At 31.3% G+C, this 71,366-nt stretch overlaps 5 protein-coding genes, 1 long non-coding RNA gene and 2 pseudogenes across 6 annotated transcripts; 4 read left to right on the top strand and 4 right to left on the bottom strand.

Annotated features, from left to right (window-relative positions):
- Positions 1-2,173: 2,173 nt before the first annotated feature.
- On the bottom strand, positions 2,174-3,838 carry LOC111300500 (protein LOW PHOTOSYNTHETIC EFFICIENCY 1, chloroplastic pseudogene; annotated as a pseudogene).
- A 3,100-nt stretch (positions 3,839-6,938) lies between these two features.
- On the top strand, positions 6,939-8,152 carry LOC111300932 (BAG family molecular chaperone regulator 2-like). The gene is made up of 2 exons (XM_022896499.2): positions 6,939-7,493; positions 7,795-8,152. Exons 1-2 carry the CDS (start codon positions 7,070-7,072, stop codon positions 8,025-8,027), a joined length of 657 nt encoding a protein of 218 aa, XP_022752234.1. The 5' UTR covers positions 6,939-7,069; the 3' UTR covers positions 8,028-8,152.
- Positions 8,153-13,001: 4,849 nt separating this feature from the next.
- Positions 13,002-14,822, top strand: LOC149513715 (uncharacterized). The gene is made up of 2 exons (XR_016329851.1): positions 13,002-13,630; positions 14,596-14,822. It is a non-coding gene; the product is annotated as an uncharacterized LOC149513715 (long non-coding RNA).
- A 1,779-nt stretch (positions 14,823-16,601) lies between these two features.
- On the bottom strand, positions 16,602-20,823 carry LOC111300501 (uncharacterized). The gene is made up of 3 exons (XM_022896132.2): positions 19,751-20,823; positions 17,582-17,821; positions 16,602-16,918 (listed from the first exon to the last, which is right to left on the bottom strand). Exons 1-3 carry the CDS (start codon positions 20,489-20,491, stop codon positions 16,895-16,897), a joined length of 1,005 nt encoding a protein of 334 aa, XP_022751867.2. The 5' UTR covers positions 20,492-20,823; the 3' UTR covers positions 16,602-16,894.
- A 13,037-nt stretch (positions 20,824-33,860) lies between these two features.
- Positions 33,861-35,753, top strand: LOC111300503 (pectate lyase-like). Its single transcript, XM_022896133.2, has 4 exons — positions 33,861-34,089; positions 34,183-34,923; positions 35,082-35,220; positions 35,299-35,753. Exons 1-4 carry the CDS (start codon positions 33,974-33,976, stop codon positions 35,518-35,520), a joined length of 1,218 nt encoding a protein of 405 aa, XP_022751868.1. The 5' UTR covers positions 33,861-33,973; the 3' UTR covers positions 35,521-35,753.
- A 17,821-nt stretch (positions 35,754-53,574) lies between these two features.
- LOC111300933 (glycerol-3-phosphate dehydrogenase [NAD(+)]-like) lies at positions 53,575-55,150 on the top strand (annotated as a pseudogene).
- A 440-nt stretch (positions 55,151-55,590) lies between these two features.
- LOC111299551 (uncharacterized) lies at positions 55,591-59,429 on the bottom strand. Its single transcript, XM_022894788.2, has 5 exons — positions 58,861-59,429; positions 57,991-58,027; positions 57,628-57,864; positions 57,471-57,518; positions 55,591-56,334 (listed from the first exon to the last, which is right to left on the bottom strand). The coding sequence occupies exons 1-5, from the start codon at positions 59,160-59,162 to the stop codon at positions 55,852-55,854; spliced, it is 1,107 nt and encodes a 368-aa protein (XP_022750523.2). The 5' UTR covers positions 59,163-59,429; the 3' UTR covers positions 55,591-55,851.
- A 2,677-nt stretch (positions 59,430-62,106) lies between these two features.
- LOC111300504 (protein SIEVE ELEMENT OCCLUSION B-like) lies at positions 62,107-65,543 on the bottom strand. The gene is made up of 7 exons (XM_022896134.2): positions 64,941-65,543; positions 64,767-64,868; positions 64,156-64,604; positions 63,946-64,055; positions 63,679-63,827; positions 63,080-63,574; positions 62,107-62,956 (listed from the first exon to the last, which is right to left on the bottom strand). Exons 1-7 carry the CDS (start codon positions 65,409-65,411, stop codon positions 62,315-62,317), a joined length of 2,418 nt encoding a protein of 805 aa, XP_022751869.1. The 5' UTR covers positions 65,412-65,543; the 3' UTR covers positions 62,107-62,314.
- Positions 65,544-71,366: the final 5,823 nt, after the last annotated feature.

The raw sequence follows: 71,366 nt of genomic DNA on the forward strand, positions 1-71,366 counted from the left end.
CTTTTTAAATAAAGAAAAATATGCATAAATTATTGAATCAAATTTGTTCAGTTGTATAAGTAAATAATTAAGTACATTATGAATAGAAATAGATAATAAAACTCAACTCAACCTAATTGGTCGTTGATCATAAGTCTAAAATCTAATTTGAAATTATGAAAAGTCAAAATTCAAAATGATTGAAATATTAAATATACAATTAAATAAAGATTTATCAAATAAACTTTGCTACTAAATGTCTTTAAATCACTTTTAACTTTAGTTAAATTATAATTTATAATAATATTTTTATATTAAATATAATAGTGATAATTAATTCGATAAATTTCAATTTTATGAATAAATATTACTTAATATAGTAACCTTAAAAATTTGATATAATTGTAAATATTTTTAAACTGACGTAAAAGAGAAAATGAAGAAGTATACAATATTTTTTCAAATAAAAGAGTTTCATACTAATTCTAAAGAAATTTGAAACCAATACATTTGTATATTTTTCATCAAACATCAAATAACACTAACATTCTTTGTCATATGAAAAAGATGGAGTTATATATAACTAATTAATCTTTCGTCTCATTTTTCTGCTTAGGGTAATCTTCCATTGATGTTTCCATCAATTGAATGTAATTGTATGTTCTATCAATTGAAAGCTTAATTTTTTTTTTATTTAAAAAATTCTATTATATATAAATTTTTATTATATAAAAATATTAAATACATAATTTAAAAAAATAAAAATAAAAATAAAATATTAACCTTGGTACTTGTCATATTTTATGAAAAAAATTTCAATTTTAAGAATAACAAACTTGTTATGTAATACTTTTACAATTTATAATGATTTCATTTTCAATATTAACAATATAAACTTTTACGAATGAATGTAACTTTAACATAAATATATTCAAAAGATAGTTCTAATGAATTTTGTCACACCTTAAAAGAATTCACTAAAAACATTTAATTTTACTTCATTTAATAATTTTTTACTTGAAATACTTCACATTAAGTTGTTTAACCACTTGAATGAGAGAAAAAAAAGAAGAGCAATTTAATATAATTGAGAAATATTAAATAATATTGAGTTATAAATTAATCATATATATAAACATATTTAGATATAAGTTGAGAAAAATTAAATTAAATATTGTTTCAATCAAGGTGAACAATTCTTATGGTAATTTTATGATATCCAATCTTAAGCTACTAGTAGCTCAACCATCTATTGAATTATCTAATTTTACAAGTGAAAAGCCCAATTAAAATATTCAATGAATTACATAGTGCTAATTGTTGGTTAAAGGAGTAATTGATTTGCATTTGATTTTATATTAGATTTTATTCATAAGAATAACAATTATAAAATTTTAAAGGAAAAAAAATACAAAGAGAAATTAATTATAGAGGTCATATTAAAGTGTAAGAATGTTATATTAAAAAATTATTTTAAATGACTAAAAAGATTTAATTATGCTATCAATGACTAAATTATCAACTCATTAAGCATATAGGGAATAAAATCATTATCATACATATATAGCGAATATATTAAAACAAAAAAAATTGAAAGGTAAAAAAAAAAGCTTAAATGACTTAATTATGATTATTTTTAATGAATTTATTTGTCGACGTAAATTGCATATATAATTGTTTTTGCTACAACTAAATAAACAAACTTTATATAATTGTTTTATTCTTATGCATATTAAGATTTTATATTGTTTTATTTGTATTTTCATTTGATGTGAAAAATCATTCTATGTATAAAAAAGAAATTTAATAATAAAAATAAATTTATTTAAATTTAAATTTATAAAAAATTACTAATGGTATTTTAATTAATCACTTTTAATATTTTTGGAATTAAAATTTTATTAAGGGTTTAGTTAATCACTTTTAGCACTTTTTCAATATAATTATAAAAAAAAGTCTAATAATAAAAAATTCATTTAAATTAAAATTTGTAAAAAAATTGCTAAAGATATTTTAAACAACACTTTTAACACTTTTAAAATTAAAATTTTAATATTTTAAGTAATTTAATTTCTCATAAACTTTATTTTAAATTCTAATTTATTTAAATTAAATTTAAATAAATTAATAAAAATTATATATGTAAGAATATATTTATTAATTTAAAAATTTATAAAAAAAAAATTTATGTCCATCATTATTAACATTTTAGAGTTCACACTTTACAAATTATAACAAAATTAAGCACAATTGTGAGGGAGAATACAATTCTTGGCATCATTAACTCAAGGCAAATTGTGGGAGGAATCCTTACAAAAACAATCAAGATTAACTGGTTAAATACACAACATTTTATTGAAACTTTAAGAACTAAGCTGAAGCTGCTTGATGTGTGTTATCTGCCTTCCTGGGTTCAGACCCTTTGGGCAAGCACGAGCACAGTTCAAAGCAGCCCACCACTTCCTAGCCTTCCCCATTAGACAAATCAAATGGTTACACACAGATAAGCTTATTTTAGAATGCCTTCTCTAGTGCTGCTATACAGGTTTTTTGCAGCAACATAATGTTCTTCACGGATACAAGACCACATAAAGCGCTCATAATCTTCCCTACTAAGTTTAAGCCGAGCATTTTCCATATATCTCAGGAGTTTCAGCACCATTGGTGCTCAAGTTTTCATCCTTCACAGGCCATCGGCGCATGAATTGTTGGCAAATACTAACTAGTATTCCCAAATTTCATTAGCATTATTCCTATGTCTCCCTTCACATGCTTTTCTCTTAATTCAACAAAGAACTTCAAAGTTCCAATTCCATCTTCCATTCTTCGATAAGCCAAATAAGGCAGCAGAAAAGGACACCGGTGATGGTCTGAAGCCCTTCTCCTGAATTTCCTCAAGAACATTAAGGGCCTTTGTAGCTTCTTCTTGCTCTAAATAAATTGTCATCAAAACGTTGTAAGTAACAACATCGGGAATAATCCCCTCCTCGGCTATATCCTCCAAGATCTCCATTTGTCTAGAGTGTTTCACAGCACCCAATAAGCTGTTGTATATATAAAGGTTTGGGCCAATACCACCACCACCTTCCTTCTTTCTCTTGAGCCACTCAACAAGGGCCATTGCAGCATCCATGGACTTGTCCCTCCCAAAACCACTAATCATGTACCTGAAGGGGCAATTCATCCATATCTTTAAGAACCATTTCTAGGTCATCTGCAGTTTTAGCAAACCTTAAACTATAAGCCAATATCGGAACATCAACCCTTGTACTCTCCTCCAACTCAACTTCTCCCTCACTATTAATACCCACTTCCTCACATTTATCTTCATTGCCATTATCATCATTCTTTGAGTGTGATTCTTCTCTCTCAAGTTCATTCCCAATTTCTTGTTGCTCCAATGCCCAAGCTGATGCAACCAACCAACCCACCAGAAGAACCTTTCTTTGGCTCACAAAAGAGGACAATTTTCAGTTTAGAGTACCAACAAGGGAACCCAGATCTCAAACTACAATTCAAGTTCCTACAAGAGGTCTTATTCCTACTAAACCTTGAATAGCTTGAAAGTAATAAGAAACTATGACATCTACTCTCAACAAGATTCCATTTTTTTCTGCTTCCAAAGTTTTGTAGAGGCAAAAAATCATGAACAAAGCTCAAAATCCAAATGTGGTACTACAACGTGATGGCCAGATACTTAAAGCTTGCATTTTTACAAAAATAAAAACAAAAATAAGAAATACCCAGAGTTAACAATTCAACGAAAAAGCAAGGAAACATCGCCATTCAATTGCAAGGACAGCTGGAGAGGTGAGAAAGGCAAAAATCAGTGAGTAAACTGCGTCCTTCAGGCTTCCTGTGTGAGATAAATGGGCTGTGGTCCAAAAAGCCCAAGATTTGTTGCTAATTGGGCTATGTTTTGGTTTGGGTTTCATCTCGACTGGGAGATCATTCAAATCCCGCCCCAATTTACCCAAAGAAATAAAACCCATTCATACCATTATTGCTAGCAATCTTATTCATTGAAGTTTTTCTTTTCATTAACTATCAATAAAGTCACATATACAAGAAGACAATGGATCCACCAATGGGTTGTGTCAGGACTGAGAACTTCGAGTTCGAAAATCAGTCGTTAGTCCAAAAGACAAAAAAAAAAAAAAAACAATGAACCCTAATTTTATTTTACTATGATTAAAAACAAGAATGGAATCATATCAGTTTCTAATTTCTAAAGATTAATAAAGATTGGTATTTGGTATAGCATGCAACTCCATAATTGAGCTTTTAAATCAATTCCAAGAGTATAAAATCTCTGGCTACATCTTTGGCTTGGGAATGCCAACAAGAAGCAAATCTCATGGGAGGTGTGAAAGTATCTGTCTTGTGCTTGCATTTCGTTTAAATTTGTGGCATGCATGCCTTGCCTGCCTTCCTATTTTATATCTTCACATGTTTCTAGCTATGAGCAGCCCTTTTTTACTACTACATAAACAAATATGATCAGAAGTCCCAAAAGCTTGGAGTTATCAACAATGTCTAGGAAGACCATATTATAGATTATTAATACAATTAAAACATCAAGTTCAATAAAACATGATAAACCATCAACTTTGAATTTTCTTTTATATAAAATTCTTCAATTTTTTCTATTAAGAGGAGGGGATTCATAATTTTGGGAGATCTTGGAGCTAGACGATTCATGCATGGCAAAAGGAGGACTATATGTCTTTCCAATAGAGGGCCCAATACACGTGCACTTTAGCCCTTCTGCTTGGTATGCTCGCACCTAACCCCCACTTATGTCAACTATTTTTCTCTTTCTTGCACCACGTGGGGTGTCATTGTCAACTATTTTCTTCATTTGAAATAGACTAGATAATAGAAGAATGAAATTCAATCAATTTTATAAAAAATAAATAATTAATTGCATGAATTCAATTAAACTTTAATTAACCCTTTAATTTTGCAAGAAAATTATTTTTTAATACAAAGAAAGTTACAATATGTGAAAAGGAAAAAAAATTATAAATGCTGAAAGTTAGAATTTGAACTTATTAACTATTACTTTTTAAGAATAATTGTATAAATGAAGTGAATTAAAATTTGAAATTAAAAAACAATTTAGATTTTATGGTACCTTGATCAATTAATTTCTTCAAGTCTTTTATAAGTTTTTGAGTTTCATTTTAAAGTTTGCCACCCACCAAGAAAAACTTTTCAAGTTTTAAAGAATCTTATGTCTAAAATGGGATGTTAGCTTAAGTTTAATTTAATGGTTATAAAATACCATTTTAATTAAATTAGAAACATTCATTGAGTTAAGACTTTTGAGAGAGAGGAGAGAACCTCCATCTCTCCCACATGGGTTTGTAGCATATAAAATAGCTAACCACCCAAAGACATCTCAAAAGACAAGACCAACCTAACTAACCCAACCGAACTATAAATAACAAGTTAAAAAGTCAAGACAAAAATTTTTGCTTCTTTTCTTTTTTGCAACATATATTCCATCAGAGATTTGGGATCCCTATCCCTTTTATTTTAGGCCCTATTTTGTGAATCTGATAAGATAAACGAAGAACAAAAATGTGCATAATAATAATGTCAACTTTTCTTTCAAGTGAATGATGATTTAGCTAGGGTTCAAAATCATGTTGTGTTGCCCAGGGTAGACGTGAGTGTTTAAGGTTTAGGGTTTATATGCAAAACATATAGGTTTAAATTCTTACAATCTCTTGTTGGTAGGCTATTTGTAAATCTAAAAATTTTAAAAGATCCATAAATCTCACTTATGAATTGACGACTTACCCTGACCTAAGATATGAGTAAACTTCCCTCCTCCTAAATTTTTACTCAAAAAAGAAAAAAACTGTCAAATAATATTGGCGTGAATGGGGGATAATATCCTCCTTTCCTACAACATTGGTCTTCAAAATTGAAAAATTAATGGTAAAACTAGGCTACTATTTTGTTAAACATAATCAGAACGAAGATTGAAAAAGACGCAAAAGGGTTAATCTTAGCAATCTTCTCTTTCATTAATGTAATCATGAAAGTTGTTTCTTGTTGGAAAAACTAATGTTGGAAGATGCTTAAATATTGAACAGTTTATAGATAATTGTATAAGTTACTTGTTGCCACTAATAGAAAAGAGTAAAATCAAAGAAAAATGAAATGAAAATCTTATAATAAGAGTTCTTTAGTTGTTGAACAACCCATATTTAATTAGGTTAATAGAGTTTGTAGGTATAGAGAAAAGAGTAAATGAAATCCAAAATTTAATTTAGTTGATTTATGTAATAATATTAAAAGATGATATTTAATAAATTTTGAATTCAAATATCAACATATGCAATTTTTTTTTTTTAACTATGGTTTATTTTGTACAAAATGACCGAAGGAACTAATTAATGACAAAAGAGGTTAATTGGCAAACAATTTTCGGATAGTTAATTAATTTCTTGAGTAAAATTTCCAATTCCAAGTACTAAACACAGTAGAGCATTTGCAAATATTGTGCACTTGAAAGAGAGGGTCTAGCTAGATAAGATGGAAGGTTTAATTTAGTACTGACTTTTTTGTTGCCCAAAATCATGCTTTAAGAACAAAAACTTAAATGAAATTATTTAGGAGAAATTTTTTAACTTTTTTTTTTTTTATAAAAATAATATAATAAAAATTTCAAATTGATATGTTGGTCAAGTTTAATATGAAAATTAATAATATATAAAAATTATTAAAAATTTTATAAAAAATTGTTTATAATTCAATTTTGATTGGTATTTATTTAAAAGTAAAAATTTTGTCAAAATTATTATTAAAAATATTTACCTAAAAAATATATTCAAATTTATTCAAATGTTGTACATTTGATCTATGTAATAAGATCTTTCAATCTATGTTTTAATTTTTATATAGTTTTTAGTATGAAATTTCATAAACTTTAAATAAAAAAATTTATAAATCGTATTTATTTTGTTTTTGCCCGCCAATCAAGCTAGCAAGCAAGCGTGTTCCATTGCACCAACTCCCCATGTGCTTGAGCTCCCCATAAAATCAGCAGACGAAACCGACGCCCACATTATACTCCATGCAGCTTGGTTTTTTTATTCATTTCTTCTTTTGTCCTAGCCCACTCTATCTATTATTATATAACTATCTAAACCCCAACACTTTCTCTTCCCATTTGAGCTTCTTGAGCTTTGATATAAAGACAGAGAGAGATCAGCAAAAAAGAGCAGGAAAAAAGATGATCAAGTTGAAGTCAAAGAGGTTTTGCAGAGGCAGCTTTAAGTTTGGCAATGGTGGGAATGGCAATAGCAATGCGAAAGGTGGTGAAAAGGGATGTGGAAACAATAATAATATTAGTGAAATCAAATGGGAACTTAGGCCTGGTGGCATGCTTGTTCAAAAGAGAGAAACTGGAGGAAGTGTTGGAGAAGGGATGATCACTGTTAGAATCTCAACTGTTTCCCAATGGCATGATATTTCCATTGAAGCCACTTCCACTTTTGGTAAGCCTTCTAATTATTATTCTTCATGTTTGTCACCAAATGCTCAACTATATATTTTCATATCAGAAACTGACTTAAAGATGTAGGTGAAGTTTAGTTTAGTTGGTTAATGTGATCACCTTTAAAAGGCGACATCTAACAAGTTTGGGATTCAGTTTCTTATTTTATCCCGAGTTATGTAAAAAAAAACAAAAAAATTGACTTAAGAGATGTGTGTTTTGGCATTAATGCATGTTTCTATTCAATTGATTTAGTCTTTTTTTTGGGTTATTGATTGAAAATTTGTTTCAAATTTCTTCAGGGGAATTGAAGATGATTTTATCATTGGTAACAAGTTTGGAGCCAAGAGAGCAAAGGCTGTTATTCAAAGGGAAAGAAAGGGAAGATGATGAATATTTACACATGGTTGGTGTTAGAGACAAAGACAAAGTGCTTTTGCTAGAAGATCCAGCCATCAAGGAAATGAAGCTTCATAGATTGGCAGGAAGCCAGCAAATTGGCACTGCTTATCAAACCGTAAGTGTATCACACTGATTAAAATCAATCATATTGTACTCACTAACCACCAAAAAAGAAAGCTCTAAAAATATGGTGAAGTTTTTTTTTTTTTTTTTTTCTATATATATTTCACTTGATTAGAATTAGGGACTTGGCTGTATCAAAACTACATAATTTAATTTGAAAGCTGATGCATTCCTCATTTTAATGAAAATTTTTAATATTTTTTCTTACTCTCAACTATATATTAATCCATAAATGCATGCCGACAGAAAAAGTTTTCGGAACAATTAAAAAGTGAGAAAATTTTAAGGAATAAGAGCTGGCAAATGATGGGTTATTGTGTTTAGTTAGAATGCTTAAGCTAAAAGTGAGGTCCCTTATAGTTTCCAAATCATTCCCATGAATTATTAAAGGAAAAGATTTAATATTCAAAATCACTTACATTTGTTCATGTCAAAATCATTCCTAGGTTGTACATATGCATGCATAAGTGTCACGGATCGAGACTTAAGCTTTAAATTCGCGTGATTTTTTGGTATCCTAAAATTAGTTTAACTATCACGGTTCACACCTTTATGAGGTATTTCTGATATCCTGGAATAGCTTAATTGATACGGTTCACACCTTTGTGAGGTATTATCCATTCTGACCCTCTAGCCTCACTATTTTATCCTACAAAAGGAGCCTCATAAGGAAAAGGTGGTGTGAACCCTTTTATATCCTAGTGACCCTCCTATTATATTTGATATGGGATTCAAGACTCTTCCTTAGATTCGTGATATTCTCTCCCACTCAATCTCGTGACGTCCTCGTTACGTCACAGAGGTTGGCTACCCTACCTATCTCCTTCGAGGTGCTTGGCGTGGTTCGAATAGTTTAGGGCTGGCTCTGATACTAGTTATCAAGGCCGCGTGGCTCCGGGACTTGAGCATCCACTCATATGGTGTTCCGGATTAGCCTAACTATCACGGTTCACACTCTTGTGAGGTATTGTCCACTCTGACTCTCATGACCTCACGATTTTATCTTACAAAAGATATCTCACAAAAAAAAAGTAGTGTGAACCCTTTTATACCCTCCTATTATATTCGATATGAGATTCATGACTCTTTCTTATGTTCGTGACATAAGCACATATGATCCCATGACAGGTATTACATTCCTACTGTTTGAAAGCAAATCAGGTATGTGGGGAAGCTACTGTGAGAAAGCTTTGGATTCTATAATCTATAAGTGGCCAACACAATTATATATGTATATATTCAAAATGATTTTATGGATTTGTTTTAAGCTAGAGGCATAATTTGACAAGTTGAGATTTAGGTTTCTTTCTTTTTTTTTAAACAAAAGAGGTTGAGATCACTTATGAAAAAAATATATATATTATAAGCATTGAGATTAGAACTTAATCTTGCAAGAAATTTATTTCTTAAAAAAGTTAAGTGAATCATTCGAGTTAAATTTTAAATTATTTTTTGATTAATTTTTGAGAAAATTTGTTTTGACTCTTTAATTTTAAGTTATTGAATCAAGGGGTATTGAACCTGTTAGCTTTTTAAGTGTTCACATAACCTTTAATTAGTTCTTCAAATTCCAATTCTAATATGTTTTCAAAGGTTTTTCCTATGAGATTTCTGTATATTTTTGGGGCGTTCAAGAACAAAGCAAACCAAAGGAAATGAATCAACTTTATTATAACTTTGCATGCATTTCGTATGGATGAGAGCCATTTTTTTTATATGAAAAGAATATAGCAATGAAAAATGCAGTATTAATTAGAGGTATTCATGGGTCAAATTTAGGTCGGACTCATATTTGGTATTAATAGTTTATATGCTTGCTCAAATTTAGTCCGATTCAAAATTTTGGATTTTAAAATTTTTTTCAAATCTAACCTAAATTTTTTTTTAAAAAATCCAAACTCACCTATTAAACTTAATTTATGTAATAAAAAATTAAAAAATGTGATTAAATTAAGTTTAATGAAATTATATTTAATTCACATATATATAAATTAAAAATAAAAATTATATATGTAAAAATTAAAAATAAATTTTATATAAAAATAAAAATTAAGTTTAATAAAATATATATAGTTTTTATTTTTAATTTTTATATATATGTGAATTAATTTTTATATAATTCAAATATATATAAAAATAAAAAATTTATATATGTGAATTTAAGTCGAATCGAGCTCGCTCGGGTTTTAAATTTTTTATTCAAGATTCAACTCAAAATTTAAATGAATTTAAAAATTATGTTTAAATCTATATAATGAATTTTAATTTTTTATTCAAACTCTTTCAAAACTTGAATGAGCCTTTGGGCTTAAATAAATTTAGACGAATAAACCGATCTTTGAATACTAGATTAAATGGGGAGAAAATATTAGATGATGAAATTGATTAATGCATCTCTACCTCTGTGGTTAACATTAGAAGTGGAACATTATATATATAAAGGATGAATAAGCAGTCTCGTGAACTTTCTTGGCACTTGTCTTCTTGATTTTTATTATAAGTGATAAATTTAGGTTCTACTTTCTTTTGTGGATAAGAGTTCAATTTCCTTAAATCGAGGCCTATAGAATTATTGTGGCTATCTTGTGCTCTCTGATATCATCTTCAAGTGTTCAAATGAAGATATTTAAACAAAAAAAAAAAAAAAAAAGGAAAGAAAGAATTGCTATCTACCTAAACTGAAGTTATTATAAAACCTAATGATCAGAGTATGAAAGTAAAAATTTTTATTAACATATTAGTAAAAATTGATATATTTCATTATGGGTCTAAATATAAAATTAAATCAAAATTTCACTTAACGAAAATAATATTATATGATAATATATGTCATAGCGTGATATTATTATAATTATTCATAATTTAACGTAAATTAACTAAAGTCTGTATTAATTAATTATAGTAGTCTAGATACATGCAACGTAAAGAAGCTAAAGTATTGATCAACAGGTTTTTAACATTATCCAATGCAAGTTCCAGATGAGTATTTTTGGAAAAAAAGAAAAATTTCCAGAAGGGTAAGGATGCATTAACATTCAGACCTAGACATCCATCCATCATTATTTTAGGAGAAGTTCCAGAAAAAAGGAACTGGACAATCAACCTAAAAGCAGGCCCATGCCCCGACCGATGTCAGTTTTCGACCCTTGAAAAACTGCCATCCTCTTTAGGCCCATGTTAATGGTTTTGTCTGCTAGTGCCTGGTAGATCAAATTGAAAACTGGTACTCAAATGCCATTAGGCTTTAACGGCCTAATTCCCAAGAACAAATCCAATTTGGCATAGTTGCTATTGTCTGTCATGGCTTAAGATTGCTCGAACAGGCAATCAATTCTTCAAGGGTTAGCCCATTTTTTTCATCAGGCTGATAAAATTTCGACATTTATAACAAAGGGTCCCGATTCAGATCTCATCTATGTCACTTGATCGTCCTTGACTTCTTTTAAACACTGTAATCAATTGCCCTACCGGGCACCCCCAACCATTTTTATCCTCACACTTAATGCAAGAGAGCGACCAGACATTGGTGCATAGATAAGATGTCGACTGACCCTTTACTGTTCTAGATATCTGTCCTGCATACTTTGCTTCGATTATATGATATATGATGGTCTAGAGTTTTCAGATCTTGTCTCCTTGGCAACCAAGGCATCAAATTAAAGTCATATGTTCCTACAGTTTACAAACTAAAACATTAATTATTTGACATTTACGTACTTAATGGCGATTGTCTCAATGAAGATGTTACAAAAGTCAAGAAAACATCTGTTTGCGTTTATAGCTTTTCTGTTCCATCCAACTAAAACATCTCTGATCAGTAAGGCTACACTTTTTATATCAAATTGCGGAAGGTAGGGCATGTTAGAAATTTTAAAATAAAGTACGGAAAATAACTTTATATTGGAGTTAAAGTTCATTGTAGTTGGATTTAAGTGGGTAATGAATCATGAACTTAGATTTTTAAGATTGGTAGATCTTACATTAATTAAATAATTAATATTAATATTTAATTAATGGTATTTGACACTTGCAATGTAATAAATAAAATAATATTTTATTTTATTTTTTAATTAATTAAGTGTATGATTAGTTATGTTTGTCTAAAACAAAACAAACAGATAAATTTATTCAAAATAGACAAATATATAAGAATAGACAGTCTGTACAAAACAAATAGATAATTCTATTTAAAATAGATAGTTTTTAACTATTAAAATCAGATTTTTTTGTCTATTCAAAATAAAATTTTTTTATCTATTTAAAATATACCATTATGTCTATTGAATAAATCGATATTTAATTAGTTATATAAGCTTCTCGGGTTTTTTAAGAATATACAAAAATAATTTTCAGAACTCTCCCTCCTTATTCAATAAATTTTAGATTTATTTTTATAAAATTTTGTTGCATAAAACTTTATAGAAGTTCGGTAATCTTGTAATATGTCGATAAATGCTAAGTGGATTGATTTCATCCGTGTAAAAAGTAATCAGTCACTAAATTTTATTGTATCATTGAGGTTTATCGTCTGTAACTCTTTTACATATTTGCTAAGTAAATAATATATGAGGTGAATAAAAGTTTAAGAAAAGTGAAAAAATATATCTTATAAACCTTTTTTCAAAATTTCAGATTTACCAAAAACAAAAATTTTAGATTTTCAATTTTATGCACTAACAAAGCATTAACCCAAGCGTTTAAACTTTGATCGATTTGATTGATTTTTTTGTAACATATTAAGTGAGCAAAGCAATTATCAACAGTTCCCGGATTCTTAATTTTAATTGATCTGAAATCGAACCTGTAACCCCTAGTACAAGAAAAAAGCAATTATGAAGATGACATATCCTTCACCTAAGTATTATTCTAATGAAACTTTCGTTTCATGCATCATTCAACTAACATGTAGTACGCATTTGATCAATAATTGTAACTTATGCCTATGTGTATGTGTAGCTAGCTGCTATTAAAGTAGCATAAACATCAAAGAATTAAAATTAATGGACAAATCCCTTAAATAGGAAAATGGAAGCTCATTTAAAGGACGACTTCCCTTTATTATTTGCTTTATCAATATGATTTTGATATAAAATTGAAAAAATCAAATTATTAGCCACTTGTTTCACATGGCCTTTCCCTTTCTATCATCACATCTAGGATCGACAAGTTGTATCAAAGTTTCCGTATCATTTTAACAAAATTCAACCTTCTTTCCAACAACCATCTTCTTCCCTTGACCATTACTAGAGTTTTCCCAAACCCAAAATCTCTCCAATGCTCTTTTCCTAGCCTGAAAATTCATATATACTTGCATGAACTTAGATTCCTAGCTCTTATTTTTCTTTGAAAAGCTTTTGTTTCTGGCAGGCTGCAAGGAGGGTGAAGAAGGTTGTAAATAAGGCTGACTGGTTTTCATGGTGAGGATACATGGGATGAAGCATTGAAGATGCTTTTGTTGACAGAAGATAGAGAGCACAACTGAACATACCCAGAAAAAGGCTGTGTATGAGCAGCCTTGTGCTCTCTTTTCTTCTGTCAACCAAATTTTCTGTCAGGAATTCAGTTCATTCATTCGCTTTCATGATCACTATATATATATCAGTTGAGCCAAAGGTAAGATTTATGATTATACCTCATAAAACTCTTTTCCTATGATAATATTGCACCATTGCTATCTCTCTTTTCTTTTACCATGTTTGATCTGCTTATACTATATCTTAACAACCTATGTAGGTGAAAAGAAAAGGAAAAAAATCAACCATGGAACCATTGAATGGAGAGGGAGAAAACAAAATTCCATAGAAAATTTAAAAAAAAAAAAAATCATTTACTTTCTATTCTATGAAAGAAGACATATAGAAACCATTAATGCTTCAAATTTAATAGCTGTTGTTATTTAACCATCTCCATTGTTGTCTTGATTAGAGTTATAGTTCTCAAGTCCCCAAACCTTTGGCCTAGTGGCTAAAGGCGTTTGAGGGACATCAACGACTTGGTTTCAAGCTAAGTCTCCCCCTCCCCTTTACTTGTACTAAGATTTTGTCTTCTTAATGTAACACAAAATAAAAGTTCTCAAATTCTGTTCTTTCTTAACTTTCTAACTAAGCTGTCATATGCTCTAGCTGATTTTCCATGATATTTAATGATAATTCATAAATGTTAACAGCATTTTTCCTGCATAAGTCTTCTTGTTAAAAAAAAATGAACAAATGGAAGTCAATGCATTAATTTGACTGTTAGGAACTCATGAATCTTCTATCAGCTGATTATTAGTTAATTGTGTTGTGACTAATTATTGCCATAGAGTAGACTTGATAATTAGTGTATTTATATCTATTTATTTCATATATGATACATATAAAATATAAAAATTATCATGTTATAATTTATGTTGATATTTCAAATATAAAATATATTTTTTAATTTTTACCAAACTCATATAATTTTGACTAAAATTTTAAATCATGTCATTTTAGTATTTTTTTTCATATCATTTTTTTGTATTATATCATCATGTCTTGTTTAAAGTTATCAGGTATACGAGATCCTGACCATCTATGGTATCTGATGAATGGCAGGTGAATAGCTTGCAACATCAAGCTCTGTTAAAGCACCATCTTTTTTCCCTGTTTGTCCTCCTCCTTTGATCTCTATTCTTTATTTAAACTACGGCTCATGCATGATCAGTTTAAAAAATCATTGCTTCTATTGTTGAAACCTTAAACTGTTGATGTGCAAGAGGTATGACTTATTTATTGTGACGCTTTAATCTCATATTGAAAAAATATGTAAATAGATTATAATATATATGTAAAGGTTTAAACTCAAATATACGAAGTATTTTTTGTGAAAAAAAATCGTGAGATTTTTAAATTAAAATGGATAATATATATCTCCATAAATAATATCAGAATAATCACTAATTAACAAGAATTAAGTGTTACATTAAGAGTCACTGAATATCTACAAGATAGGGCTTTAAAGGTAAGAAGATTGTGACGCTTTCAATCTTATATTGAAAGAATATATGAATATAATATAATATATATATAAAAATTTAAACCCATATAAAAAAAATATATAGATATAATATGATATATATGTAAAGATCTAAATTTAAATTAGTAAAGCCTCTTTTATGAGACAAAATCATGAGATCTTCGGATTAAAATGAATAATAATTCACAGCTAGATATACAATCCATTCTCATGTTCCTGATCTGAGACAGATTTCAAGTCCAAACTCTTATACTATTGATTTTTTTTCTTTTTTGTCTCATTATTGAATTTCTTTGTTATCTAATTCTTGACTTAAATTCCCACCAGCTACACAAATCTTATCTGCCGCAGACCTGGAATTTGTTCTTCATGGTTTGCTAGTTTCATTTCGGCTGTAATGGTCCTGCGAAAGGCAAATTCTCATATGGACCTCGATCTTGCGTAATGAAAATGGCTATCAGTGAAACAAGTTTTCATCTACCAACCTATCAGCTATTGGATAACAAATGGTCCATTCCTTTTGTCATCAACCAATTTTGGGCCAACAAATGACACTGACTGGATTGGCTTGTTGCTGCCATTTCGATTTGGGGACCGTTTCCCTTTTCTCCATGGTCAATGCACATAAGCTTTATTAATAGAGGTTTAAGTTAAGCTGACAAGTTTATGCACAGCTATCAGTGAAACAAATTTCACAATGAAATGCGTGCCTGCTGGCAGGCTAGTTCTAAACCAAGCTACCTGCAGCTATTGGATAAACAAATTTTCCAAATGGTCCTTTTCTCAGCATGGTCATGACATCAGCCCTTTGGGCCAACAAATGACACTGACTGGATTTAGCAATTTGATTTCGGGACCATTTCCCCTTTTCTCCATCCATGTAGAGCCGTTTTTCTCTTTCAGTTAAAAAAACGAATAGCTTTCCTTTGGCAAATGGTGGAAAAGAACATGGAATTGCATATAATTAGCCTTATCAATGGAGGTTTAAGTTCAGCTGACAACTTGAAACCGTCCAACCAACCAAGCGAGTGAGCCAAAACCAATGAATTGAACGGTGAAGCTCCAATCCAGTGAACATTTTACAACCATATTAGATCCATTTTAATGCATCAGAAATCAAATACTAAGGTCTAAATCATGATTTTGAATTGAAATTAACAAGCTAACCTATAGAACATCATTGTTTCATAAATAATGCTATGTTGATGGCTGCCTATCAGTATGCAGATTCCTTCTGAAAGTTCAACAGCTGCTCCACCGGTCAAGGCATGATCACAACTTTTACAAGTTGTCACCAAAAACACCATTTTACAAGTGGATAAGAATCAAGGAAACTTTAATGCTTCATTGCTAAAAATGCAGAGTGCATGAAAAAGGTTTGATCATGTAGCTTTCTATACCGTTGAATGAATAGTGATTAGAATTGGAATAAGCTCGCCAACAACCGCATGATTTACTGATAAAATATTATACTCTTAGTTTTATAGCCAGAGTTCAAATACTGAACTTTCACTTGTAAATGGCTAGGATTCAAATCCTGATAGCATCAAGTATATTAAAAAAAAGGTCCATGTAATTTGATCTCTTAACACTCAAATTCAGCATTTTTTTTCTTTAATTTTTATTTGTACATACAAAAGTTCATCAGGCTTTGAACTACACAATATAAACCTCTTTCATCTAAAACAAACCTTCCCTCAATTTTCTATTGGAAAATCCCGACTGTCAAACATTGAGGTGTCCCTATGAAGACAAAAACAGCATTCCTTAACGCTTCATCATTGCTTCAACGGCTGCTTCATTTTTTTTTTTTGCCTGCCACAGGGTTATGTAAACTTTCATTCCTTACTCCTTAGCATAACGTCCTAGTTGCACTTCTCAATCTCTCTTCACAAATCGACCCTGTCAAAGAAAAATTGGTAGAGATCTGTCAGTCTCAACATGGTAAAATGAAATAATGGAGACTTATGATACTCACATTCCAAGGTGAATGTCATTATTTTTAAATTTTTTTCGAACCTCTATACCCTATGTTTCTTGGACACGGGTGAGTATCATATATGAGTACATTCAATTTTTCCGAGTTTTTCTCTATATTTCGAGGGTCGGACTTTCATACCGATGCCTGTCAAATACTTATCGGACACAAGAACTTCAAGAAAATTGAAATGACAAATCATAACAACATAGTTTATATTAGAGGTGATAACAGTTTAAATCGAATCGAATTCGAATCAATTTTTTTGAATAATATGTAATATTATCAATTTTTAAAATTCGATCCAAATTCGAATCGACCTTCTTTTAAAATTGATCAAATCCAAACCGAATTCAACCGATTCGGTTCGATTCTTCGATTTTTAAATTTTAAGAAAAATGAAGAGTAAGATCAACAATTGGAGGCACTTTGAACTTGAACTAAGAGAAATTGTTGGTGGACACCACTGACCATATACTTGAAACTAAAGGAAGCAAGAAATCAAAAAACTCAACCATATATGATCCAAGGTCCAAGCATTATATAAAAGGGCTGAAAAGGCAAGAGGGAAAAACTGAGTTTACTACCTTCAACCTGGGGCGCTTCTCAGCATTGAGCTTTCTAACTTCATAACGAATACGCTTAGAGAAGAGTCTATTCTGCCTCTTCTCCTTGTATCTTAACAGACTTGCTTCTCTGTGCCCCCTTCCCCATTCCTCTTTCCCATGAAATTTTTCTTTAATCTTGAACCTACCATTATCATTGTTGCTAACCATTTCTGGGACTCTCCACAAATTTGAAACACTACCCCAAGCATCCACCAGCACCTGCCACGACACAAAAGATACTTGAAATTGTTAAATTTTTATTTGATCAGTTCTACAAATGACAACATTTTTTGTACCTTTGATTATAATAACAATAAAATGTAATTAGCCATATTTCCAAAGGCTTGGTCTAAGGGAAAGATCATGATAAATTGTTTAATAAAGTACTTAATAACTTACTATATGATTTAAAATATGATAAACTGAAAACAATATAATGATAATATAATAATAATAATAAGTCTATTTTTCAACTATAAAAATGAAATGTTGTTAAGCTGCTAACGAAATTAATTGAGTTAATAAAAATAAATTATTTTATTTATAAAATTTAAGTTCGAATCACTTTGTACCTTTTAGTGAGCAATTAAAATAATTAAAATTTGTAAATCCAATTTAAATCAATAATCCTTTTGTAAATTTTTTATAAAAAATTCTTATCTTAATCTCTCGTCATGATTTAACCATGTTTTACGCTGACTGTTAATCTATTGCAACCCTCCTCGCTGTACCCAAGCTTGGACCAGCAATGTGATAGCACACAGATGGAGTTAGGAGATGTGAGTTTGTAGATTTAGGGTCCATTTGAATCATCAGTTATTGCCAGTGCGGCACAATTAAAGCACTCAATCACATCCAAAGCTTGTTTGGAAAAGAGGGTCCGGTGAGATTAAGCTTCGACCATCGCACTGCAGCTTCAGTGAGCTACTGGGGCTTAAGGGGTCTGGTGAGATTTCCTCCCCAAATTGCAGCTCTTTTTTTCCATTTCAGCCCCCCGTTTTAAATTTTTTTTACTCTTTTACCCTCCTCATTATTGTGCTATAACAAAAATATCCTGATCACTAACCTTTGTTGTTTTTTCATTTTTATTTTTATTTAAAAATATTTAAATAATTTTATATAAACAAATATAATTATATAATTACATAATAATTTTATTATTTTATTACAATAAATAATTTTTATTTATTATATAATAAATTAATAAATAAATAAAATTCTAATTAATTTTATAAATATTAAATAATTTAAAATTTTTTTTAGTGTAATTTTTATTCTAATATTTTTAATGATCATTTTTTCTTCTCATTACATTTTATTTTATCGTCATCATTATTTTTGTATTCAAACATATATCTTATTATTAATTTTAATTTTATCATTACGATATTTAATTTTATCGTTATAGTAAATAATTTTGCATCTATTGTTATTGTTATTTTTAATTTTAACGAAATTAATCTTATTACCTATTCAAATGAATCTTTAAAAGAGAGCAAAACTTCTAAGAACATATCCCGAAAAATATAGACATAAATAATAAAAAATGATATAAAAATTAAAAAAATAGATAAAAAGATTATTGCAAATAAAAATGAATGATGCAAAAAAATTAGAATCTAAAACTTAACATAATATTTATTTTATTTTTCATACAATCGATTTCTAAATTTCGAGATAAGATAATTTTTTTTGTATTTAAACTTTTTATAAAAAAAAATAAATAAATAAAATGTTGCTAAGATGAGCTAAAACACCAACTGGCTTAAAAGGACTGCTGGGCCCCTTAGAAAAGCAAAAAGTACAAAAACCCTAGTCCCACTAATTCCACAAATATATTATTACCCAATTCATCCCAAACCCTAAATTCCCAAGCCGCTAAGCCAATTATTCACCACACCGAATCTCATCAGTCCATTAAAAAAAAAATCAAGAAAGGGCTAAGATCAAAATAAAGCGTTTAAAAAAATCCCCTATACTTATTTCATGCACATATTTATGCATAAAATAACTTCTTCTATGACTAAAGTTATAAAATTGGGAAAAAAAAAAAAGAGAATAATAATACCATAAATGAAATAGTATAAAAGGCAGATAAAAAGAATGATGGAAAGAACTGAAATGTATGATTAAGGGCTAAGATCTTACAGGGGCAGCATCATGCAAATCAGGGACAATTTGTGGGGACTCTCCTTCAATGTAAAGTGGGCCCTTATCAGACCACGCATTCATGATCTCCTCATAATCAAGCTTCAAATCCAACAACTTTTTCATCTTCTTCTTCTTACAACACCATGCACTACCATCATAACCACCGTCTCCACCACCGCCGCCGCCGCCGCCACAACTACTCACCTCCTCTACAACCTCAGAATAAACCACCCACTTCTCTTCACCCTCATCTATCTCCTTCTTCGTTCCTTTCATGGCCGATCGTACAACCGACGACCTTGAATGATCTTCACAACTATGCCCATAAGTTAAAGAAGGCGACAAAGAACTCTCCACAGACGTTGTCGTCTTCCTCGTCGTCGTCGCCGGTTCGTTCTTATAACAATCACTACTTTCATTGTTTAAAAGCCCATGAAGAGTAACGGCATGAACGTTATCTTCCTCTGTCGTGTTGAAAAGTAAAGAAACATTATCGCACTGGGTATCTTTGTCTTCAACTAAGTTTTCAGGGTGAAGTGGAAACAAGTTAAGCTGTTTCTCTTTGCCTTTGTTGTCGTTAATCAGGGACTTTTGAGGTAAGCTTTCTTCAAGGTAAAGAAGGCTAAGGAACTTTGGTTTCCTTGTTTTTGTTCTGGTTTTACGAGAAGCTTTCAGAGAAAGACTACCAGACTTCGATTTTCTTCTTCTTCTTCCTCTTGTCTTGTTCCTGTTAATCATTTTTCTGTTTGGTCTGAGGGAAAAGTGGAAGGAAAAGTGAGGTTGGGGAAGGGAAAGACTAGACTGTATGGGGGGAAAGGCTTAGGTTTCAGAAGCGTACAGGGAAGGGTGATGGTGATTATAGGAAGGTGGTGCTTTATTGACACGTGGAATAAGGTGATTGGTAGACGAGTAGATTGTGTTGTTATCTGGATTTCGTTTTACTGTATATGGGAATGGGACATGGCATGTGGCAATCGGCAATTTGCCAATTAGAGCTTGCTTTGCGAGATATAAATGTGGAAAGAAAATGGAAGTGTTTGATTTGTTTGGTTGGTGAGAAAGTTTAGATGTGAGTTTTTAGTAACAGCAAGGTTATCCCTTTGCACGTGAATAGAGCCAATCCTTAGATTTAGGCTTTTTAGCCTCTTTTCTTAATTGTTAGAATTAATTTAGGGTATAAATTTGTGATTCAGTTCCTAAAAAAGAACATTTTAAGTAGTTGGCTAAAAATAAAATTAAAATCAATAAAACAAATCACTTGAATTCAAAGTTTTTTGTCCAAATCCGAACCAATTCAATTTAATTTGATAAAAGAATAAGACAATAACTCGAAGCTAAATTTAATTAAATTTTGAAATAATTTTAATTCGAATAAATTAAAATTTTAACTTATAATAAAATAAAAAAATTATGTTTATCCTCCACTTAACATAAAAAGTTGGATTTGAATTTTTTTTTATCTTAATACATAAGCCTTTTATTAGGAATTTGAATGAGCCTTAAATATCTTGATTCATTTTCAAATTTGCTTAAAGGATAATTTTATTCACATCCCATCTTTTATTTTTTACATTTTTAAAAATTATTTTTAAATAAAATTACTTAGTAACAAGCAAATTGTCAATAATACTAACAATAATCATTAACAAAAATTATGATTAAATAAATTTGAAAAATTACTATTTTAATGCAACTATAATCTGATTTTGATGGATCATATATTTTATAAGTTTTCCTTAATAATTTGAAAATATACTATTAAAAAAATAAGATTAATTATTTCAATGAAAATTAATTGAATTATTAAAGATTAATCTAAGATTTAGATTTAATTTCACTATTAACAATTTTCTTGGACGAATAATTGGTAAATTTTTATTGAGATTTATAATATATTTTAATTTTGAAATAAAAAAGCTTGGCAAAAGCCAACAAGGACAGGTCCAAGTGTTAAAACAGCAAAAAATGGTGAAACAGTGAGTGAAGCAAGTAGCCAATCAGGAAAAACTGGCACGAGAAAGTGCAGAGTTGGGTCCCTATTTTTGAGGCCCTTTTTTCACTGTTTTTATACACTTTTTGGCAGCCACCTTGCCATGCCGGTTGCACGGTTGTACAAAGCTCCAAATTGGGTTCTTAAAAATCTTTTCAAGAATCTGTTTTTTTTTTTTCTTTTAATTTTGTCAACATCACTTTTGCGTTGCTTTTTTATTTGTAAGCCAGTCTGTCAACCTTCTTAATAATTTTTTTTTTTTTTAGCGCAGTGGCTTCTGCTTGCGAGTCAGTCTCGTCGCTGTCGTTGATTATTATGTCATGCTCAGCTCAGGACAGCTAAATATAAAAAAAAGGGATAATACTTCATTTAATCCTTAAATTATTATAATTTTTTTAATGTGATATTTAATGTACATATCTCCTTTAACTCAAAAACTTTTTCGAAATTAAAATCAGATTTCGTTCGTGAATTGAGTTCGATTGAGACACTTTGAGTCCAATAAAAATATTTTAGTTAATTTGATTTATTTATTTTTTATTTTATTTTTAAATAATAATAACAAACAAAAAAATCGTGTTTGACAAACTATCAAATCTACATATTAATGAATTTTGAAAATCAAATTTCAAAAATTAAAAAAATTAATATATTAATTTTTTTTTAAATTAAAGAGATTTAATTCCTATAAAATAAAACAAAGATCAATGTCAATTGCAAAGGGAAAGACAGATTATATAGAAGCTAGGGGGGAGATTTTCGATTGGAGGCTTTGAATTCTTTTAAGTTTTCTGGGTAGATTTTAGAGTTTTATTTTTGAAATTTTTGGAATTTGGGAAAATTTGAGAAGCGAGCTCTATGGGTTTTGTGATTTCAGTTCTAGAATCTTGATTTTAAGGGAACAATTTTGGTTTTAAAGTTTGATTGTGCATTGAAATTTCTGGTGCTGTTTGACTTTTTTTAATCTATAAATATTTGTGAAAATTTTTGATTTTTTGGGTTTGGGAAGGTTCTGGAAAAATTTTGTATTTTTATGGCTATTTTTTGGGTTTAGTTTGGTTTTTTCGGTTAAGCTTTGAAAATTCTGACAACATTCATGGCGGCAGGAGGGGAACGAGCTGACCGTGTTTTAGATTTGCAAGATTTTTTGGTTTCATTTGAAGATTCTGGCGAGCGTTTGAAAGTCACGGCGTCAAAATCTAAAAAAGCTGGCTAGTATTCATCTGTTGTCTAAAGAAAAGATAGAAAGAAACTGCCTTAGAGAGAGAAACGACTGAGGTAACCTGAAGAAAAATGCAAATTTTTGCCTGTTATAGCAATCTAATACGACGTCATTTTGAAAAAAATTTTGTGAATTAAAATTTATTATTTAAAGATATTTAAATTAATTTTAAGAGTTTTTTTTTAAAAAGATAGATTCTATCAAGTGATTAATTATATTTTAATAAAAAAATTAATGATAATTTTTTTAATCTACATTTAATGATATATTTACGGATCTGTATGATATAACACTTAAAATAAAATTTTTTTAATAAAGCACATAAATTTTAATTTCTTTTATTCAATTATTCTAATCCATTAATACAATTAAAATAATATTAATGTAATACTTAGATACTAATATAAATGACACATGATTATCATATGATAATAATATAATTGTCATATATCATTTAAAAAAAAAATTTTAAAAATTATATTTCACCAATTTTGTTTATTTTCTAAAAATGACACATGACATTCATATCTAGATTACATGAGAGTTCATGTGTTATCCATGTCAATATTTAAATGTTATATCAATATTATTTTAACGGTATTAAAAGTTAAAGTAATTTAATACATAAAAATATAATTTAAAGATTTAATTAAAATTTTTTTTGTTTAAATATCACATTAAAAAAGTATAATAATTCATTGGCTAAATAAGATATTATGCATGTAAAAACGTTGCTACCAAAGTGAAAACAATGAGGAGGCATTCCAAGAATTGAGCTCCGAAGAATCATACTGTTTACGTCATAATTTTTTCCGCTCTTTCGGATGGTTGATATGTTGTATTTGGTGGGAATTAAGGGTTCAGAATCTCATCGTTACTCAAAATTCATTGTGAGTTGGTATGACATATTGGTTGAACTTCCTAAATTTTATAATTGGCTTTATTTTTGTGTAACATTCGTGTGGCTTCAATTCAATAATATTTTTATTTAATCTATTTAATTTCAATTTTGTTTACAATTCCGACAAATTTGTTTTTATTTGATTCTGTTGATGGTATTATTGGTGTCTTAACTAGAGAGGGTTGATGAGAGGTTGTTGGAGGCTGGATGACTTGAACCTACAGCTAAAAACACGTTCAAGGGGCATTAGAGTTATATTTTGGAACGCGCTTCAACGTTCAAATTAATAGAGTAAATGTGATAAAGTGAGGAAGAAAGTGAGATATGTGAGGGGAGCTGCAATGGAGGGAAACTGCTTGTCTATGAGGTATGTTCATGTCCTTATGTATTTGAATCTCTTTTTTACTTTTATGTGAGATAAAGGGATAGTAATTTGATTGAGACAATTAATAATGAATGGGATACATATATATATATATATATATATATATGAGACTTAGGTAAGATCTAAGTAGATGACCGCAATCCACAGTTAATGGGATATATATGTATTAGGCAAGCTATTTCCTTGACGAGAGGTAAGTCAATTTCTTTAATAAAGATAATGTGACAACTCAGAGCATGCACCATTAAGGTGACCCAAAAGATTGATCATGTTGATCAAAAGTTGATTGAGTAATTGGGAGTAACAGATTTTAAATTGTTTTTGTGTCATTTTTCAACACCATTTTAATGTTTTAAATATTTTTTATAATTTTAAAAAAATTCATAAACTCCATGTTTTTTAAGAGTTGTAATTGCCTGATATTTTTCACTAAGGTGCACTTTGATCCAATTTCGTGCGGCTCCGTCGTTTCAAAAAATAATGTCATCAAGATCATACTTTAAACTTTCCTAATTTGTATTCAAAATTATTTGACACACTTCATGTAATAAAATTAATTCAACACATACCAAACCCAATGCCCTTTTGTTTTTGTTTTTTTTTTTTTTTTGAAATTTAAAGTAACTTTAACTCGTGTAAATGTACATGGGTCAGCTTGTGAAATAAGTGAAAATTGAGAAATATGGTAAAAGACATTGTGAGTAGGAGAAAAGTGTTTTTGTTCCTTTCCATTAGTCTAATACTCATCAATGCACTCAAATGCTATTTTGAGGTACGAGTACGATGGTAATTTAAAATTTATTTGAATAAACCATAAGAGTAATTTTTATAAAATTAAAAACAACGTGAAAATAAAATTAAAATTAATAATAAAAAATATATTTAAATGTAAATACAATTATAAGATGAAATGAATTATAATGAAAAACATCATTAAAGGCATCATATTAAATTTTGTATATAATAAAAAATTTAAATTATCATTCATAGAATTAATAAATAATTAAAAATTATTTAAATTATTTAAATATAAATACAAAATAAAAAAAAATACTTATAAAATTATAAATATTATTTAACACAATAATAATAAATAAATGAAATATAAAATAAAAATAAAAACAAAACAAATTTAAAAAAAAAAAATATTATGGATAAAAGGTCAGTCCAGTGAGCAACTGGACCTTTCTGTTCCAATCTAAAATTGTTGCTGATTGTCATCGAAACCACCGAATCCCACCCAAAAGATATTTAACCGCACCGATTAATTCTTGCAAATCTGTAAGAAGTGATCGATGGAAGAAGGAGAAAGTGTCGGTGGAGTCCCCCTTTACAATCGGGTGGGCTCCGTCTCAGAATTCATGTGTTTCTTGGTCTAAAAATAAATGATGAAAATGACGTCTTTTAAATTTACAAGGTACACGTAGGGAGATTGGGGTTAGGACTTTGGAGCTATATTTATGGACCTTCTTTAATTTAAGCTTGGGCCAAGCTTCTCTCGTCTTCGATATGAGGTCTGCCGTATGAATATTAGCTTCTCACATAGTATATGTTTGGACCTTGATAAAATCATCACAATTATTCCACCAAATAACATGTCAACGACTCAAGGTCAACAATTTAACTCATTAAATATAAGCCATGAATGACCTTAACAATAATTGATTTAACTCTTGGATTACCATCTTAATTTTGGGGATTAATGCTATCAAAGATGATAGAATATTGACTCTTGGAGTCAAAATCTTCATCCACAATTGTAAGTGGGATATGAAGAAAGATGATGCCTATACCCATATGATGAGATTAATCTTTGTTGATATTAAGTAACAATAAGAAAAAGGGTAGAACATTTTATAGATTTTTCTTGTTAGCTTAGCATCTCAAAAAGAGATATAAAAAGAACTCAAAGTTTTAATTCAATTGATTTATATAATTATTCTTAAAAGATAATGTCAAACACGTTTAATAGTTAAATTTCAACTCTTTTTTTTTTTAATTTCCACATTACATCCAAAATTCCATGCCAAATTTTCATCTCTTTACTGTTAAAAAGTAGTCAACTATAAAACTATCATTTTTCAAGAAAATGGTTGGCAAAACATGTTCCAAGATTGTTGACCACATTATGGATCTAATTAAGAGAGTTGATTTGATGATTTCTTTAACTAATTATTTCATCAAAGATCTACTTGCTATGTCAAAAAATATTGGAATTGTTTTGGTTAAAGTTAAATTTGGGACAAACAAAATATTAATTAATTGGTTCTTTGGCTTTGACTCATGCAGTAAAATGAAGTTGAAAATTTGAGTATAGCATATCATATCATATATCGTATATAATATTATATTATAACATACGTAAAAACATTAAAAGGTATGTCACATAAATATTTATGTGAATAATTTATATTTTTGACACATAAGAAATTATTTTAAAAAAATTGATTACCTGGATATTTACTTGAATAACTTTTTAAACTATTATTGACAAAATCTAATTTTGATATATTATCATTTTAAATTTTAAATAAATTTTTTAATAATTTTAGATAATATCTTTTAAAATTTTAAAATCTCAAACATAATGATATTTTATCATTTAAAATGGATTTTTAATAATTTAAATATATGTCTTTTTAAATTTTAAAATCTTGATATATCTTTTTAAATCTAAAATATAGGTGTGAAAATCAAGAGTATATCTTTTTAAAAAGAAAAATATATTTCAAATGGGATAATATTAATTATATTATTCAAATTCAAATATAAAAAGTTGGAATTGATTAACAAACAACAAAATTTGTTAATTAATATTTCAAATAATTTAAATTTTGGGTTATGAAATGGATAAAACTATCTATCTAGATTTAATATTGAATTCAAATGAATACTTAATAAAACTTGAATAGATTAAATTGTAATAAAAATTCAAAATTTAACATTCATTTTATTTGATTCAAATTTTACCTATTCAGAGATTTTTTTTTAATTTACATTTTTCAGAAAAAAAATATTTACCTTCCTAAATTTCTCTATAACCCTTTAGTTTTATTTTTTAATTAAAAAAATATAAATATCACTTATTATATTGTGTTTAAATTTCAAAGATATTTATCAATTTAAAAGTTATCTATATATCCTGATTATCATCCAACATCTATAAATGATTTGAGGTGCATAGTTTTTTATTCAATTTGCAACTTTTTATGATTTCGTTCTAATACAAAAATAATACAATTCTTTTTTTTTTATACACATTTATTAACTTTTTTTTTCCAGAAATTGTTTAAAGATCACAAGTGAAAGTATGTAAATACCACTCTTATGATCTAATTCATTATTCAACTATGTATATTTATATTTCTTTTAAAAAACCAATAACATTCTCATATTTTTCATATATTTTAAATATTGCAAAGACTATCCTAGAGATAATTTATGAATCAAACTATGGTTAAACAATCCATGTTATCTGCCAACTCTATTGGCTTACGTCAGAAAACTAAAAAAAAAAAAACAAAAAAAAACTTTAACTTTGAAATGTTAATCAATTTCATAACTTGCTAATAATTAATTACATAAATTAATATAGCAAAATAATTATTTCAGGCGTGTCTTTAGTAGTGTAATCCTATTAATATTTCAGACTGATAAAAAATTCTTAAATAATACTTAATTGGTCCTTAAATTATGAACATCACATTCTTTGGTTTCTACTATTGGCAAGAAAACAATTGAAAACATCTTTATTTATTCTCCTAATTTGTATTTTTTTTCATTTTTATTTTGTAAAATACACATGTTTCTTCTATCATTTAGTTTTTTTTTTTTTTTTTTGGTAACACATTGATTGAATGACAAAATTAAATTATAATAATGATATAAAATTTTAAAAGTACTTTATATTTGACAAAGTTTGATATTACAATGAAGATGTCTGACTATAATTATTTTATTCCAAATATTAATTTAACAAGTTAAAGATATCTTCTTTTAAATTTAAAAATCTCAATATAACTTTTCTCTTCATAAATTTTTTATAATTCTTTATTGTTTGTATTTTTAATTTAAGAACACGAGTATCATTTATTATATGATTATTTTAAAATTCAAAATATATGTGATAATATATATTTTTTTAAAAAAGATAGTGGCTTGGATTGTATTGATATCTTTTTTATATTATATATATTTTGAATATATTTTTAGCATATAAATTAAATAATATTAATTTATATATTTACATATACGCTTAAGTAAATAAAATTAATTTGTGCATTACACATATCATAAAACTAGTATTAAACATATATTAAACATTGTTAAAAAAATTTTCATTAATAATTTCATTTGATGGTACTAACCACTGCCAAAAAGGCAAAGGATAAAACAACACTTTACGGCTAAGAGACGAAATGCAAGACTCAATAAAATTCAATAAATTGACGTATAATTGAAAAGGTTTTTGAATTTCTTTAGGCTTGCCAAACGGTTTAAACTACCTAGATGATTCCCCACGACTGAAATTACGAGTTATTTGGACGTCCCACTTGCTTAGATTAATCATGCCATACCTTTTGGCTTTTACTCTTTATATAAACCCCCATTGAACAAGGCCTGGCTACCACCCACCACCTTATTTGTTCCCACTTGATCACACTATCCAAAGAAAACAAAGGGGATTTTGAGAAAGGAAACAAAATTTTTTGCCATTTATACTACTCCAACATCATTTTGATGCTCTATACAAGGTTAATATGATATTCGGTAAACCCACATACTTATCGTAAAAGATGAATGCTGAATCAAATATGCAAATACTATAGTAGGGTCTCTAAGCACTCTATTGAAACTTGTGAACAATTTCACCAAAAGGTGCAGAAGCTTATGGACTTTTATCAAAATGAGTTTTATAAGGAGGGAGAAATTTTAAAGAATGCTAAGGTATCTATTGTCAATACACCATCAAAGTTAGCACCAAAGCTAGTAACTTTCAAGATTCTTACTCCTTTTTTATATAAAGACGAGAAGGTTGTGCCACGGAGATATGATTGTGATGTTATAGTCCAAGGGCCAAAGGAGAACATGTCCAAAACTAATACTGCCAATATTATTGATGTGGGTGGGATAACTTGAAGTGGAAGACGTTACATATAGATATGCTGGAGAAAGCAAGAAAGAAAAAAGGTAAAGTTGAAAAAGGTAAAGAGCCGAAGGAGCTTTCAAAATTTCGTAAAGAATGTGTCGAAAGCCAGTAACAAAAAATGAAGCATGTGATTTTTTTAAGTTGGTAAAAAATAGTGAGCATTCAATTGTAGAACAGTAAAATAAAATGCCAATTTGATTCTCACTATTGTCACTATTATTGAACTCTGAACCTCATTGTAATGCCTTGCTGAAAGTGTTAAACCAAACTTACGTGGCACATAATGTATTTGTGAAGTATGTGAATCATTTAGCTAAAAACATAGTAATGACTCATTACATAGCTTTTAACGACAATGAGATTCCCCATAAGGAAAGGGAAGTAGCAAGGCTTTGTATATTATCATCCAATGTAAGACCCACACCATAGCTAATGCCTTTATTGATAATGATTTTACCATCAATGTTATGCCCATGACGACGTTGGCAAGATTGCCCATTGACATGCCCTTATAATTAAGCCATGCACATTCATTGTGAAGTTTTAGGTGATGAATATCTCCCCATCTTATAGTTGTTTGCTTTGAAGTCCATGAATTCATATGGTAGGTGCTATTCCCTATTCTTTACACCAGAAGGTCAAGTTTAATATGAAGGGTCAATTGGTGATTATGTCTAGAAAATAAGATTTGTTGATGACCCAGCCTATGAATGCCCTTTATGTAAAAGCTACTGAAGAAGTGTTGGAATACCCTTAGGTAATGTTTAGATAAATATTTATAAAGGAAAGGAAGGGAAAGGAAGGGAAAGAAAAAGAAAAGAAAATTTTTTAAAGGAAATAAAATGATATATGTACCTCTTATTTGGATTATTAAAATTAAAAAAGGAAAGAAAAGGAAAATAATTTTAACACCTATTGTTTGGATAAAGAGTAAAAAAAAAAGGAAATAATTCATTATAATAATTTTTTTTAATTATAATATTTCATTGTCTGTGATTTTAACGCATTTCTAGACTATGATATATTTGCTATCTTGTATGACCTCACAATTATTGCTATATTAGTGGTTTTTAATCAAATGAAATAGAAAGATGTTTTACAAATATGCATGGATGGATTTTTTAACTATTACCAAAATTTCAGCACACATTACGTTGGTGATGTATTCATATAAAAGCTATTAAATATAAAAAATACAATTAATAAAAATATTACATTTCATAAACCCCAAAAATATGTCTATTTATATTCAATCATTCAAAAAAATTAAATCATCAAAAAATTATAAAAAAATTTTATATTGAAAGAAGCATGTGAAATTTACTTGAAAAAAGAGATGATTTTGAAAAAATTACATAAAAAATTGTGATGTGGTTAGGTTTTTTTTTACTAAGTTTTTAATATTAATAAAAAGATGAATATAATAATCTTTTTATAAAAATAAAATTTTTTCAGCTTTTCTTCCAAATTGATGTATTAAAAAAGTGAAAATTACAAAGGAAATCAAAGGTTTTTTTTTTCTTTAAATTAAAAATTTATCCAAACCATTATTTTCTTTTATTTTTCTTCCTTTCCCCTTGATCTAAACATAGTGTTACTGATTCTTTGAGCATGTCAATATCGTAGGCGAGGGATCAAAATTATATTAGCCATGTTTAACAAAAATGTCGTCAATCAAAATTATTAAAATGGGCTGGTATATTGGTGTTGGGCTAGGTAGCAACTTGTAAAGGATAAGAGAACCTTCGACAATAATAAACAATAGAAAAAGATTGGGTTTGGGATATAAAGCAAAAGGATGGGAAAGGAAAAAGATCCAAGCAAAAAGGAAAGGAAGAAGGAAAAAGATCCACAATAGTAAATAGGATATGATGAGATTAATTTTTGCTGATATTAAGAAACAATGAGAAAAAGGGTTGTGTTGGGAATATTGACTCAAATCTCATAAGAGATTTGTTTGAGATTTGTTAGAGATTTATTTGGGATTTGTCAGATATTGCTTGATGGACAAGAAGACTTGCAAAAGAAGAATTTCAAGAGAAAGAGGATTCTTAATAGGTAAGTTTGACTTGCAAGAGAAGAATTTTAAAAGGAAAAAGATTCTTAATAGGCAAGTTTGACTTATAGGAGAAGAATTCTAAGAGGAGAGGGATTCTTAATGGGCAAGTTTGTATGGTTATAAATAGGTGAAGTCTCTACAGGGTTAGGTATGAGAAAAAGATGTAAGAGAGTTGTAGGGTTTTGTGGGATAGACACCCCATAAGAGTATTGGGGCTCTACGTCTTATGAGTGTGTATATTTGTTTGTGAGTGGACTAGAGGAGACTGAGAGGGTCCACATAGGTATGATGTATGGGAGCATATGGGTATGTGTTTGGTTATGTTGAAAGGGTGCACAAGAGTTTGGGTTTGTGTTTATTTAGGTTGAGAATACTACATAGGACTAGAGGAGATTGAGAGTGTCTTATGAGTATTGATTGTTGAGTGAGATTGATGATTTGATGTAAGTTTGTAATTCTCTACAATTAATGGATCTTGTTTCTCATCCGTGGATGTAGGTCAGTTGGACTGAACCACGTTAAATTATTGTCTCTTGTGTGTTTGATTTATTGTTTAATTTCGCTTTCGTTGGTGCGATTGGATTGGAGGCTTTTAGCCCAACAAATGGTATCAGAGCTGTGGTGTTCCCCAACAAGTGGTATCAGAGCTGAAGGTTCGAAACGTAAGAAGAGTTGAAGATTCAAGATGTGAAAAGAGCTGAAGATTCGAGACGTGAAAGAGTTGACAGTTCGAGATATGGGAAGAGCTTGGTTTGAGATATGAGAAGAAGTAAGCTTAGAGGAGCTCGATTCAAGATAAGAGTTCGAGTTCAAGTTTTGAGGATTGAAGATCAGTTTGTATGAAGCGTGAAGACACAAGAGAAGAGAAGATGGTTGTAAGACTTCCATTGTAGGTGAAGCCAAGCATGTCTAGCATGAAGACAGATGATTGATGAAATTTGAGTCAAGGTGAAGATTGTTGGGAATATTGACTCAAATCCCATAAGAGATTTGTTTGAGATTTGTTAGAGATTTGTTTGGGATTTGTCAAATATTGCTTGATGGACAAGAAGACTTGCAAAAGAAGAATTTCAAGAGAAAGAGGATTCTTAATAGGTAAGTTTGACTTGCAAGAGAAGAATTCTAAAAGAAAAAGGATTCTTAATAGGCAAGTTTGACTTATAGGAGAAGAATTCTAAGAGGAAAGGGATTCTTAATGGGCAAGTTTGTATGGTTATAAATAGGTGAAGTCTCTACAGGGTTAGGTATGAGAAAAAGATGTAAGAGAGTTGTAGGGTTTTGTGGGATAGACACCCCATAAAAGTATTGGGGCTCTACGTCTTATGGGTGTGTATGTTTGTTTGTGAATGGACTAGAGGAGACTGAGAGGGTCCACATAGGTATGATGTATGGGAGCATATGGGTATGTGTTTGGTTATGTTGAAAGGGTGCACAAGGGTTTGGGTTTGTGTTTGTTTAGGTTGAGAATACTACATAGGACTAGAGGAGATTGAGAGTGTCTTATGAGTATTGATTGTTGAGTGAGATTGATGATTTGATGTAAGTTTGTAATTCTCTACAATTAATGGATCTTGTTTCTCATCCGTGGATGTAGGTCAGTTGGACTGAACCACGTTAAATTATTGTCTCTTGTGTGTTTGATTTATTGTTTAATTTCGCTTTCGTTGGTGCGATTGGATTGGAGGCTTTTAGCCCAACAGGTTGAACATTTTATAGATTTTCCTTGTTGGCTTAGCATGTCAAAAAAAGAGACATAAAGAGAACTCGAATTTTAATTCAATTGCAATGTACACCAAATCTCATCATTTACAAATTTCTTTTTATCTTTAGATTACGATAACTTTTATAAAAAAAAATCCAAAATTCCATTCCAAATTTTCATCTCTTTAATGTTAAAAACTAAACTAGAGCACCATCAGTTTTCAAGAAATGGTTGGCAAGACATGTTCCAAGATTGTTGAGCACATTATGGATCTAATTAAGAGAGTTGATTTGATGATTTTATTAACTAATTTTTGCCTCAAAGATCTACTAGCTATGTCAAAATATTGGAATTGTTTTTGTTAAAAGTTAATTTTGGGACATAAACAAAATATTAATTGGTACTTTTGGTTTGAGTCATGCGGTAAAAGAAGTTGAAATAACACAAAATGTTAAAAAAAAATACATTAATAATTTCATTTGATGGTACTGGTCAGTACTGGCAACAAGGCAAAGGATAAAATAACACTATGCGGCTAGGAAATGAAATGCAAGACTCAATAAAATTCAATGAAATTGACTTATAATTCAAGAGGTTTTTGAATTTCTTTAGGCTTGATGAACGATTTACACTACCTATATGACTCCCCAAGACGGAAAAACCCTGAAATTACGAGTGATTTGGACCCACTTGCTCAGATCAATCACGCCATATCTCTCGGCTTTTACCCTTACATAAATCCCTATTGAACAAGGCCAGGCTACCACCTACCACCTCCTTTGGCTCCCACTTGATCACACTATCCAAAGAAAATGGAATCGTCAACATTTTCTTTCTTTCACTTTTTGTGCATTTCCCTCCTGGTTCCGAATCTTGTTTCTTCCTCGCCAGTTCAAGACCCTGAATTGGTTGTAGACCAAGTTCACAAGTAATTATATATATAATTCTGACGTTTAAATTTCGGATTTTATAGCTCACCAATAGTGTATAAAATTATAACGCGTTACATTTTTTTTTACAGGAGTATCAATGCTTCGAGGAGGAACTTGGGTTACTTGTCCTGTGGAAGTGGGAACCCCATTGATGACTGCTGGAGGTGTGACCCGAATTGGGCGAGTAACCGTCAAAGGTTAGCTGATTGTGCAATTGGGTTCGGCAAGAATGCCATGGGAGGAAAAAAAGGTCGAATCTATGTTGTTACGGATGCTGGTGATGATGATGCTGTGAACCCCAGGCCAGGTACTTTGAGGCATGCTGTGATTCAAGATGAGCCATTGTGGATTATTTTCAAGAGAGATATGGTGATTACATTGAAGCAAGAGCTAGTGATGAACTCTTTCAAGACAATTGATGGTAGAGGTGCAAGTGTTCACATTTCGGGAGGACCATGCATCACCATCCATTATGTATCAAACATCATCATCCATGGCATCCACATACATGATTGTAAGCCTGGGGGTAGTGCAATTTTAAGAGACTCTCCTCATCATGCCGGGCATTGGACTCCATCGGACGGTGATGGTGTCTCCATCTTTGCGAGCAGGAACATCTGGGTTGACCACTGTTCACTGTCTAATTGCCATGATGGACTCATTGATGTTATCCATGGATCCACAGCCGTGACTATCTCCAACAACTACATGACCCATCATGACAAAGTCATGCTCTTGGGTCACAGTGATTCCTACACACAAGACAAGAACATGCAAGTCACTGTTGCCTTTAACCATTTTGGGGAAGGGCTAGTTCAAAGGATGCCAAGGTAAATTTCAAGTTGAAACTCCAAGCATATATTTCCATATATATATGGTTGGAGTAGATATATGCTCTATGAACCAAGCTACATTATTGACCTGCTTTCAAATCCTTAACTTTTATGATTTTTTCATGAATCTCATATGAATTCTAATTAAATTGCAGGTGTAGACATGGATATTTTCATGTGGTGAACAATGATTACACTCACTGGGAAATGTATGCAATTGGTGGAAGTGCTAATCCTACCATCAACAGCCAAGGGAACAGATTTCTTGCACCAGATGATAGATCTAAGAAACAGGTATATTTAAGACATGATCAGAAACATTTAATGCATAAATGTAAGCATTGAGTTAAGAATTTGTAATAATTCATGTAGGTGACCAAGCATGAGGATGCGCCAGAGAGTGAGTGGAGAAGATGGAATTGGAGGTCAGAAGGGGACTTGATGTTGAATGGAGCCTTCTTCAGGCAAACCGGTGGTGGTGCATCTTCAACCTTTGCCAGGGCTTCTAGCCTCGGTGCTAGACCATCTTCTCATGTGGGTACAATGACTGTGACTGCTGGTGCACTTAACTGTAGGAGGGGCTCCCGCTGCTAGCTTTTACTTAATTACCAGTAAACCAGATATATATTTACATTAGAGCAAAAAATAACAGCAAAAAGCAATGGAAAAATAAATTAATTAAGATCGGCAATCGAAGATATGCATTTCTAGTTTTCCTTCTTTTTAATTCATAGTTCTCCTATTTTTTATTTTTTAAAAAATTTTAATTTATCTTTAAACTTTTTTATCCTACTACTTACTTTATTGAAAATGATATTATGCGCATAAATTCTCTTAAATCCTCTTATCTTTAAGCATTAACTTTAATAACATACTAACTGATCAAGTAATGGTCCACCTGTTTTTGATTATATTAAGAATGTAATAAAGCGCAACCTCTGCATGTTGCGTTCGAAAACCAATTTGGATAAATCATTAATACTACAGTTTGTACTTTGTTATATTAATCGAGCAAAGCATGCAACTGCAGTATAGTGTTGATTTAATTCATCACATAAGATATGAATGACCAAAGTGCTTTTCATGATAGTGACTGTCTTTATTCATGAGACAGTTTCCTTATATGATCAACACAATATTTGGACTTGGTCTGTAATTCTTTGCTACTACTCTTGGTTTGATTTTCTGTAAAAAAATTTCGACTTCGATCTAAACTATTTCAAATATTTCTTAAAATTGAACAAATATATATGTTTGAAAACTAAAAGCAATCAATGGGAAAGCGATTGATGAATAATTAAAAGTCAAATTAAAACATTAAATATATGAGACATTTACATATTATAATGGAAAAGCAAAATTTTTGTATAAAAAGTTGTGAACCATTGGACCGATTGTCCCCCCCAAATATTACTAAGTGAGGTAATACATTCTTTTATCTCTTTGACAAATTAAATAATAAACCATGCTTTTTTTTTTTTTTATTACAAACATTGAAACTGAGATATGAATTTTAGTTTTTAAAAATAATTATATAAATTAATTTGATTAAATTTTGGATTTGTTATACATAGTTTCTTAATTAGTCAACGGAAAAGAATCCTATAACTTACGAAAATTTGCTGCGTTAGTTTTCTCCAAATGCTGGCCAATGAATGTGAAGTACTTTCCATATTGTTAATTTTCTATAATCGATGCCACCCTCCTTTCATTTGATATTAATTATCAGGAATTCTAACTCGTTTGCTGTGTGAAAGTAATGATTACAGGAGGAAAATTTTTTCACATAAAAAAGAAAACAAAAAGGGAAATTAATTTCAATCCAACTTTTTGCCATCAATCATGGAGAAACATCTCAGCCTCGATGGCCTTATATATTGCTTTAGAAAAAGGCTTGAGGCTGGCTTCCATGATAATAAATTAAATTGAAGAAACTCGTGTGGACTACATTTCCTGCATGAAAAGACATGCACTCATTTCAATCTTTGGTTTACTTTTGTTAATTAAAGCGAGTCACAATTGAGTGATCCCTACAACGTTATGCTTTCTCTTTCTCCAACAAGCATGAAATGGAATGCTGCTGCAATTGCCACCAACGTTTAATTCTTTGTAACTCTTTCAGCTTCGATTTTACTGTGAAAATCAACGAGGATATAAGATTGGCATGACAAACAAGGTATCAGTTTACTGATTGTCATTCTTGTTAGGGATATTTTTAAGATAAGAAAGGCAAAATGAATTTATTCCTGGTCAACAAACAATCAAAGATATTTTGAATTTTTGATGAAATTGATGTGAGGTTGATCTAAATTCATAAGTTTACATTAATTCAATTATTTTATTAAATTTATATATTAAATTTTTTAAATATGATTTATTACGTAGCAAAAAATCAATTATCAAATCAATTTGAGTTTATTAAATCATTCTTAACTTTAAAGATTGACCTCGAATAATTTAAGTTACTCAAAACGCGTAAGAAATATAAAAATGAAGGAAAAATTTAAACCTGTAATTCTTTAAACAAGCCAATGCTTCAAATTCAAAGATGTTCCAAGTTTCCCTTACTGAAGAAATCTATGTGCTTGCAGACAATTGGTCCCGAGTGTCTATCTAACTTTATACATGTTCAGCTTCTCGTATCATGAAGATAGCAAATCTGATAAATGATTTGAAAGAAACTAGAGGCGGAGGGTATAAGTAGATGGCAGTAAGAGAATGGGGCAAAGGAATGGTTTGGAAACGAAAGGAAATGAACAATTTGGTTGACCGAGTTTGACGGGCTTATTTGCGGGGGAAATACAATCTTCAGCTCCATTAACTTGCCCAAAACATAGGTTTGCCTTTTTTTTTTCTTTCCTAATTTTTTTAATAAAGATTTGAATAAAATTTTTTTACGTAAAATTCATGAAATTTTATATTAAAAATTAAAAATGATAAATTAAAAAGTTTTATTATATGGATTAAATGTGTTAAATTTATAAAAAAAATTAATATATTTAATATATTTTTAAATAGATATTTTAATAAAATTTTTATTATTTACGTATTGGTTAAATTTGAATTATAAACAAAACTTTTAATAATTTTTAACATTTCATTGATCTTCGCCGTTAAATTTATCAATATATCAATTTAAATTTTTTTATTAAAATTTCTATTAAATTATTAAAAAAAAGAACTTTATAAACTTTTCATTTAAATTTTGTTCTTTTCTTTCAACCAAACAGAGATAAATATAGTACTTAACAATGTTTTACTATATTTTTTTTCAAGCGGTTAAACTTCAAGATTTCATTTTAGAATTTTCTAATCCGAATCTTGGGATGAACGGATTGAAATTTATGGGATTGAAAGAATTACTTTACATCGTGTAACTTAATATCTCATATAAAAAATTAATATTTGAGCTTATAAATTATATTATAAATTATATATATATATATTTACACTTCAATTTTTTACCCAACAACATATATTTTTTTTGAAGAATTCCAAATAACATGTTTGAATATATTGACATTCATCAAATTATTATATTTCCTTCTGTTTATTTGTATATTTTTGCAACAAAAATAATAAAAAATTAAACTTAATTAATGATAAATTGGTGGCGTCTTCATGGTACTTATTTAAGTCTTGAAATTTGAAGAATATTGAAACGAAATAAACAAATTAGTAATTATATTGGTTATGCTAAATTTTTTTTTATTGGTCCAGTCATTATATTATTCGTCTATTTGCATTCGTGCTTTCTTCCACGTATAGTCATCAAATCCAAAACCATAAAATCATGAACAGAGATGAAGCTTCTGGTGATTTGCCTGATTGGCTTTGCCTGGCTCTTTTTGAAAAATCGATCAGCTTTATAAGCTTAGAAAGAACAAAAATCAAACCCCACCGACATGTTTTGCACGTAATCTAATAATATATTTACATTAATAATAATTTGAATTAAATTAAATTTAATTTAATTTTTTTGAGATAACGTATAAAATTATAAATTTTTAAATTTTAATATGATTCAAATCAAATCAAATTTTATTAATTTTATTCGATTTAGTGGATTTTTAATTTTTATGTATTAATTTAATTTAATTTTTAATATATTTAAATATAAAATAATTATTTTTATTTTATAAAAATTTTAAAAAATAAAAAAATATAATATAATTTAATTTTTTTTATCTAAATTTAATATATACATTTAATATTTAAATAGACTAAAAAAAATTCAATTTTTTTAATTTTTTTTCTTACCCGTATTTCAAACTTTCCATGGTAGCTAGATTCAGCTATGTTACATGTCCCCTTCACTATTCTATTGAACTTGTCTTCCTCTGTGTACACTTTTACCTTTTCTACTCATTTATGACTTTACCCAGATGACATATGTATGATTAATTTATATAGAGGTCACTAAGTTTGTCATTTGTAAAACTAGATGTAATAACCTATAAACGGAATAAAAAAGAGTTATCATCAATTTTTTTATTAAATGTGATTAATCATCTTATTAAAGCTAATTTATAAAACAAAAATTAGATTCGAAAGTTGATTGTGCATGAGAAAAATTATAACACCCTCAAAACGTTCATTTAAAAGATGATATTAGTTTAATTTCAAATTATCCAAGCCTTACTTATTTTTTTTATTTACCAAATAATAAATTTTATACTTCCCTTTTTAAAAAATTTTTTTATTTATTTTTTTTAGAAAAGACAAAATTATTTTTTTCTTTTTTCTTTTTTTTTTTGAAAAAGATAGAATAATTTTTTTCTTTTTTTTTTTCTAAAAAATCAGAAAATAAAATATGGTTAAAAATAAATAAATTAAAATTAAAATCAAAAAATAAAAAGAAAATGATAAAAGGAAAACCTGCGGTCTGATCGAGTCGGGATGCGGGTTAGCGCGCAGGTGTTCTAGTTGACGCACGGATCTTGGCTCACCAAAATGATGTCATTCCAGGCAACTATATAAGTCAATTTCCATGCCTTTCTTCAGAAATCCTTCTGCTCTCTCCCTAGACCAAGAAGCTCTATCTTCTCTCTAGAAATCTCAACCGAAAACTTCAACTGGAGCTAGAAAATTCATTGATTTCTCAAAAGTTACCAAAAAATTCAATTAAAAACTGAAGAATCGTTGGTTTATGGGAGTTGGCTGGAATGTGATTGAAAAATTCAACCGGTCGTTGAAAACTTCATCGAAAAATTATCCTAACATTCTTTAGCCCGAAAGGCATAACTTTGTAGCAAAAAGACCTCCATATGGTGATAAAAGTAGTCTTTTCTATGTCATCTGAAGCTATGTTTATTTAATTGTACCTAAAAAATTCATCCATGAAAGAGAATACTGAATGTTGGACTGTATTATCCACCAAAGCATCGATGTGCAGTAAAGAAAAACTATCCTTAAGGTAAACTTTTCATATACATTCGTACTTTGCCATCCTTTTTGAAAATAGGTACGATATTAGCCATTCATTCAAGATACTTGGTCACTTGTAAGAAGCTTGCATCGAATTATTTTTTAACTTTCTCTTTGATTTTCAACATTTCTGATTTCATTCTTTTTAGCTTTTGCTATATCGATTTGCATTCTAGCTTCAATGGTAACTTATGCTCCACTATTTTAGTGTTGAGTCCAGGCATATCTTGTAAGACTAAGCAAAGACATCCATAAATTCTCGGAGCAAATCTTCTAATCGTTGTCGATCAACAACTGAGAGTGAAGTATCAATCTTGACTTCTTTCTTATTTTTGAGATCACCCAAATTGATCGATTCAACCACTTTTTGATGAGGCGTAATGGATTTATCCTCCCGTTTAATTAGCCTCATTAAATTTGAAGTCAAAGCATATTCTTCAGAATCTTCTTCAGTATTGAGTTCATCAGTATTAATTGAATTTTTAAAGTTAAACCCTAGATCATTATCATGATTATCTTCACATTCATCTAGGAACTTGAAAGTTAATAGAATAAAAAATATTGGCAAGAGACTTTGATGGTGGAATGAATGGAATAAAAAAAATGAACAAAATGCATGCTCTTACTTTTATTGAAATAATGAAAAATAAAAGGCCCAAACATGAGATTTCATCAAAATGCTTTTGGGTATAAGCGATTAGGATATGTGATTACATTGAAGGAAAATCAGAAACAATAGGCATTTAGATGACCCTTTAATTTTACAATTCATATCTTGGTAGGCAAGGGTAAACCACGGCTTCCTCATTCACTATGTGAACAGATAACTTGGCAAAAGCTTTCTCCCACTTTGGTTCCTTTTCTGCATCTTCTTTAGATTTTGGAAACATGTATCTTTTAGGAGTGAAAATCTCATTTAAGTGGAGAACAACCGTTAACTTATTTTTTACCCTTCTGCTAAGGTTAGATACTTTCTCTATCTCATAACATAATCCTATTCTACCACAATTGTCCTCAAGCTTCGAGAATTCCCTTATCCCTTGAAGGTTTTTGCCCAGACCAAACTTAATACTCCAACCCTTGTTAACCATCTGGTTAATCATGATTCGACTGAATTTGAGCCCTTTACCCACTGCATTAACAAGTTCAAAGGATCTATATGAGCACTCTAATGATTCTTTCGTCGCTTCTACATATGAGGCATTATGGGTTAAGTTACCAACAAATATTTCTCTCCAACCACAATCACCAATTGTCCTTCCACATTGAACTTTATTTTTTGATGCAATAGAGAAAGAACAGCGCCTGCCTTGTGGATCCATGGTCTTTCTAATAAGTAGTTGTATGATGGAAAGATATCCATAACTTGAAATTTTATACTAAATATACATGAACCAATATGTATGGGTAACTTGACATCTCTCAATACTTTTCACCTAGTCCATCAAACTCTCGGACCACCATTTGACTGTCCTGGATATGAGAAATATCGAAGGGTAATTTTGCCAAAGTGGACATAAGCATAACATTAATGGCCAACCCATTGTCAACAAAGACCTTGGCTACTATATGGCCATTGTATTTGACAGTGATATGCAATGCCTTAGTATTTTTTTTACCTTCTGGTGGGATCTCATCATCACTAAAGAAGATATGGTGTGGCACTATTAGATTACCTGCCAAATGATTCACATACTCTACGAAGACATTATGGGCCACATAAGTCTGATTCAATACCTTTAATAAGGCAATATGATGCAGTTCAAAGTTTAAGAAAAATGATAATAGAGAAATTCTGGCTGACATCTTATTCAATTGCTCTATCACAGAGTACTCACTGTATCTGACTAGCTTTAGGAACTCGCAAGCCTTTTTTTTAGTCACAAGTTTTGACATATCTTTCTTTGGGATTTCTAGTTCAGTTTGTTTCTTTTTTCTTTTTTTTTTTGAGTTTTTCAAAGTTTCTGAAGTATAAAATCTCTCACTTCTAATTATGTCCCCTACTCCTATTATGTGAGTAGTTTAAACTTTCGACATATCCTTTTGCTATCCTTGAATTGTTACTCCACATTCATAATTCCAGGGTACTGCTTTATTGTCTTTATAAATAAATGGGCGTAAAACTCTGAGGGCTACTGGTTTGGGAACAAACTTATTTCCAACTGATTGTGGTTTCTCCTTACAGCGTATAATGACAGGTTTTAACACCCACCTGTCTATCATAACCACATCGATGTCCCTTAAAGCTTTCGATTTTTTATATAGCTCTATTTGGTGAGAATCTATTAGTTTCTGAACTTCATCATGAAACTATTTGCAGATGTCAATTAAATGACATGGTGCCCCACTATGATATTTACGTATTTAAACTGGACTAGATTTTTCCACATGAGTGCATGAAGCCATTGGTTGTATCATCCCAGCTTCATGTAAGGCTTCATATAGCTGGTCGAATAACATCTTAAGCTCTTTTACTCTCTTTTTCACATGCTTTTTATCTGTGTTCAAAGCATTAATCGTATGATTGGGCAAAGGGTTCCCACTGACATTAGGTGTAGAACTTTCACTTACATCGAAGCTTACTAACCCTTTCTTAATAAAATTTTGTACCTTATATTTAAAAGGGACATTATTTTTAGTAAAATGCCCCGCTACTCCGAAATGATAATTGTAACAGGCATTAGAGTCATACTACTTGGGGTAAGGAGGTTCAAGTTATTTTGCAAGGACATAAGCTATTAAATGATTTTTGTAGAGCTCTTGATATAGCTCTGTATAACTCATAGGTATGGGGTCAAAGGTTGGTATTTCTCTAGTTCGTGGTTTTTTGGTATTGCCTGTGGCATTGACTGGGTGAACAAAAAACTTTGGAGAAAAAAGATAAGATGGTCGAGTAGTTGACTGGTATGAAGATGCAGAAGTATGGCTTACTGTGTGATTGTATGTGGGGTAGGTAGGTTAAGAATATATTTTGAATTGCTGCCCCTCAAGACTCACAGCCTGAGTCTCACTTTTTTTTTCTTAGGTGCTTTTTTGAAAGACTTACATCCTTCAAGCTTGTCATTTTTTATAGCATTTTCGATGATCTCTCTTGAAATCACCATGTCTGCGAAATTCATAGTTGCATTCCTGATCATTCTCTCATAATAAGATGACTTTAGAGTGCTTACAAATAGCACATTAGTTTTTTTTTGTTAAAAAAAGTTATACCTGGGCAGTCACAACTCGTCACTTTTGACATATTGCTTGAAGGACTTAGACGCCTTCTTTTTCATTGCTTATAAAGAGAGACAATCATGAGCCATGTCAATAATGTGTCAGTACTGGTTAATAAAAAGAACTAGTCAGATCTTTCCATGTCTTGATACAAGTTCTATATAATTGGACATACCATCTTACCATAGATCCAATCAGATTGTCTTGAAACACATGCATGAACAATTTTTCATTACTGATATGTGCAGCTATTTTATGGTAGTACATAGTAATATGTGTGATAAGATATTTGGTACCATTATACTTTTTAAACTCTGGTACTTTAAATTTCAGTGGCATCATTACATCTATTACCGGGCAAAGTCTCACTACATCCATGGATCCATAAAAGTCTATTTCTTTTATAGCCCTTAGTCTTTCTTCAAATCTAGTTATAGCTTGATTAGTTTTAGAGTCTCCCAAGGGTATAACTGCCTGTGGCTTTTCTTTGTTCTTTACATCATTTGTAGTAGAAAGTTAAATGGGCTTAACTACTTTTTTTGTAAATATGGGGTTATCATAGCTTTGGACATTCTCATGACCTAGTGCATAGGTCATTCATAGATAGTTGTACTTTGAAAAAGCTACCTGTTAAGGCGAAAATAATGGTGTGGTTTGATTTTATGGTAGGCTGAAGCCTGAAGGATATGTTTAATTAGTGGCTTCTTGTAAAGTATCTTCTTCCACTGATTTTCCCCTATGTATCTTTTCTAGAGCCTCCAGAATTTGGCTTAGCTTTTCCTCTAATGCTTCTTGGGTTTTCTCTATCTTTTCAAAGAGACTTGTGTTATCTTGTTCCATTTTTCTAGCTTAAGCTTAGGTGTTGTATTGATGAGAAGCTATTCTTGCACCTTAATACCACAATTAAAGATTCAATGATAATCTTATGGTAATGAATGCATTAATGAATGTGACGCAAATGCAAGAAAAAAAAATATTTGTCTCTTGAAAAAAATCCAACAAAAAAAACTTTTATTTATTCCACAGAAGTCTATTTTACATCAAACCTAATATTTTTCCTCTATAGAAATGCCTAACTTGTTTATACTGGCCTTTAGCCTCCTCAATGAAGTTCAATAGTTTTGTCTATACTCTATTACTGGTGTGATCAAAGCTCTCAGAGTCTCAACCTTTTCTGCCATTTCACCTGCTTGGATCACGACCTTACCTATCTGAACAGTGAGGTGTTCTATGTATCTCTATCTTTCCAACCCCATCTCTTTTACCTCACTACATCTGATGGGATAATTCTCTGTGTTGTTTCGTAAGGATTCTAACATGATTTTTTTATTCCCTTAATTTTACTATCAGAGTTAGGATGTGATTTGATAGCCATTGATTCTCTTGTTTAACCTCTATAAAAGCATTTTCTATGAGGTCGCGCTCCTTTTTTAACTCTTCATTTTTATAAGCCAATTCAGTATTGTTTATTTTTTTAGCTTGTACCTGTATACGTAACCTCTTATGCTCATGTTGTAACTCATTCATCTCCTTTAAGGCATTATCTCGTTTCCTAACAACTTTATGGGCCTTACTGTACTCTTTGGAAATTCTGTGGGCTTGAACTCGAGTTTTTCCACTTTGTTTTACCATTGGTCCTTTTTTTTTTTACAGCTTCAAGACTTTTTGTCTTAATTCCTCTTTCTCTATCTCATGCTCTAATTTTGAAAGCTGTTTATCAGACTCTTGACCTACTGGTAAGTGGCAATCATAAGATATAAATACAATCTCTTGACCCCTTTTCCTTCTCTAAGCCAAATATCTCTAAGTAACTTGATATGTGAATGGTCTCAGGCTTACTCTTTTGGACTTTTTCCAGGCTTTGATTATGTTGTTAATCTTTTAAAAGGTTTCGAGCTCCCCATATGAGCAGTCGAACTAGTCGAGCTTGTAAGTCATTAGAATAAACTGTTTAGCTCCGTGCTACCTCTTTACCATTAATGGGGCATAACTTGTTAACCCACATAGGCCTTGAAATAGGACCCCTATCTCACCTCTATATTGATAAAGCATAGGTTCTCTGCCTATCCATGAAGCTAACCATTTCACTTGACTAGTAGTGAGTCCTTATAGCAGACATCTCCACTCTTTTTGAGTTCTTGCCTCTAGCCAATTTCTCTGACAGAATTCTTAATCGATTTTCGAGTATAGAGATAAAATTTGGTAAAAGTACTTTTCTTGAATTTAAAATGGCTTTTCATCCATACATATAATAAGGGCATGTAACCCATGAAACGTGCTTTATCCATCTGCTTGTAAAAACTCAAAAATCTGATAGTTTCTGTCAAAACAACTAGTGAAGGGTTTCAACCTCTTTTGATTTGCTCGAACAGATCCACCACTTCTATCTCAACATGTCCTAAGAGCTTGGGAAAGATGACCAATTCATAAATGGCTAGAGCAAATGCATTCATTCCTTGGTTATCATCCGGATACTTGATAATGAAATCCCGGAGGACCTCTCATGGAATATCTTTGTGATCACCTTTCTCTCGAATGTATGAATTTATAATCTCATTTCTCACTCCTAGCATTTGGCTCAGTTTCCTGTGATTCCTTGACTTGTATTTCTTTATGTATGTTCAGTCTGGATACAACAGATGTATACCCATCAGAGTCGAGTACTCTTCAATTATTGGTACCAGATCAACCTTATTAAAGATAAAACATAGGTAAGAAGGATCTTAAAACTATACCATCACCCTGATTAGTGAGTAGTCAACCTCCACTAACAAGAGGTATGTTATATGTCCAAACTTCTCACAAAAGGCTTTCTACCTCGAAGCGGTCATACCACTCTATATGTCTAATAGGTTTTTGAATGTGTTATATTTAAGGAGTAAGTGGACTTCTCCTGATAGTGTAGAGATATGATCAGGTGGTAAACATTCCTCTTCTTTTAACTATTTTTTTTTCGATTCAATCTTTACCTCTATAGGAGAATCATATTTGAACAGTATAGATGAGGCACAAACTTGACATTCTGTGGAATCCATAAGGACTTTTGCTAAAATAGTTTTAGGCAAGAATATTATGCAATTTGTGAACATGTTCATGAATGTGTGAAAAAAATAAAAAGAAACAAAGAAATTAGTTAGTAATTTCAATCAAATACGATGAAAATATAGCAGTTAAGATAACAACATGACCTAGAATTTTGGACTTTCTACAGAGGGTGGAAAAATAAGGCTCTATCTATGGTTGAGTTTTTAAAGTTAATTTTATGTGGTTTGGGCCACTTCTAAAAAGTTTTCAAATTGTTTCCTATATCATGGTCCATTACAGACTAGTCAGGCATTCCAATTCTCACCCATCACAGGGTTCAATCTGAGTGAGAATGTTTTGTAGGCCCATGTGGAGACATGAAATCTCACGAGGGCATAGGTATTTCACTCTCTCTTAAAGGTAGAATCGTGTGAAGGGCTTACGTTATGCACATGCAAGTGAATGACATATACAATAAGCATATATTTAGGCCAATATAGATACTAAATAATAAGTTAGATAAATAAATAATAATAAAGCAAATATAAGCAATGAAAAGAAGTAATTTCAAATTTGTTAGACAAAGCCTGGATAATAAGAAATCTTTTATTGGCTTGACTCTTATAATCGTCCTCAGTGGAGTCGTCAAGTTGTAATAACGTATAAATCCATGGACCTACCGCTAGACTCGTAATAGAAAAGAGCCACCACCAGTCTTTTTTTATTAGGTATGATTGGTCTCTTAATTAAAGCTGATCTGTAAAACGGAGGTTAGGTTTAGAAGTTGATTACGCATGGGAAAGGTTATAACACCCCCAAAATGCCCATCCAAGGGATGACACCAGTTTGATTTCGAATTATCCAAACCTTGCTTATTATTTTTTATTTATCAAATAGTAAATTTTATACTTCCCTTTTTTAAAATTTTTTTTTTATTTTTTTTAGAAAAGATAAAATATTTTTTTCTTTTTTCTTTTTTTTTTTGAAAAAGATAGAATATTTTTTTCTTTTTTTTCTAAAAAATCAAAAAATAAAATATGGTTAAAAATGAATAAATAAAAATTAAAAAAAATAAAAAAAACCTGCGGTTGGGTCGGGTCAACGTGCGGGCATTCGAGTCGATGCACGGATCTTGACTCACCAAAACGACGTCGTTCCAGGCAACTATATAAGCCAATTTCCACACCTTTCTTCAGAAATCTTTCTGCTCTCTCTCTAGATCGAGAAGCTCTGCCTTCTCTCTAGAAATCTCCATCAAAAACTTCAATCGGAACCAGAAGATTCGATTTCTGTAAAAGTTATCAAAAAATTCAACCGAAAACTAAAAAATCACCAATTTTTGGGAAGTTGACTGGAATGTGATTGAAAAACCCAACCGATCGTCGAAAACTTCATCGAAAAATTCATATTTCGCCAAAAAAACTCAACCAAACCCAAAAAATCCAGAAAAATTCCAAAAAATTCCAAAAAAAATTCTCAGATGGTTCTAAGCCTTCACCAAACCTTTTATAACCCTGAATTAACCCTAGAAACTTGAATTCACCTCTAGAATCTACAAATTAACTCCAAAACCCTAAGATCAAATCTTTAAAACCTTTACTGCCAAAATTTTCTCAAAATTTTTCTAACAATTTTCTCTCCATTCTCCTTATTTTCTCTGTGTTTTTATGTGTCAGAATTAGTCCAATTTATAGGCAGCCTAGGATCAATTCATGAAACGGACATAATCAATCCCAAGCTTGATTCATGGGATTACAATCTGTCTAGATGAGATTTTAGGTCTAAAATTTCAGCAATATTCATTTAATTCTATGTTGACCTGAAAATATGGTGATTCTAGTCTGCAGTCACGTGTGGATTGAACAGAAAAAGAAATAGAAAAAAATAAAAATAAAAATAAAAGTAATAATAATAATAATAATAATAATAATAATAACAACAACAATAACATAATCTAATTGGACCAGAATGGGCCTAGTCGGGTTTAACCAAAATGGGCCCAGTTAGGCTCGACCCAAGATGAGCCCAATTAGGCCCAGACCAAAATGGGACTAGTTGGGTCGAGATCAGAATGGGTTCGATTGAATCGAATGAAAATGGGTCCGATTAGACCCGGATCAAAACAGGTATCCTAGTGGCTTGGACTGAAATGGGCTCGATTGGGCCTGGACTAAAATGGGTGTCTACACTAGAAATTAAGTGTTCATGTTAAATGGGAATTTGGAGGAGAAAGGAGAAGGATTATTAATATGAAGGCAAGGGTGATGCTCAGGCTTAAAATAATTTGGCTTTTTTTTGCTTGGTTAAAACTAAATATTAGCTGTCAAGCGAGGTAATTTTCAGAGTCAGATAAAAATTAAGGCTTAATTTTACTGTTTTACTGGTTTTTGTTTGTAGTTTGAAAGAATGATGGAGAAGTAGCATCAGCATAAAGAAGAAATGAAAGAAAAACAAGAGTACAAAAAAAAGCCAGTGCCTCGATGAATCTCAGTTGTGGACTAAGGATTATTCTCTTTTAGTATACACAAGTTTGATCCATAAATAAGGCTATATATTGCCTTAAGGGGATTTTATTTTTGCTTCATGTTTCCACTATAGATTATGCAAATAAATTAGTGCTTAAAATGAAATCATCTTTCTATCAGTTTATGTCCTACTTCTTCTAATAATAGTCACATGCATGAAATAACCTTGGAGCCATCAACCATGCATGTGAAGGGGAATGGTAGGTAAATGCTATAGCATGAACTATGTAAAAAGTAGATATGGTGATTAGTATATTCGTATTGTGCAAATTATTAAAATTCATATCTTTATATCATATTTTACATGAAAATTACATGTTATAATTTGTGTCGATACAAATATATAAAATATAATTTTTTATTGTTAAATTCATATATAATTATTGTTATAATTTTAAATCATATCATTTTGATATTTTATTTTCATATCATATTCATATTGTATTATTGTATTGTGTTTTAAATTATCAAATCTAGTATGAAAGTAGCTTAATTCATGTCTAAGCAAACCTGTTGGGCTAAAAAAGTTGAGTTTGAACCTACTAAAAGTACAGGGTCTCGCTTCTTATCATCTGCCAAGCTCAGATATTCAACAAGTTTGACAACTAATTTTTATCAAGATTAATACTTTTTTTTTTGGAAGAATTGTTAAGATTAATACTAAAAACATCACACATCAATTAAAAAGTTCACATTTCATTAGGTGAAATGGTAATCAAATGTTTAGTGCTTGGCTCACGTGCCCTTTTTTTTTTTTTTCATAAAATCAATTTATTGGAATGTATAACGTTAATATTTATATATTTAATGGTTTTTATTTTTTTATCTGAAATGAGATTGAAGTATTTTATCTACTTTTTAAAAATATTCGGTATGACATTCTCCCTTGTTCAATCTCGTAACACACTCATTAAGGTTTTTTTTTTTTTGAATATTCGATATGATCAAATTTTGTCATTGTGTCTTTTTTGATATCTTGTTAAATGGGCAAATTAATCTATTCTATTTTTTTTTTTAAGACGCTTGATGTGAAATTGAATGAGTCAAAAGTTGACTCTATATCATTTATTATATAATTATTATTTTTTTTTATTTAAATGTCAAAACTTATATATTTAATGATCATTTTTATTTTTTATTTGATGTAAAATTAAAACATTTTGCAAACTCTTTTAATGCACTTGACGTGACACTTGAAATTTTTGCAATTTCAAACTTGGAATTCAAGTTACATAGGTGAGTTATATAGGTGATTTTGGGACTTCTCTTATAGAAAATCAATAAAAACTAGTAATTATACTACTTAATACTAGTTTAGTGCTTAAGATTAAAACTTATTAATCTGATCCAATTCGACTCATTGGCAACTCTGCTACTTATTAATATTTGATTATTTTCCAACAAAATATAAATAAAACCCATAATACAAAATTACAAAAATTTCACCTAAAATTCCCAAAAATACAGAAACAATTTTGCAAAGTAAGGACCTAGGGAAAGAGTGATACAGGAAAGAAACACGTAGTTTTGAGAGAAACCGAACAGAAAAGAGTAGGAAAAGAAACATAGAGTAGATCGCCAGATTCAACAGAAGAAAACATAAAAGATTAACACTCTTTCATAGTTTCTTCAACTTGTTTTCCTCTCCTTAATCCTTCATTTCCTCATTACCACTCATCTTTTCCTTCTCTCATTTCTTTCCATTCCTTTACCTGTTTCCATGGCTCCTGCCTTTGAACAAGTCCCAGTCCCACAAGAGGCTGACAGTGGAGTTGAAACTGCAACACCCCATAACACTGACGTTGGAAACAAGGGTGGTAACAATGGTTAGGTTGGGTATAAATCAAGGGTCACTGTTGTTGGTAGTGGCAATTGGGGCAGTGTTGCTACTAAACTCATTGCTTCTAACACTCTCAAGCTCAACTTTTTTCATGGTAAGTGCTCATCAATTTATTCTCTCTCTCTCTCTCTTTGGTTGCATGCAATGATAGAATGGTTGTTACTTTATATAACTTGTTTTTTAGATGATTTAAAAACTGAAGACAAGAGTTAAATTGTGAAATCATACGGTTGAATGATGAAAATTTTACTAAACTATGTTTTAAAAGTATTGAGATTGATAATATTAATTGGAAGTTTAAGACTTTGGATCATTTGGAATCGAATTTGAATTTCTTCTAATGAAAATTCGATGAAGTGAGGATGTGGGTATTTGAGGAGACATTGCAAAGTGGTGAGAAGCTTACAGATGTCATTAACAGAACTAATGTGAGCAGTTAAAGACATTCATTTGCAATTCATTTGTATACTTGAAAATTTCTCAACTTGTAACTGCACTTGTTTTCTTTCACAGGACAATGTTAAGTACCTCCCTGGTATTAAGCTTGGTAAAAATGTAATTGCAGATCCACACCTCGACAATGCAGATAGTTTATTTTCCTATTTGTTTTTAGATTTTCATTTTTTTTAGTAGATTTAGATTTTTTTAGTGCTTGTATTAAGGGCTATGTTGTTAAAGTGGATTATCTCATATCTAATAAGTTTTTAATATCTTGTAGTTTTATATTCAGATTGGACTTATTCACTTATTGTCAATTGATTTTAAATTAGATGCTTAACATAGTATCAAAGTCATGACTTTCTTTTTATTGCCTTTCTTAATTTATCACGTGAAAGATTTCTTCCATCTTTACCTACCCATGATGGGGGCTGTTAAGTTGGATGTTTAACAAATGTGTCCTCCTTGTTTATGGTCACAATGGAAATTATACAGTTAAAGATGCAAACATGTTATTTTTTATGACCTCTCATCAATTTGTGGAGGGTATATTCAAGAGCCTTGTTGGTAAAGTGAGGGGAGATGCTAAGGCTATTTCCCTTCTTAAAGGAATGGAGGTCAAGGTGGAAGGCCCTTGCATGATCTCCACACATATTTTCAAGCAGCTTGGCATCAATTGTTCTGTTCTGATGGAGGCAAATATTGCAAATGAGGTAATCAGCTGATTTTACTTGAGAAATTCACATACAACTTCATTTTGCCATTGGTTTAGTTAAAATGTAATTGGTTGAGTCTGCAGATTGCTTTGGAGAAGTTCAGTGAAGCAACAGTTGGGTACAAAGACGATAGAAGGATTGCAGAACAATAGGTTCAATTATTTGGTACCCCTTATTTTGTGGTCACTGCTGTAAGTACTATTGATGTGGTTTTTCTTTCAAGTTTCAGTTAACATCAAATTTATGGATCCATTTACAGTTACAACTAGTCTAGCTCATAAGTATAAGTCTTAACAGTCGGATAGAGTGCTATGACGAATGATTTGATAGGGAAAAAGCATAAATGAACAAACGGTGATGCATTTTTAAAAAATGTTACTGCTTTTTGTGTTCATGAACAAATAGGTCCAAGATGTGGAAGGGGTTGAACTATGCGGCACTTTAAAGAATGTTATGGCCATAGCAGCTGGTATGTTGCGTGTTGCGATTCAATTAATCTATATCTACGGATGAGAAATAAGATCTACTAGTTGTAGAGAATTATAAACGTATATCAAAACATATCAACCATTCAATAATCATGCCCATAGACTCTCTCAATCTCCACTAATCCTATGGAGTATTTTCAACCCAAACAAACATATAGCCATGTGCACCCTTTCAACACAACTAAATACATACCCATATGCACCCACATATCACATCTATGTGGATCTTCTCAGTCTCCTATAGTTCACTCACAAACAAACATATACACCCATAAAACATAAAGCCTCAGTACTCCTATGGGATATTTATTTCATAAAACTCTACAACTCTCTTACATCTTTTTCTCATACCCAACTCTGTAGATACTTCACCTATTTATAACCATATAAACTTGCATACTAAGAATCTATTTTCTTTTAAAATTATTTTCTTACAAGTCAAACTTGCCTATTAAGAATCTCTTTTCCTCTTAAAATTTTTTTTTGTAAGTCAAACTTGTCTATTAAGAATTTTTTTTTTTTTAAAATTCTTTTTTTACAAGTCTTCTTGTCTATCAAGTAATATCTGGCCAATCCAAAAAAAAATCTCTAACAAATCTCAAACAGATCTTTTATGGGATTTAAGTTATTATTCCTAACAATCTTCACTTTGACTCAAATTCCATCAATCATCTATCTTTATGCGAGACATGCTTGGCTCCACCTGCAATAGAAGTCTCATAGTCATCTTCTCTTATGTGTCTTCATACTTCATACAAACTAATCCCCGATCTTCAATCCTCAAAACTTGAACTCGAACTCTTCTCTTGAATCGAGCTCCTTTGGACTTACCATTTTTCATGTCTCTAACCATGCTCTTCCCACGTCTTGAATCTTTAGCTTTTCTCACATCTCGAATCTTTGGCTCTGATACCACTTGTTAGACCAAAAGGCCTCAATCTAATCACATCAGTGGAAGCCTAATCAAACAATGAATGGAACACACAAGAGACAATAATTTAACGTGGTTCGATCTAACTGATCTAAGTGAGAAACAAGATCTACTAGTTGTAGAGAATTATAAACATACATCAAAACATATCAATCATTCAACAATCAATAGCCATAGACCCTTTCAATCTCTACTAGTTCTATGGAGTATTCTCAACCCAAACAAACACATACTCATGTGCACCCTTTTAACACAACCAAACATATATCCATATGCACCCACACATCACATCTATGTGGATCCTCTCAGTCTCTTTTAGTCCACTCACAAACAAATATACACATCCAGATATAGAGCCTTAGTACTCTTATGGGGTGTTTATCCCATAAAACTCTATAACTCTCTTACATCTTTTTTTCATACCCAACTCTGTAGAGACTTCACGTATTTATAACCATACAAACTTGCATACTAAGAATCTCTTTCCTTTTAGAATTTTTCTCTTACAAGTCAAACTTATCTATTAAAAATTTTCTTTTTTTTTAGAATTTTTTTTTGCAAGTTTTTTTGTCTATCAAATAATATCTGATCAATCTAAAAAAATTTCTAACAAATTTCAAACAAATCTCTTATGAGATTTGAGTCATTAGTCTTAACAATTTTGTGAATGGACTTGACACGGGAAAAAACACAAAAGTTGGTACATATGGTTTTTTAACATAGATCTGACCTATTTCTGGTTGTCTATTTTCTTACTGTTATGGATATTATTAGGCTCCAATAATGAGAGTTGGTCTGATAGATGATCGCTTTCTCCAAGCGATTATTTTTATCTGTTAGGGATAGTACCTTCTTTGAAAGCTGTGGAATTGGCGATGTAATCACAAACATGCTGTAAGAATGCAGATATCTTCATACCTTCTATTTGAGAAAATTAATATACTTTGATAATAAAACCATGCCATTTGTGGCAGTTGGGGGAAGAACAGAAAAGTTGCTGAGGCATTTGCTTAGAATGGAGGAAAAAGGTTAGCCATAAACATTTGGTACACAAGCTTTAGAGGGATATAAAGCAAATTGTGACCTTATTGTTTCTCAACTACAGATCATTTGATGAGCTTGAGGCTGAGATGTTGCATGGCCAGAAATTACAGGTAGATCTTAAACAAGGAAAGTATGGTCTTCGGAATAATGAACAGATAGAAAAAGTTGAAGTTCTCTAGCAGTATTAAAAGATGCTTTTGAATATATCTAGTTTGTTGGTTCTGAATTAATCTCTTATCTGAGATTCTTCTCTTATACTTTAGGGTGTATCCACGGCAAGAGAAGTCTGTGAAGTTTTAAGCCTCTGCGGGTGGCTGGAGTTGTTTCCTCTATTTGCAACAGTGCACGAGATCTGTATTGGTCGTCTTCCACCATCAGCCATAGTTGAATACAGAATGAAGAGACCAACGTTATCCCTGTTAGAGGACTCTGCCTGTTACCATTGACTTAACTGTGGATAAGAATAAAATCTTACATTTCAGTTTACAGAAGTAGCTTTCTTCATTTGCTCATCAGTCAGAAAGTATAGAATTCAAGCAAATTGTCGTGCCCATGACAACAAAACCGGTTCGGGTTCTAGGGTTTAAATTCAGCATGGTAGGTAGGAAGCTTCTGAGTTACCTGTAGAAGGCTTTTTGACAATTCTTGAAATGAAGGTTCCAAAGTCAGGTTTCTTTTCCGCTGGTTGTTCTCTTAAGATGGTTAGATAAATACGGTTAGTGCCATGTAGCCTGCATAATAATCTGCTAGTTTTGAAACACCTCAATGAAATACATAGTTTAGTATGAAAAAAGTTGAATAACCTTTTGCTCATGAAAGTGTCACTAACCTTCTCACTCAAATTTGGTTGGTTTACCGTATCCTCATTGCAGCTTTCACCTACATCCTTTCTCCTGTTGGTAGAATGGAACTTAGGACTTCAAGTCATGGTTAAAGATTACAATGAACTTCAAGTCATAAATCTTTTGGTTTCAATAATTTGCTTATGCAGAAAAGCATTCGGGTGTAGATACGGTGGCCAGGACAGGGAAAACTAGCTTGCATTTACGAGATGGATGTAATAACAATAGTTGAAAAGGGGTCAGCGCCATAGCCAACCATAGAGTTGCAGTATAACACCAAAGCCATGTTTCATGCCACAGTATTATGAAAAGATATAGGACAAACCAACTACACAGCCCCAAACACCATAACAATAAATTAAAAAGAAGAAAACCAAAATTAATTCCTCACAACACCAAACACTTGCATGCATTTTTGTTTTTACATGAAAGTATTAACCTGTTCGTATTCTATCCAACCGATCAACACTTTTCCGAGCTCTTTCCAACTGATGATCAATGCTTTTCCGGGACTTCTCATGGCAATCCACACTCCTCCGAGACCTTTCCAATTGATCCAAAGAGATTCTTAATTTTTCTAGCTTATCCACATTATTAGACTGGTTTTTCAACTTCTCAGGCCTGTCAGTGCTCTTCCTTGGTTTCTCTCTTCGATCAGTACTCTTCCTTGAAACTTCAAACACATCTGTACTTTTCCGAGCCTGCTCATATTGGTCCGTGCTTCTCCTAGAACTGTATCTTTGTGATGGAGATTTCTCAACGGTTGATATGAACTTCTTGAGATGCCTGATATACTCAGGGTAGTGCTCTAGATCACAGTGGTTTCCTCCTTTAAGCCACAGTGGTTCATACTTCTCTTTGCACAGTTCCCATAGTTGCTTACCATGAGAGCAATCCACAACTTCATCTGAAGTTCCCTACACAATGATATAAAAGACTAGTCTCAAAAGCTATAATTGGCTGTATAAGAAATCATTTTCACCTAACTTTTTTTGGGGTAAATTGCGAACAACCTTCCAGACAGTTAGATAGGTACAGGAAACCTTATAGTATATTTAAATACCAATGATCGTTATTACATCCATCTTGTCAATGCAAGCTAGTTTTCCTGTTCTGGTCATTGAACTAAGAATCCAGCACTCAATCAACAGACTACAAGGCTGTTGGCATACTATTTTATATTTTAAAAAGAAAAATCAAACAAGACAAAACCTTATATGGCAGAGACATACAGTAAAATTCAACAATGTCAACATACAGCATGATTTTCAAAACCAAATATCAAGCGTAGTAATCGGGGTTAGCCATCAATGGGGTCCATATAAGCCACTTTTCACATCAAAATTCTTCTCAATGATCCTCCCTACACATGGATAATCTGCTCTAGCAGTTGCCAATCTGATTTTAGTCCCCATAAAAGCTAAGAAAATCATGTGAGGTTATTATCTTTTTCTTCTTTCAAGGTACCAAAACCAGAACTGTTGGGTATTCATTGTTTCCCATAGGTGTTCAATGACTATCTGAAGAATAAACTAATATTGAAATACTAAGTAAATCATTTATAAACAATAGTTCAATCATGCTCCTCTAGCAAAAATAATTCCACCTCACTTGAGAAGATGAAAGGGTGTTTTTGAAGCAAGAATTCTTAGTTGCAAGGACTGCAATTAATTTGCTTTGGCTGGACTGCCCGTCCTCCAGAACCAGCGGTTATTGACCCACTGGCATGACAGCTATCATTTTGTTTGTACTTGAGACACTTGCATGGGCCGAAGTACAATGCAGATCTAGGTTTTACAGACTTGATTGAAAGAATTGGACCTTCAAAAGAAACTCCTTAAGCAAGAAACTGATGATAAGGTGTGATGGTATGTGAATTAACATTGAAGGAAAACCTGGAAATTCATTGATAACCCCCCTAATTATTTTTAGACTTGCTGGTTAAAAGCACTCATCTTCGTTGAATCCATAATTGGTTTTGCAAAATTTTTGGTAAGAACAAACAAGTTCTTACAACAGATCAAAAGAAAATGTAGGAAATGTAAATACTTACATGAATGATAAGAACAGGACAATTGACAAGTGGAATTTTATCGATATTCTGCACACAAACAGCCCAAGAAAGAACACATTATATTTGCAATATTCACACAAATAAATCCTATTAGCAGAATAAGTTGAATGAGCAAACTGATAAATCTTTCTCTTACCTTATAAATGTCAAACCAATATGTACGCTTTACAGGATACATAACTCTTAAGCCAGAAAGTATGGGACTATGCAGAACAACAGCTCTTAACTGAGGCAGCCGAGCTGCTAGATCCAAAGTGGGACCACTACCAACAGATTGGCCATAGAGGATGATATCTTCCTGTTTTGTACCATAGATTTCTTCAAGACATTTATATGCAGCTTCAATATCTGCATATGTATTCTGCTCACTTGGCTGTGACACAAGAAAGATATGGGCTTTAGACAATCCTATCAGCTCCACAATTACAGCCATATCTTTTACAGAAAGATAACTTTCTCTTCCTTTCCTTTTCAAACAATATCAAGTTTGTTTATATACCTTTCCAGAAGATTGCCCATACCCAGAATAGTCATAGCTGCACGATATCACATAAAATCTATAAGAAAACTGTAAACTTTAATTTCTTTAATGAGTTGCTAAACTAAATTTTCTTCTATGGATAAAAAATGAATAAAGGTCATTCCAAGACAACAATCATGATTCCTAGAGAAATGAACAAACAACACCATCATTCTCTCTTTGGCACGGTGATAACAACTGGCAGTAGACAATAAAATATGCTACTGCTAAACAGAAACATGAAATCATTAATTGGCAGCTGGTGCTTCAGTCACAAAACAAATTACTAGGTTCTTCGCTGCTGCTGCAGTAACAACAAAAAACTATCAGGTTAAAATAACCTAGTGCTTAGCTCAAATGGTTCACCCACCTTAGGTGGTTTCAGCAAGGCTAAGGTTCGATCCCAGCACTTGCAAATTCCCCTTCCCCAATTTCCCTTAGGCCTTGGCCTCCTATGTACCAAAAAAAAGTTATCAGGTTAAACCAGTAATCTCATGATAATAAGTATCAACTAGAACAAGACTAACCGCTGAATAAGCCATAATCCGTACATTTCTCACATAAACTTGGTACAAGCAAATCAATTTGCCCACAATCACACTGTTTAAGGGACCAGTAAAACTTGCACCAAGCACATCTCTATTTCCAGGAAATATCCATTTCTTGTATATGCAATCAACTTAAAAACTAAATATAGCTAAACAAACACAAATACCCAGATGACAAGAACCAACAAAAACATCAAGGAAACAGCAAAACGAATCACAAATCTGAAAACCCAGATGCCAAAAAAAACCACAATTTTTACACAAAAAAAAAGCAAAAAAGGCATCTGAAAACAGAGTATACCCCATTAGATTGACCCTCAAGTGGATGCTCAATTCAATGAAAAGCTCATACATCTGACCCAGATCGGCAGCGTTTCCATGAGAGTAAAGCAAAGTGGAAGTAGCCATAGGGTGCCTGATGTAAATAGCTACAATCTCCGTGCCACGCCGAGTTGGAAGCTTTAGAACCTCAACGTTTTCTCTATGAGGAAAAGGGCTTAGAAGCAAAAGACCAGTAAGTTCATCAGTGACAAGCTTGTATGAAGGTGGGTTTGGTGGGAAAAAAGCAAACTTTGCCGCCATTGAAGACGTTACTCCTCCCATCTCTGCTTTTTTTTTTTGTCTCTGTTTTTTGCTCTGTTTTCAGTCTTTTCTTGTTTTGTTGGTTTTGGTCAGGTGGATTCGGAATTGATGCAGACAGACATTCCTTTCCCTTCTCTTTCTTTCTTTTGCTTTTGCTTTTACTTATTCTTTTCTCCAGAAGATCAAACCTTTTCCAGAGAGAAAGAAAGAGAAGATTTTGTTCATTGTAGTGGCCATTAAGAGTACTTAAGATAGAGAAAGTGATGAGAGGGAAGCTTTTGCTTTGTTGGGTCATAAAAATTGAAACTTTTGCTTTTGTAGTATAATTTTGTTGTAGGGTCAAAGGCCTCAAGGGAAATGGACAGCAAAATTTGGTGGCAAAAACGGCAAAGGGAAATGACTACAAATATACCTACCAATCCCATGAGCTCCCATGTGGATAAAGTTGATTCATTGAACCATTAAAACTTTGATTACAATCAAAACCTTATGTTAAGATTGCATTTGAAGGTGATTTTTGATTAATATCTCCTTCTTAAAGTCTGCAAGTGGAGTCGAGTTATTTGGGTTGCTTTTGTTTATAATCTTACAAAGGAAAATAGTCCAAATTTTTTTTTCTTTTGAGAGTTTGATTGACACCCAAAAGAAGGAAAATCCCAAGCTAAAAGGAGAAAAAGCCTAGAGCATTAAGGATTTTTGGACAAGAAAATGTCTGTTTTCCTTCCAACTTCACAGTTTGAACCTAAATGGAAATCATGGTGAGAGTGATGTATATGAACAAATTGGAATGGGACCAATTTCTTAGAACTTCCAAAACTAGCATACCTAACATGCCACTGTCATAAAATTTGCTAGATTCCCTGTTTAAGTAATAGTAGTTGGTCCAAATGGAGTAGTAGTTTGAATGTTCAAGGTGGGGTAGCAGAACATGTTTTAGCCACATTTAAGCAAAAAGAAGTGCAGAAAGGTCTACACCTTTTAAACCCACTAATGCTTATATTACTGGCCTGGTGAAAATGGAAATCTGATTACTTGAATTTTTCTATGCAAAGTAGGGTAATTTCACATGTCATCAAGCTCTTTTCTGCTTAAATGGAGGACAGAAATGCATATTGATAGAAAAATACATTTTAACAGATTGGTCTCCAATTTTTTTCTTTTGCATTGCTTCAATCCCTATGTGTCTTGAAACCAGCACTAAATAATGCTTAGCACGTGCAAGCCTCAAATAACAACCCTAGCTCCAAGGGTGGATCAAAAACTTGGGTACCATGAAAAAAGTAGTGACCTCAACCCTGGAAATGAATCATGATGTTGCAGGGGAAAAAATGGCAGGACATGGTGCTTTTTCAAGCACTTTAACCCTCTGTGAAAGTACCAACTTTGAGATTACCATTAGAAAGGGCTATTGAAAACCAACACGGCAAAATACAAAGCATGGGATGATTTGATTTGATATCAAGCTCATAATGAACCTGGTATGGAAATCTTTTCTATTGATCTGAGATCCCAAGACAGATGCTAATTTGGTCAAAACTCAAAACTAATCATGTTGGATTTCTGGTCTAGAAATGCTGCAAGTAGGGCCAATGTAGTGGGAGGCCTTGCCCTCCAAAAGACAAGTGCAACAGATTAACCACTATCCTCAGGGACCCAAATTTCAGGACTAAGCTTGGGACCAAGGACACAAAAGAGGCAACCCCTAATTTTGTGGGGGAGAAAATGACTTAATAACAACTGATATGTAATCAAAAGGATAATGAGAGATGAGACCAATGAAAAGAATAAAGGGATGTTTTTGTCATTATGGGGTCCATAATATTAAAGCAAATGCAAAGATAAGGAAGTAGTGGGCCGCCGGGGTCTTATTCATCTTCAACTCCATCTCCTTGTTATTGTGATGGGATGATGAGACATGTCTGTAGCAGAGAAGTTTGAAACCATGAATCGAGTTCCAATTTAACTTATATATTTGGATGGTTCCCAACTTTCCTGTGGTTCTAGTTTCAGAAAACTAATAATTGTAAATTCATATACCATCTGAGAAATGTACACGAAGTACAGATTGGGAGGCTGTGGGAAAGTAATTTCTCATAAATTCGCTAGGCCGGCATAGATAAGCCTGCTTGGACCGATACCAAGAGAGGATAAACTGACCAAAGCCCAGGAACCCTTTACAGCTTAAAGAAGAAAAAAGATGTTAATGATCTAATACGAGGCAGAAGAGTGCAGATTTCAAAGTTTATATGGAGGAGCATCAATGATTTTAGGGAAGCAGAAGGTAATGTGGTGCTGACTAGAACTAAGCAAGTAAGCATTGGAGTGATTTGAATTGATCAATTATAAGAGATGCTGCCCACTTTATTAAGAACAGTGGGACACAAAGAAAAGAAGAAAATCATAAATGCACAAATACATACACACATGTATAGACAGAAAGTCACAAATGCACCTCCAAAAGCCCTGAAAGAGGTTGAAATGATACATCTGGATCATGTTCAATCAAGCTCAACTTCCATAAGAAAAATGCTCTACACCTCAAGCCTCATTTTCAGTGTTTTCTTGATCAGCTGATGATCCTACAACTGCTTTTACCAAAGATATTTTCCCATACTGTCAACTTAAAATTAACCATTTGCTCAATGTTGTAGACAGAAAACCAGATTTGATTGAAAAAGAAGATAGAAATTGACCATTGTAGTTGTTTCCTTGCAGGATCATCACTAATCTTGGAACCTGCAATTGAGGAGGTAATTTTATATCTGACATTACAGTCTGTTGTTTAATTGGCTCACTTCATGTGATATTATGATGGGGATTTGAACTTACTGAACCCAAGAAAAGGTACATTCTACTAAAGAAATGCAGAATGAAAAGCAAAGCAAAAGGAGTTTCCAAAGTATTACACTCAAATAAACTTTGCCCTTTATAATATCATATCAGATCCTAGATAACATCACATCAATGAGGAAATCAAATATAATTTGTTTATTGAAAAAATATCTATGGGTTGCCAACATAGTGGCCATTGGCATTACATGTCAAGCACAAACCTTAACAGGCCAAGTGAAAATTTATATGAGAAAATTAAATTTTGAATCCCGTAGGAACATCCATTATTTATTTAGTGGCAATAGTAGAAGGAAAAACAGTGATGAAGGCCTGATCGCAGCTTAAAACAGTGAGCCTGGAATGCCTTGCTCATCATGGCAGCAGAGGAAAGTGGTGTATTTCTCCATGATGCGGCGGCACTCAGGGCACCTCATGCTCTCTGGGATCCTTGTGGTAGTAGGGAACTCAAAACGGCAGCAAGGGTGGGCAACATCATGAAGCCTGTCATGGTACTCCTTGAATGCCAAATCAAAACCTTTATCTGCCACATTAATCTTCCATTCAGCATAACCACCCAAAGCAGGCAAAACTGTGGTGGAATGGCCATTCACAACTATGTTAGACCCTTTGCTAAGCACTGCCCATCCACCTTCTCTGTCATAGCTAAGCAGCTTCTTGATTTGTTGCATCATTGGATCATGGTCATCAGCCCTGCCTAACTGAATCTTGGAAAATAGCATACTCTCTAATCTGGTCCAGAAGAACCACACCATTGTTTGGTCTTGCCAGGCATAGCTAAGCTTCTCCACATTGATAATTCCCGTCACTTTCTTGACTTGCTCCCTTTTCGTGCTTTTCCCCACATAGACCATCTCTAGAGGAATCCCAGATGCAGATGCAACACTGCGTGCTGAGGCTGCAAATCTTCTGATCCACTCAACATCGTCCCCTCCATACAAGAAAATGTATTTATCCTCTTTAATCTGGTAAAATTAAGCAGAATAAATGCATGTAGTTGTAGTAAAAGTAAACATCTAAGTACTATTATTTCTGACAACTTAATGAAAAAAAATGGTTAAATTTGAACTTTGAATATATATACGTACCCAATTGAGGATCAATGGGTCAATGCCATCAACCAGTAGATCGAGCCTCCATGTCTCTTCCCTCCAGAGAGCTTCTTCTCTCAAACTAGTGAAGGGGAATGCATTGCTTCCCCAAATCCACATCATGTGGATTGCATTAGGGGAAACCACTTTCCCTAGAGGGTCTAGCACCACAAGGATTGGCTTGGTCCTGAAGTGCCAAACCTCCTTGAGGAACCTGATGACTGGCTTCTCTATGAGCAGAGGGTCCTCCACCGAGTACCATGGCATGGTGCTTCGTAGGGTCTCAAATTTGGTTCGCGTTTCATCAGTCAATGGGACAACCGAGCGGTCCACAACTGGGATCCAAACAACCTCATATTGACTCTCTAGCCTTGTTGCATGGATTCTGGAGTCACTGTATATCTGCTCAAGAATCGCAAGCTCATCACCAGAGAAATCCAGGCTTGAAATAAGCAAGAGCACACTTTTCCTTCTCAGCACGTCCAGGCCAACCTGTGCAATATCCCACAACAAAATTTTGAAATATGTCCTACATTAAGTGCCGGTTAATAAAGATTGAGTGAGAAACTGAGATAATTTTGGTAAGAGAGCCGTACCTGTCCCTTTGTAGCACCATCAAGAAGGGGTAGTTTCTCATCCCTGGCTTGAATCAAGGCCTTGAGAATTTTAATGTTGTCAATGTGCATCACGTTTGGATCAAAGAGATTCAGTAGCATCTGGTAAGTCTCAACATCTTTCCTTTCCTCTGCAATTAAACAATGATCAAATAATATCCATGAGTATTTTCAATCAAATTTTCAGCTGTTTCATTATCTAACAGCATCTGCTTCCCGTGACAATATTTTATGGGGCTAGTCGCTAACCTATAAATTGGTAGCAAAAATTCAGCTGCTGCCTTAGATGTTCATATATGTTTCTGAGTTTGTGAGCCAATGTGGACAACTCCCACGACTCTGAGGTTGATATTCCATACCTGAAATCAATGCAAATTATTAATCCAACTATTTTTATCCTTCCAAAGTCATGGCCCGTATAATTAGGTTTTGCATAAAAGATTATCAAGAAAAACATACTCATGACCCATGCTAGAGAGGCTAGTAATTTGAGTTGCACAAGCCACCATGCTCCTGATGGTCCAGTAGACAGCAGTCGGGATATGGGTCATGGCAGTGGCCAATGCCGGAACATCCTGTGAAATGTACATTGATGGGAGCTCTTTGAACTCAACGACACATCTAGTCACATCCATCATTGTCCGAATCAAATTGTTGAGTGCATCAAACCGGGGTTTCAGAGGAGCTGTGTGCTCCAGGATTGATGGCAGTTGCCTCAGGATTGCCATTGACTTGGCAAGTTGGTTTGTTGAGTAAATCTGAGCAAGAAGCCAGAATTCTCCATAGTTCAAGGCAAAGGCTGATAGGGATAGCACTAGCTTTGCTTCCCATGTATAGCTTGATAGCAAGGTGAATATTGCAGTTGTTGTTGCGTGTGCATCCGAACCTCCCAAAGCCTTGTAGGATAGCTGGTAGTTAAAAATGTATGAAACGTCGAGATGTTAATATGTATGAAGAACGGATATGCCATGATTGTACTAATTATATTTTCAGTTTATCAAAATAAAACTAAGAGAGAGAGAGAGAGAGAGAGAGAGAGAGAGAGAATTTTATGTTTTTAATTCGCAAACCTCGCATGCAATTCGATCAATGGTATATGTAAGAGCTTGAAGCATAGCTATATAATTTGCTTGCTGAGCTTTTTCTTCCAGTTCAATTTGACCTAGAGTACCCTGCAGTAAACATCAGGAAGGTGAGCATTTTCAGCCACTCGTTTAACAGGATAAATGCAGCATATGTTATACCTTGACAATGAAATCAACATGCTGGGTGGCGCGATTGAGGATGTCCTCAACCAGATAGAGGAGAGGTCTAACATCAAATTCTCGGCCATCAGGGGCATGGGTTGTCAAAATTTGCTTCATCATCACATTGTCATCTGACATGCTTAACATGCCCCCACGGTCACCTCTGATGAGTGCTTGAGTTGCACTAGGACTCTTCATGAGTGCCTCAGCAGTACTAGGTTTGCTGATTAATGCCTGATTAGCACCAGGAATGCTAATGTTTGGCTGACCGGCTCCAGGATTGCTGATGAGTTGCTGACCAACACCAGGGTTGTTGAGGAGTGCCCGAGCAGCAACACCAGGATTATTGACGAGTGCTTGAGCTGCACCAAGGTTTTGGAGAAGTGCCTGAGCAGCAGCAGTAGCGGGTTTGTCAGTGACTCCAGTCATTGGTGGCTGAAGAGGACCAGGGGTTGTCTTCTGAGCCATTGGAGAATATTACAGAAAAACAAAGGCAAGAAGAAAACTTGGGTTTTGGTTGCAGAAGAGAGGAGAAGATGGCTTGTGTCTTTGTTACCATGAGACAAGCCTATTTATAGCCATTGCAGAAGGAATAAAGCTACTTGAATCAACTTCCTTGCTTCCTATCGAATTAAATTGTTGAATCATTAACAAGATGCCTATTACTTTAAGTGGTCCTCCTGTCCCACCTCCTCTCACTTTATTACGGTTTGTCTGGGACCCAGCTGCAGTTTTTAACATGGTTAATTGATCTTGATGTAGCTTAAGACTCTCTGACAGGAATTCGATAGGACACACTTGGCTCGTTAAGTTCCAGGTTCTTGAATGAAATTCTAGAGATATAAAAGTCAGGCCAGAAACCAGAAAAAAACTGCACTCATCGGTGCAAGTACCGGGATTTGAATTTCAGAACTGCTGCTACCTCTAAAAATGATGAACCACTGAGTTAAGCTCCGGGTTCTAACATGCCAACAGTAAACAAAGTAATTAGTAAAGATTAAAAGCTTATGAAAACATGGTCCTGCGGAGAGAATATACAGTATCACAATTCACAAGCTTCAAATAATCCTGGCCGTCAAACAAAAATGAAACGAGAAACATGCCGATATGCCTGTCATGGAGACCCGTATCCGTATTATTTGTTTTAATTTGAAATTTTCATATTTTTATCTCATAAAAAACGTTTCACAATTTTATTTTATATATATATATATCATAGCACATCTCAAAACATGATGTTAGATTAGGACATTATAAACTCTTTCCGTTAAAACTTGACGTCTCCGTCAAGCCCAACATAAAACATATAGATCCATTGAATCACATCAAACATTGGATAAGTTCAACACAAAGTACATACAGATCACAAGATCACACAGATGTTGGGATTTTAGAGATGACTTTCATCGTATAGCACTTAACTTCCCTCTGATTGATGATCTCTTTGATACCACTTAATCTGTCTCGCCCAAAACTGAGGCATAACAAAGGCTGCACACTTGCAAAATGTGATCATACAGATATGCAAGGCCAGAAATATACCAAGACTTATAAATATGTATGAGACAAACATGACTGAAAACAAAAAGTTCATAACATTTAGTATCTTTTAACATGAAAACGAAATACTTAAAAAGTCATAAATCCTGAAATATGTAGTTAAAGTCATAATTAATTATAAAAGTTTATATGTCTAAGTATATAAGAGAATCCTAAAAATCCTATAATAACAACTAAAATTTTGAAACATCACTCATTGAGATTCTTGCGAGCATAATTAAAATCAGAACCTGTAAAAAAAATTAAAAAAATGAATAAGTACAATCACTCAATAAGCAACCCGCATTTCCTCAATTGAATTAAGCATGCCATAAAATATTTACGCCAAAATATAATTAAATGATTCGAAACTATTTTAGATAATTTTGTATTCAAACACATTTCCATAAACCATATCCCAAAATCAAAATTTTAGATTTCAAGATAAAATAAAACATCACAAAATCATAAAGTTTATTAATCTACTTTAACATACTATGACTATACTTAACTCTTGTGATATACGTCAGAATCATAATTTTCTTTTTAGTGCAATGGAACAAAGTTATATCAAAAGCAACTGGATAGTTACACTAAACAATTATAATTCACCTATTAGTGCAATGGGACGAACAAAGATCATAAAAACCCTTTTAGTGCAATGGGACAAGCAACCTTTTTAGTACAATGAGACAGAAGTATATCACCAATGGTACGGTAAACAAAAATCATTATTCTCAACTTGTGATATGGTCCGAAACCGGTATCAATATCACAAAATACATGTCGATATGGTCAACAATTAATCCCCATTGGCAAGGTCAGAACATAATCATAAGACAAAACCAAAATATATTTTCATATTACCTAATAGAGATAAAATCAATATTCATAAACCTTCTCAAAAACATAATTCATACAAAATCATTTTCATAACTACTCCAAAGCAAAATTTCATATTCTGACAATCAATGAGTATATAAATATATATTGATACGAAATCATATTCGAAAATTAAAATAATATCAAATCATATTTCAAACTTTTAATAAAGAAATCATATATATATATATATTTGCATGCTTAACTTGATTTACAAAATAATATATATTATATATTTTAACTCTAAATATATTGAGGTTGATTTTTAAAAATATAAAAAATGAAGAGACGTCAAGTTACTTACCATTTATGGAGACTCAAATACAACATGTGAGATATTGTTCATTTTGATCTAAAATTTTTATAATTTTATTTTACAAAAAATGTCTCACAGCTTTAAATTTAAACTTCTACGTATATATTATAATGGACCGCCGAAACATCCCAATGTAGAATGGGGATGAGACAACTGTGCTTTACTTCCTTACTTCACTCTGGTTGTTACGTGTACCCATGATTAAGAATTTTTTTTCTCCTGTCACAACAAAGAGTGACATGAAGAAAAGTGTAAAAGATTTGATTCTTTGCTTTTCTAAGGTAAGCTGAATAAAACTGTGATTTAACAGCCGAGCAAATCCAACATCGTTTGTAAGATTTCATTTTGCTTTTATAAATTGGCTGGGAAAAATTTATGTCATGGTTTTAATTTCCTTTCTACTCACAACCAATAAACTGAGCAACTGGCTTCATCTTAACTGCTCCTAAAGGAGTTCCATTACTTTTCTCAAAGCATCATTGCTTCCCTGGTTACAGTAGGTCCCTGCATTGAACCTTGATACTTGAATTGGAAAGTTCAAAATTTAACCAATACTACACCAATTAAAGTCTAGTTTTATCTTTTCTTTTGATATATTCAAGCATGTGAAGCTCAAGTATCTTAGAATTATTATAAACTAAATGAAATTGGAAGGCATAGTATATGAAGATTCAGCTCTTGATAATTTCTCAGCATCATTTGAAAGTGTGAAGTTGACATTTCTACCTTTCAACCATTGTTTGCTAATTACCCTTACAATGTAAGGATTTTGTGAAAAAAAAAACCTGATCTCAATTCAACGAGACCATTAGAAATAAAAAGTACAAGTTTAGTGTCATTTGGCATGTCTTCAGTTAAAACTAGACTCTTTAAGGGTCAATTATCCACCCAAATTTGAAAATCGTTAAAATTTTGAGGGAATTTAAATAAAAAATTAAAATCAATTAAACGAGTTTGACATAATTTTTAAATTTACTTAAATTTCAAGTCAAGTCTTAAACAAAATACTTAAAATTCGAACTCAACTCAACTTAACCTAAATTATTTTTATATATATGTGAGTTATATAAAAATTAATTTATATATATAAATTAAAAATAATATTTATATATTTTATTAATCTTAATTTTTAAATTTATGTATATAATTTTTATTTTTAATTTTATGTATATGTGAGTTAAATAAAATTTTATTAAATTTAATTTAATCACTTTTTTTTAATTTTTTATTATATAAATTAAGTTTAATCGGTGAATTTGAGATTTAATTTTTTAATTTGAGTCAGACTTTAAAAAAAATTTTGACACCTAAAATTTTGAGTCAATTAAATCTGAACAAATATATAAAATTTTAATATCAAACGTGAACCTAATCCTGTGACACTCCAAATCTTATATTTCAAAAATATGTAAATATGATATAATATATATGTAAAAATTTAAATATAAATCTTGAGTCATATTTTGTGAAATAAAATTATAAAGTTTTCATATCAAAACAGATAATATCTGATAAGTTTAGTGCAAGTCTCTACAAATAATATCAAAACGATCACAAATTAATAGAAACTAAATGCTACATCATAAGAGTTATTAAATGCTATATAATAGGGTCATGGAAGTCATTAAGTACTATAAGATAAAAAACCACTTCTAGAATCTCAGCTTGGTCTTATCGTTGGATTCGATTTGATGGAGATATCATATTTTAAAAGCGGTATAATATATATGTAAAATTTTAAATCTAAACTTATGATGTATCTTTTATAAAATAAAATTATAAAACTTTTAGATCAAAATAAATAATATCTCATAAATTAAATATGAATCTCTACAAATCTAATATGTCTCATGAACAACTCTAACTAAAACCAACAAGTAACACATACAGTACTTAACCCAACCATAAACACTTAAAAATAAATTCTTAGACAACTACAGTCTACAGACATGGAGCATAGAATTAGAGTGCTATCAAATGCAAAATCAATAAGTTCAAACTCTGTTACAAAATCAATAACAGGAGAAGAATCATGTTTTTGAACAGAAGAGAGGAGGAAGTTTGTGGATTTGCTGCAATGGATGGGTGCGCCATGGCTTGGGTTTTGAGTGGATAGGGAGCATAAGTTTTTCGGGACTTGAAACTGGTTCCAGGTTTTCCTGAGTTGGACCTTCCATTGCTAAACAGATTCATTGCAGAAAAGCTGGCTTATTTGTGGTTGTTAAGATATCCACTAGGCCCCACAAAACTTGGGTCTAAAAGGGTCCATGTTGGGCTCTTTATAGGATTGTTTTTCAGTCCTACTAATTAATTTTTATTTGATAATTGATTTAATTTGAGAAGACAAACTTTTAAAGTTGATAACTAATTATCAAATTGTATTATTAAATTATGGATTTGATTTCTATATATTAATTTATATAAATCGAGTCCTCTTATTTTTATTAGTTGTAAATTTCAGTGTAATCATTAATAAAGTTAAATTTGCACAATTAACTTGCTAATGTGATTATTGACATTTTTGATGTGATATTTGATTAAAAAAATTAAAATTTTCAAACAATTTTAAAATTAAAAAAATATGACATGTCATTTTTTTGTGACATGGCTTATTTTTGTGTTTAGTATAAAAATCTAAATAAAAATTTTATAATTTTTAAAAGTAAAAGGATTGAATTTATAAAGATTAATGTATAGAAATTAAATTCATAATTTTTATGAGCAAAGAGATTATTATATATTTTGGTCTAATTAATTCACATGGTAAATGATTAAGCCAAGGACCAGGTGATGAAAACCATACACAGGGCAACCAAGACTTAAAATGCCTTTAAAATCCTTTCATATGAATCAAATGCTGCCGAATTTTTTGAACAAAAAAAAAAAAAAACTTTATAAGATTTCACTTACTCAAATTCAAAAATTAAAAAAAAAAAGTTGTTGAAAAGTGGAGAAAAAATAAATAATAAATAAATAAATCGAAAGATTGATTCGTTAGAATCCGATATAAGAATAGAAATCTTTAATAAAAATAAAATTCTCAAAAGATATAAAAAGATATAAACTCTATATTTATATTTTTTTTATATTTGAATTACATAGAGATACACAATAGAGCAAGATAAAATGCGTTTTATTTATCTCACCAAATTCAAATTTCATTTCACAAAAAGAAATTTTCATTTTTTATCTAATTAATAAAAGTTTACTCAATAATAATAATAATAATAATAATAATAATAATAATAATAATAATTATTATTATTATTATTATTATTATTATTATTATTATTATTATTATCCACAAAATTCATTTTTTAACAGTTTCATTTTATATCACAAAAGCAAAGCCAATTATGCAGGCTTTGACTTTGATTATCAATATATATATATATATATATAATTAATAAAAGTTTACTCAATAATAATAATAATAATAATAATAATAATAATAATAATAATAATTATTATTATTATTATTATTATTATTATTATTATTATCCACAAAATTCATTTTTTAACAGTTTCATTTTATATCACAAAAGCAAAGCCAATTATGCAGGCTTTGACTTTGATTATCAATATATATATATAGATATATTGTAAAGAAAGATGAAACTCTACTTCAAAGTAGCAAGAGAAGACAAGAACAAATCATGATTTGGCTGCACCGAACGTGCAACGAG

Source organism: Durio zibethinus, chromosome 18 (genome assembly GCF_047325235.1).
Source record: "Durio zibethinus cultivar Kanyao isolate XHJ-2024 chromosome 18, ASM4732523v1, whole genome shotgun sequence".
Taxonomy (NCBI): domain Eukaryota; kingdom Viridiplantae; phylum Streptophyta; class Magnoliopsida; order Malvales; family Malvaceae; genus Durio; species Durio zibethinus.

Bases quoted from the DNA above. Each gene is read 5' to 3' on its own strand.
- LOC111300503 (XM_022896133.2), top strand. From the start codon at position 33,974: ATGGAATCGTCAACATTTTCTTTCTTTCACTTTTTGTGCATTTCCCTC. The intron at 34,090-34,182 runs GTAATTATATAT...TTTTTTTTACAG, and splicing joins GTTGTAGACCAAGTTCACAA to GAGTATCAATGCTTCGAGGA. The intron at 34,924-35,081 runs GTAAATTTCAAG...ATTAAATTGCAG, and splicing joins CTAGTTCAAAGGATGCCAAG to GTGTAGACATGGATATTTTC.
- LOC111300504 (XM_022896134.2), bottom strand. From the start codon at position 65,411: ATGGCTCAGAAGACAACCCCTGGTCCTCTTCAGCCACCAATGACTGGA. The intron at 64,869-64,940 runs GTATAACATATG...TGTTTACTGCAG, and splicing joins ATGTTGATTTCATTGTCAAG to GGTACTCTAGGTCAAATTGA. The intron at 64,605-64,766 runs GTTTGCGAATTA...TTTAACTACCAG, and splicing joins TTGATCGAATTGCATGCGAG to CTATCCTACAAGGCTTTGGG.
- LOC111300932 (XM_022896499.2), top strand. From the start codon at position 7,070: ATGCAGCTTGGTTTTTTTATTCATTTCTTCTTTTGTCCTAGCCCACTC. The intron at 7,494-7,794 runs GTAAGCCTTCTA...AAATTTCTTCAG, and splicing joins TGAAGCCACTTCCACTTTTG to GGGAATTGAAGATGATTTTA.
- LOC111300501 (XM_022896132.2), bottom strand. From the start codon at position 20,491: ATGATTAACAGGAACAAGACAAGAGGAAGAAGAAGAAGAAAATCGAAG. The intron at 17,822-19,750 runs GTAAGATCTTAG...GTGTCGTGGCAG, and splicing joins ATTTGCATGATGCTGCCCCT to GTGCTGGTGGATGCTTGGGG. The intron at 16,919-17,581 runs GTAGTAAACTCA...TTTCTTTGACAG, and splicing joins AGAAGCGCCCCAGGTTGAAG to GGTCGATTTGTGAAGAGAGA.
- LOC111299551 (XM_022894788.2), bottom strand. From the start codon at position 59,162: ATGGGAGGAGTAACGTCTTCAATGGCGGCAAAGTTTGCTTTTTTCCCA. The intron at 57,865-57,990 runs GTATATAAACAA...CTTGTGTCACAG, and splicing joins ATGGGCAATCTTCTGGAAAG to CCAAGTGAGCAGAATACATA. The intron at 57,519-57,627 runs GTAAGAGAAAGA...GTTTGTGTGCAG, and splicing joins ATTGGTTTGACATTTATAAG to AATATCGATAAAATTCCACT.